The sequence below is a fragment of the Anabrus simplex genome, chromosome 12, assembly GCF_040414725.1.
Source record: "Anabrus simplex isolate iqAnaSimp1 chromosome 12, ASM4041472v1, whole genome shotgun sequence".
In the NCBI taxonomy this organism is placed as follows: domain Eukaryota; kingdom Metazoa; phylum Arthropoda; class Insecta; order Orthoptera; family Tettigoniidae; genus Anabrus; species Anabrus simplex.
Window position 1 is genome coordinate 83,185,388 of NC_090276.1, and position 72,089 is coordinate 83,257,476.

At 42.1% G+C, this 72,089-nt stretch overlaps 1 protein-coding gene across 2 annotated transcripts; it reads left to right on the forward strand.

Moving 5' to 3' along the window:
• Positions 1-219: 219 nt before the first annotated feature.
• LOC136884277 (chymotrypsin-1) lies at positions 220-54,856 on the forward strand. 2 transcript variants are annotated; one of them, XM_067156346.2, is made up of 7 exons: positions 220-330; positions 10,060-10,142; positions 30,526-30,638; positions 30,728-30,860; positions 46,557-46,670; positions 49,854-49,988; positions 54,614-54,856. In XM_067156346.2, the coding sequence occupies exons 1-7, from the start codon at positions 291-293 to the stop codon at positions 54,764-54,766; spliced, it is 771 nt and encodes a 256-aa protein (XP_067012447.2). In that variant the 5' UTR covers positions 220-290; the 3' UTR covers positions 54,767-54,856. The 2 variants fall into 2 exon arrangements, with proteins under 2 accessions (XP_067012447.2, XP_068085980.1); XM_068229879.1 differs by lacking the exons at positions 30,526-30,638; positions 30,728-30,860.
• The last annotated feature ends 17,233 nt before the right edge of the window (positions 54,857-72,089 follow it).

Below are 72,089 nucleotides of genomic sequence, written 5' to 3' on the forward strand. Positions count from 1 at the left end.
AATCAGTGAAGATTAAGGCCAATAATTTCAATACACTCACTTGAAGATACGACAAAATTGCCTCAGTCCGATTAGTCATAACTGAACTAGCTTCATGAAGTTTATCTTTACAGCACTCGATGTAACGTCGAAATCGGGTAGGCAAGTACATAAATCAAGAGTTTACGAACTCGATAACGATTGAACCGTGCAGCACGCTCAGCTGTCCACGTACACAACAATAAATACATTACTGGAACGTCTTACGGTATATAAAGCGTAGGTTTCTGTCAAGAATCACCAGATCCATCATGAAGACCTTACTACTTCTGCTACTTCCAGCTGTACTGGGTAAGTAAGACAACGGGACAAGAACAGTACATTTTAAATTCAAGAAAGTTTTGTATTCGCACCCATTCGCTCATTAACTAATGTTTATAGATCAGATATTGAAAGATTCGTTCGGATCGAAAATTGGTAGAGAAGCCACTAAGAACTGCCGAACCATGATGACCTTAGTACAATCTTAAGTCGGGATCCTGAGAAGACATCGAGAGCATTCAGTTCCATGTAGGAAACTAACTACACCCAAATAGAAGAAGCAGATGAGAAGATCACCGGTATGAGTGATCTCCCTACACCTGATTATATTTCATCTAACTTACCATTGTTGTGAATCAAATCTCACAAAATATACCGTATTTTACAACGGGCTGTATTGTAACTGCATACATTTTCATTACAGAATGTTATGCCTTTCAGAGTTTAGCCAGCTATTCTCTGTAAATTTACTAAACGCTCCCAAAATCCTCTTAATACTTGTAACTAGCTCATTGGCGTCTCTTAGACCCTTACATTTTATCTAAAAATCATTAGAAAGTAAGTCTACCCGTCATCGTCTTGGTCTGCCTCTACTTCTCTTACTCTCCATGATCGAATTCAATTCCGGAAATAGTGAAAGGTACAGTCTATACATATATAAATTTAAAATGTTTTAGCTACAGTTGCATGCCCGCTTAAGGATGTGATGGTTTCACACCATTATTTTTCTTGTTTATTTTACGCCCACATTGGAGCACCGAAATCGATCTATATACAGTCAAGTCTTATGAATATTGGTTACAAGTTTGGTTGATGTCTCTTCTTTTGTTCCCAGAAATGTTTCATTCTCTCTGACCTGGCTGCCCGTTCTTCGTCAGTTATGTTGTACTGTTTGCGTCTTCAGTTTAAGTCTCACGTCGTTATTTCTCAGGATCCTCTTCTCTTCTCTGTTTTCAATTCGTTGAATTGTCAAGCCTAATTCATTTAAATCTTCTTGGACCTCTTTGAACCAGTGATTTTTAGCTTTACTTTTCCAAAAGTAGTTGAATAAATGTTTGAGTATCCCAGTCTCTGGTAGTCGTGATATGTGACAGAAAAATGCAGATCTTCTTTTCAGCATTGTATCTATTATAGACTCAGTCTCCTGGTGTACAACTTCATTAGGCAGTAATCGCCATTGTCCATCTACTTGGTGTTTTTTGTTTAGAATTGTTCTAATGATGCGTCTATCTATTATCTGTAATTTATCTGTAGTTGATTTCGTATTCAAAGTGAATAAGGTTCCACTAGCATAGGTTGCTTCAGGCTTAATAACGGAGTTGTAGTGTTTAAATTTTGCATTTATCGAGAGAGATTTCTTTTGTAGGTTGGCCAAGTAATGTATTGTGCTTGTTTTAATTTGGTAATTTAATTTTCAAATTATATTTTCTCTTTTAAGTTCCAAGTTATAATCTCTCCAATATATTTAAATTTATTAACAACCTTAATTTGTTTGTTATTAGTCAGTGTGATAGGTGATGTTTCCACTTTGAAGGATGGCATCATTTCCGTCTTTTCAAAGGAGATTTGTAATCCAATTTTTGCTGCTATTCGTTCTAATTCTTCAATTTGGAGTTTAGCCACTTCCACACTACTTGCAAGTAGCGCAAGGTCATCTGCAAATGCTAGACAAATGAGTTTGATATTTTTGCCAATCTTGATGTTTGGCTGATATTTCTTAGACCATTCTCGCATGACTTTCTTCAATGCACAGCTAAGCAGTACCGGTACTGGTGAGAGACCAACCCCCCTGTCGAAGTCCAGTCGGGATTTCAAATGGTTTAGACAACTCTCCTCGGAATTTAACTTTTGCTCTAGTGTTCTTCAGGGTAACACTAACGAGATTAATGAGTTTCTGTTGTAACCCAAATTATTTAATGATTTTAAGTAATGACTCATGATGAATACTGTCATATGCTTTCCTGAAGTCAAAAAAATTGATAACTAGCTTTTTGTTTCTCCTTCTTTTATGGTTCATAATCCACTTAAGACTAATGATTTGGTCAGGAGAACTCCTTCCAAGTTTCGAATCCAGAACATCCCTTGTTTGCAGCCTGCATTTTGCTGAAGCAGATTACTGTCCCGGACTAAGAGACAGTGTTGTTCCTTCCGTATTTAAAGATTATGCCAAATTCAAATCGACACTAGAAAAGTAGACAATAAAGAAACTTGAACTCGGAAAAAGACTGGAAAGAAGAGGAAGAGAGAAGAGAATTTTGATTATGAATCAGCTGTTTTCGATAACCATAAGTCAGCTGGCAGTCTATTGGAGTGCAGACAACCAACAATGTTTAGGAGCCAGCAAAGAAAAAACTGTTTGAGACTGAAATTGTGGCTGGACGATCAGAAAGTAAAGGAATTTATTTGAAAATTGAGAAAGCGAAGATGGATGAGTTCAGAAATCAATATTATGCTCATAAAAAGCAATAAGGGACACCAATGAAGAACTCATTCATACGGGACGAACAAGCTGGTCAGAAACCTACATAAAACAGTACGTTATCTGACTATTTGTAAACGCACGAAACCTTTTATCCAAGTTAGGAGCACATGGAGTCGTTATCTAGGAGACACATAGTGCCCAATACGAGTGACTGACCTCCTCAGAGAAAGGCTTAGTATAGAAAACGAGAGAATGAATGAGGGTGAAAAAATAGTGCTCCCTCATTATTGATGAAATAGACATAAAGCAGTTATTGTTATATATGATAAGAAGTTGGTCGTGAGGATAGTCTAGCGTTATGTCCATTTCCATAGAGAGCCAATAGTTTGTTATGCTTGTAGCATGTCAACCTCTTTCAAACTTACCCTTGCCTGTTTCTTTTTGAAGAGGCTGTCTGGTGTTGCAGTGTACAATGTGACACCGCCAGTCAAACAGGTTGAAACTATTGGTTTCGTAATGTTCAGATTGGTTACGTCACTGCCTTCGTGATGTACAAGCCGTACTGTAGCTCCGATGACGTCACGAAAAGAGGCGAACTGTTTCCTCCGTCCGACCCGTGGAATGCAAGGAAGTGATACGTCTGTACCTTGTAATTACGAAATATTCACTAATATTGTATTAATACAACAGGTGAGATCATTAACACCTGAAATCGTATCACGCGGTCGGAGCTGAAGGGGTTTACTCTTCAGTTTAACCAACAAATAATTAAAAAGTATTAATACAAATATGGAGACAACAAACGTATAATAATAATAATAATAATAATAATAATAATAATAATAATAATAATAATAATAATAATAATAATACTTTACCTCCATACCTATAGATGATCATAAATACAGTAGCTTCTTGTTTTCTTTTCTTGACACTTCTGGAATTATCCTTCAAACCCTTTATTCCACACAAACATTTGTATCAATTTTTTTGGAATAGCCCATATTTTCCCAAATATTAATACACTGAGTTACTTCCCACATTAACGGAAATTGCCGAGGAATAATTTCTTAATTATTACTTAAGTATTCATTACTTAATCGTTGCGTTGCATTGCTTCTAACATCTAAATATAATCTACCAGCAATATTTTAATTTTAAGATATTTAAATGTGTAAATCAAAATGCGAAAAATCATACAACAGAAAGTGAGGTTTTATAAATGGCATTTATTTCTACATGTTTAAACTGCGTTTTGCTTTTACTCGCATTAATTTTGGAGAGAAGAAGCAGAAATAACCACATATAGGATCAATTGGTTACTGTCCAGTTCCGTATCAACAATAAAACGCCCTGCTGTAAAGAAAGTCAAAGCAGAACTCGGGAAAATGAGTGAAACATACCCCTTTACTCTTCCTAACAGGTAGCCTACATTTCCGGTTGGGATTTTCGTTATTCATAAAGGCATCCTCTCCTCATATGAACAAAATGAAAACATTAGTGTATATTTACTAGAATAGTTGTATTTTTGCTGTAGTACACACACGTTCTTACCATTGTGGCACTTGCGAACTTTCACACACTGTGTTTAAATTCGCAACATATTATATTTCCACAAAAACGTGCTATACAATAACAATTAAATGAATAATTTCCAAAAGAAGTATTACGCCCTTGAATTTGTATTACTCACCACGTGAAGACACCATACCTAACCTAAATTATGAGGTTCCATTATCTAAATAACAGCTGTTTACATAAATCGTGATGTGATAAATTGGAAGAACAAACATGCAATAGGACTAAAGTTCTGACTTTCAACAGTGACAGTTATCCACCTCCCGGCTCCCAGGGGCCTCCTCCACCGCCACCGCACTGGGGGTCCCCCCAGGGGCATCCTCCACCGCCACCGCACTGGGGGGCCTCCCAGGGGACTCCTCCACCGCAGCAAGGGGCCTGTTCCAATGCTGCCAACTTAACCTTACTAGCGCGAAATTTGAATCAATAAACAAATCCACGTGCTTTTTGACAGCCACGTGCTGTTTGACAGACAACAACGTATCGCAAACCTCAGTGCTGCCATCTTGACGGCCCTAAACCTTTGTGGTGCCAACTTAACCTCACTAGCGCGAGATTTGAAACGGTAAACAAATCCACGTGCTTTTTTGACGGCCACGTGCTTTTTAACACACAACAACGCATCGCTAACCTCACTGCTGCCATCTTGACGGGCCTAAACCTCAATGCTATCAACTTAACCGAACTAGCGCGAGATTTGAATCAATAAACAAATCCACGTGCTTTTTGATAGCCACGTGCTTTTTGACAGACAACAACGTATCGCAAACCTCAGTGCTGCCATCTTGACGGACCTAAACATTTGTGGTGCCAACTTAACCTCACTAGCGCGAGATTTGAAACGGTAAACAAATCCACGTGCTTTTTTGACAGCTGTCATCCGCCATCTTTCATCAAGAGAGCACCGTGCTGCCCTATTTAGCTACATATCTTTGAATTGTGGTAGAGGATAATTTGAAAAATGCTTTTTGATAGCAGCCATCTTTAATCGACAGAGCACCGTGCTGCACTCTTTAGTTGAAATGTGATGGCAAGCAATTCCACGTGACGGCAGCCATCTTTAATCAAGAGAGTACAGTGCTGCACTCTTTAGTTGAAATGTGGTGGCGGCAATTTGAAAACTTCTACGTGCTCTTGTTTGGAAACAAAGCCACATGCTTTTTTGACAGCTACCATTCGCCGTCTTTAATCAAGGGAGCACCGTGCTGCACTCTTTAGTTGAAATGTGGTGGCGGCAATTTGAAATATTCCACGTGCTCTTGTTTGGAAACAATGCTACATACTTTTTTGACAACTACCATCCGCCATCTTTAATCAAGAGAGCACCGTGCTGCACTCTTTAGTTAAAATGTGGTGGCGGCAATTTGAAAACTTCTACGTGCTCTTGTTTGGAAACAAAGCCACATGCTTTTTGACAGCGACCATCCGCCATCTTTAATCAAGGGAGCACCGTGCTGCACTCTTTAGTTGAAATGTGGTGGCGGCAGTTTGAAAAATTCCACGTGCTCTTGTTTGGAAACAATGCTGCATGATTTTTTGACAACTACCATCCGCCATCTTTAATCAAGAGAGCACCGTGCTACACTCTTTATTTGAAATGTGGTGGAGGCAAATTGGAATTGCTTTACAAACTCGCGTGCTTGTTTGACAGCTGTCATCCACCATCTTTAATCAAGAGAGCACAGTGCTGCACTCTTTAGCTACATACCTTTGAAATGTGGTGGCGGCAATTTGAAAAATTCTATGCGCTCTTGTTTGGAAACAAACCCACGTGCTTTATTGATAGCTGTCATCCGCCATCTTTAATCAACAGAGCACCGTGCTGCCCTCTTTAGCTACATACCTTTAACATGTGGTGGCCGACAAATTCAAAAATTCTTTTTGACAGCAGCCATCTTTAATCCACAGAGCACCGAGCTGCTATCTTTATCGTAGTAGTGGGCGATTTCTACGTCACAGCTGTCATCCGCCATCTTGCATCGCAAACCTCAGTGCTGCACTCTTTAGCTATATACCATTGAAATATGGTTGCTGGATAATTAAAAAAAATTCTACAGCAATCATCTCTCGACGCTAATTGCACAAGATGGTGGCTGTACATGTCTCCTAAAGGGTGCTTACGCAAGATGGCTGCTATACATGGGTTCTTATGAGAGACTCTTGGGATGCTCTCGCAAGATTGCGGCTATACATGGCTCCTTATGAGACGCCCTAGGGGTGCTTGCTCAAGATGGCGACAGCTCTTATGAGACGGCTTATGGGTCCTTGCACAAGATGGCTTGAGACGCCCTAAGGATGCTTGCGCAAGATGGCAGACACAAGATGGCTGCTATACACGACTCCTTATGAGACGCCTTAAGGGTGCTTGCGCAAGATCGCTGCTGCTCTTATCAAGAAAGCTAGCTTAGAGGCTAACGGGCCGTGCTAGTTCGATTCATTAAATTTGGGGCTTAAATGCATAATGTTAAATATCTCGAAAACGGTGCGTCGTAGAGCAAAACGGACAAAATTTTTCGGCCTCATCCCTAGGTTCGCAGTATGAGGAACATGATACCATAGAAAACATAGTATAATGATTAGATCAAAGGTTCGGTTCCTACTTAGGCCCTTTGCCATTTGCTCTGTTTTAGCTTTATTGAAGCAAGTTTTTGTAACATGATCTGGTCGAGCTATGGTAGAGAGTATAACGTGCCGTGCTGGTTCGACTCATTAAATTTGGGGCTTAAATGCAAAATGTTAAATATCTTCAAAACGGTACGTCGTAGAGTAAAACGGACAAAACTTTTCTGCCAAATGCCCAGGTTCGCAGTATGAGGAACATGATAGCATAAGAAAAATATAGTCTAATGATGAGATCAACGGTTCGGTTCCTATTTAGGCCCTTTGGCAATGTCTCTGTTTTAGCTTGTATTGAAGCAAGTTTTTGTAACATGATCAGGTCTAGCTATGGTAGAGAGTATAACGTGCTATGCTGGTTCGATTCATCAAATTTGGGTCTTAAATGCAAAATGTTAAATATCTTCAAAACGGTACGTCGTAGAGTAAAACGGACAACATTTTTCTGCCTAATATATAGGTTCGCAGTATCAGGAATATGATAGCATAAGAAAAAAGTTTAATGATGAGATCAACGGTTCGGATCCTACTTAGGCCCTTTGGCATTAACGGCTATCTAATTCTACAAGATGGTGGCTGCTCTTATGAGACAGCTTAAGGGTGCTCCCACAAGATGGCTTGAGACGCCCTAGGGATGCTTGCGCAATATGACGGACACAGGATGGCGGCTATACATAGCTCCTTATGAGACGGCTTAAGAGCGTTTTTAGTAAAGACCGTAGGGAGGAAGAAATTAATGCCTGCCAGCGCGCGGGCCGGCCGACCGACCGCCATCCTGGTAGCGCTGAGATGTGAGTAGTGGTTCAATTGTATACTATAGTTCATTGTTCGCGCTTTCAGCCGGAGTGGAGAGGCGTGTAGTTATAGCAGAAGGTGATACACAGACATACGCTTCCGGTTATCACGGACTGAATATGGCTTCTCGTGACGGGGATGACAATGGCTTCCTACGCCATGGACTTTACATGGCTCCTAGACTTGCATTACCTTATAAGTCCGGTTCCATTGCTAAATGGTTAGCGTGCTGGCCTTTGTTCACAGGGGTCCCGGGTTCGATTCCCGGCAGGATTGTGAACTTTAACCATCATTGGTTAATTTCTCTGGCACGAGGACTGGGTGTATGTGTCATCTTCATCATCATTTCATCCTCATCATGACGCGCAGTTCGCCTAAGGGCGTCAAATCGAAAGACCTGCACCTGGCGAGCCGAACATGTCCTCGGACACTCCCGGCACTAAAAGCCATACCCCATTTCATTTTCACCTACCTCATATACGTAGCCTAGCGACAGTGAATCTAAACATATTATCCTAGTGACGGCCCGTGGATTGTCATATTCCAACACAGGATTCCCGGTGGTTTTTCGTTCATAACTCCCCAACGAAAGTCAACATGAAAAATCTGGCTTCGAGGTGCATTACCCCGTTCCATCCGTCTGTGTTGAAAATTTCAGACACACTTTATTTCACCATTTCTGCTCTTATTTCATCTATTCCTGCTGCTTTTTGACAATGGATTTTATTTACCATACTTTCCACTTTCTGAAGCGTAATTTCACCAACATCAATGTCCTCCTCCCCATGAGCTCGGTTGCTCGCGACGTAAACCGAAATATTTCCGAGAAGAGTTTCAAAATAAGCGTATTACTATTTATCCTAAACACTATTCATTTCCTTATTTCCCTTTCGTTCCAAGATTCTTTATTAGGGCCTACTCTAAAGAAAGGTCTTCCCGCCGCTTGGCCGGCCCTTGCCAAGTTGTTACCAAAGTTTTCTCATGATTTCTTGAATTCAACAATTATTTGTTTTGCTGTCTTTCTTTCATCTACGTACAGTTCCCTGTCTGAATCAGTCCTTGTTTGAAGCCATATCTGACACGTCTTCCTTTTGACTTTATCATGTCACCAAGATGTTAGCTTTTTCCCATCTTCCCACTCAGACTTTCCCGGGCATTCCTATTATTTTTCTATATACTCAATCTGCTTACTGTCTATATTTTGGAAATTTTCACTAATCATATCCATAAAATTCTGTCTAATTTTCTTGTTCTGGAGAATTTCCACACTTACTCGTCTGATGAGAAATTTCACTTTCTCTATCCTGGGCCTAGCGATATTAGCTCACTACAGATCACAAAGTGATCTGTTTCATCGAATACCCGAACATTCCTAGCGGATTTCCTTATTTCAATGTCGGATATGATATAAGTATAGTGTATTAAGAATCTGATGCCTCCCATGTGTAGCTTATGCTTGAAGAATGTATTCGTCACTGATTATCCCGTACTATCACAGAAGTCCTGTGAACGTTTCCCATTCATAATAGCTTCCATATCTTTCCTACATTTACATTCCGATAGCTTTCAGTTCTATTTCAAACTCGCGCATTAAAATCGCTCATTAGCACTAGCGTATCCTAGATGTTGACCCTGAGTACGATATCATTCAGAGCTTCATAAATCTTTGTCAGTTTCATCCTCTTTTCTACCCTCACATGGTGAGTAGACTAAGGCTGTTTCTTGTCCTAATTCCTCCAAGAGATATGTCCATCCTCATCGTACCTAACAGAAAATATGTTGCGTGCAATAGTATTCCCGATGAACAGTACTACCCCACACTCTGCGCTTCCCACTTAAACACTTTACAGTGTCCTACCTCTTCCTCGTTATTTCAACTTACCCTCCTCCTGTGGGTGGGGTCGGTAAATAACACCGACGGTATCCCCTGCCTGTCGTAAGAGGCGTCTAAAAGGGACCCAGTGCTCTGAACTTTGGAGCGTGGGTTGGTGACCACGGGGCTCTAACCGAGTCCTGGCATTGCTTCCACTTACTTGTGCCAGGCTCCTCACTTTCATCTATCCTATCCGACTTTCCCCGTACAACTCTTGTTCTTTTCCGACCCCGACGGTATTACGTATGGAGGCCTAGGAAGTCTTTAATTTTCACGCCTTTCGTGGCCCTTTGGCCGATACCATCATTTTTCGAAGTGTCGGATCCCTTCAACTTTTATCTCTGATTAGTGTTATGTAGAGGATGGTTGCCTAGTTGTACTTCCTCTTAAAACAATAATCACCACCACCACCACCACCACCAACTTAGCCGCACAGCTACCAGAACACTGTTATCCAACATATTTCTGTTCGCAGGTAACAATGCAGTAAAATGGTGTCGCGTGAATGAACGCATTCTTGGAGGGGAGCGCGCTGACAAAAGTGAATTTCCAGGACTGGTAAGTGGGATATGATCTTCAATCCGTAGTTGTATCATTGGTGGACGCCAAAGAGTTACATAGATTTTGTTGACTTAAGAACCAATTATGTATTTGTAACCACACATAAGTGGACAATAAGTATTGAATAGGTGGATTAATAAATACCTTCATTGGTCTTTAGGTCATAACAACTTATCTTCATGTAATAGATTTTGCTGGTGATTAAGCAAAGGCGGACACAAAAGAACCGGAACGTTTGCTTGCAGACAACACGCTGAAACACGAAATGTGTAATGAAGAACATTATAGGACTATATACTGAGCTTCTGTGGCCGGCCACTCACCGCTGGGTTCCCTGCTTCAAATCCCGGTCTCTCCATGTGATATTTGTGCTGGACAAAGCGGAGGCGGGACAGGTTTTTCACCTGGTACTCCGGGTTTTCCCTGTCATACATATTTCCAGCAACACTCTCCAATATCATTTAATTTCATCTGTCATTAATTAATCATTGCCCCAGAGGAGTGCGCGAGGCTTCGGCAGCCGGCACAATCCTGGGGCCGATGACCTTCGATGTTAGAACCCTTAAAGCAATAAGCATCATCATCAAGCAATTTCTATCCTCGCCGCTAGATGGGGTTTCCCCGGTCGAATGACTGGAAACAGTCTGTGGATTTTCATTTTCATATGTACTTTATCCTCCGATATTCCGTAAATCACTAACAGAGGAGATGTCAGGTGGTAACGTTGTATTCTCTTCCTTTCATCCTTTAGTCTAAGAGAAATCTAACCCCAACATCCATAGACCTTCAGAATTGCACTGCTAATGGCACCCTGTGGAGATACTCTGATATCTCTCATCGTTTGCTGTAACGGTCACAAGTCGAGATTGTTTAGATTACGCGTGGTTTGAGCAGAGAAAAATTAAAGCAGATAATTTCAAGGAGACATATGGGGACTACTCAGAATTGGAATAAGTAAAATCACCAAAGAAAATATCGGAAACAATCCCGGAGCAAAACTGAAAATCATAAGGAAGTAGTCAGCTAAACCATCCCATTATTTGAAGGGTCCTTGAAAAGGATCTTCCTAAAATAAATAAAACTCCTTGGAGATCGCAGTGACGAACTGGAAAAATATCAACATGTGGGGAATATTACACTTCCTGACTTGCCAGCTACAGTAAACACAACATTTGAATAGAACTGCCTGTTTATTCTGTACGGAACTTAACACTGTTGTTTCCTTCAATACCGTCCATAGATAACAATATGTAGAAAATCACTCGATGTATTGTTTTAATTACGCTGCCATGGAAATAAAAAAGGAGACGGGCAGCCTACACGCTTTCACCGGCGTTGCCTAGTGTGACGAGGTCCAGCTGCTGCCCTCTAGGCTCCTGTGGCGGAGGGTTGACGTAGTTTTGCCACACAAGCCCCCCATGGAGTCGAGGTAGTCACGGCTTAAAGTAGTCCGGGAACCTAACTCTTCGGCCGGAGCGGATTGTCGGTGCCAAGTTGCGGGAAGGTGAAGCATTTTTAGGTGCCGGTGGTGCTGCGGCTGTGTCATTGTGGAGAGTGTTCTCTGGGCTGATGTGATGATCCTGAGTGGTATTTAGTCCAGGTAAGGGTGTGTTGTCAGCCAGGGGGAAAGCAGGTTTTATGCCATCAATGCTGACGCGGACAGGCTTGCCTGTTATCTGCACAGTCAGTGTCCTATCACTTCGATCTAACACTCGATGTGGGCCAGTGTATGGTGGATGTAGTGCGTCACGGAGCGTGTCATCACCTAGGTATACATGAGTACAAGTATTCAGGCCCTGAAGATAAAGGTGGAATGTTGATCACGCCGTAATGCTGGCAAAGGACGCAATCGACTAATTCGTTGGCGGAGTCTGACTACGAAGCTTGAAGTATCCTCGAGGCGGTTGTCTGTCGTGGCACAGAGCGTTTCTCCTGGCAGTAGAATTGGTTCTCCGAAGACTAGCTCTGCCGAGGAAGCGCCAAGATCTTCTTTATGCGCACTTCGGATACCAAGCAAGACAATTGGTAAGACTTGCAGCCAAGACATATCAGGATGGCACATGTTGGCTGCCTTGAGTTGGCGGTGGAAACGTTCAACCATTCCATTGGCACAAGGATGCCAGCTGGTTGTTCGGGAGCGTGAGGTTCCGATGAGAATCCCCAGGATTCGGAGCAACTGAGATTCGAACTGTCTGCCTTAGTCGGTCGTGATAGGGTGTGGTGATCCAAAGCGAGAGATCAGCATGCTACTAAATCTTCAGCGACGTCTTCGGCTGTGATGCGTTCCAGTGGCCAGACTTCTGGTCAGCGGGTGAATCGATCCGCTGCTGTCAGACAGTATGGGTAATTTCCAGCAGGAGGGAGTGAGCCGATGATATCCAGATGGACGTGCTGGAAGCGAGCAGACGTTGGGGTAAAGTTGCCAATTTGAGCGTTGACATGCCTGGCAGGTTCGTACCAATGTACGGCAGACTTTTTACATGTGGGGCCATACGAATCGTTCTGATGCTAAACGGGCGGTCGCTCTGGCACCAGGATGACTTAGACCGTGAATAGAGTCAAAAGCTTGCAGTGATAAACGGTCTGGGTCGATGCGATGAAGTGTCGCAGAACAAAGTAATGTTGGTTCCTGGTATCCGGACTTGCTGCAACCGAAGTGCTGAGCCGCGGTTCAACAGATCAAGGAGTTCTGCATCCCCTTCCTGTGATCGTGCCAAAGCGCAGAAGTACAAGGTCCTACTGGCAATTCCGTTGATGCGAGACAGTGCATCTGCGACTACGTTGGAGGAGCCTTCAATGTGCTGAATGTCCATTGTGAACTGAGCGATGAACGATAACTGGTTCAGCTGCACAGGTGGAAGCTTGTCGCGACGTTGCTGGAAGGCGTAAGTCAGGGACTTGTGGTCTGTATAGATTGTAAACTGCTGGGCTTCTAAAATGTATCTGAAGTACTGCACTGCTTCCTAAACTGCAAGCAACTCTCGGCAGTAGGCTGGCCATTTGGCTTGTATCGGAGACAGCTTCCTAGAGAAGAAGGCTAGAGGCTGCCAGGCTAGCTCCAATTACGCTGTTAGATGCATCTATGAACAATCCCAATGCTGCGTGTGGATCAGCATGCGTTAAGAGCGTAGCTCGAGCGAGGCTATCTTTACAGGCGGCAAAGATGCGTTCCATTTCAGGTGTCCAGTAGTAGTATAAATCAGGGGTTCTGCAGCCGTCACCGCCGCAGGTCCTCCGCAGAGGGCTCCGCCGCATTGATTTAAGGCAAGCTTATTGCTATGCTGGTTAAGAGAGCGAGCCTGACTTCACATCCGCCATCTTGAAAGGGCTTAACCTAACTTTTGACGCGCAAAAGAGCAATCCTAACCTCATGGAGTGCCTAACCTCAGATTTACAGCAGAATGCCCTTCCTGACGCCTAAGAGTGGGAGCCTAACCTCACATCTGCTATCTTGGAGGGGCTTAACCTAATTGTTGACGCATAAGAGAGCAAGCCTAACTTCATGGAGGGGCCTAACCTCTGTTTTACAGCCGGATGCCCTTCCTGATGGCAAAGAGTGCGAGCCTAACCTCACATCCGCTATCATGGAGAGGCTTAACCTTACTTCTTAAACACAAGACAGCAAGCCTAACCTCATGGAGGAGCCTAACCTCAGTTTCACAGCCGGATAAACTTCCTGCCGCAAAAGAGTGTGAGCCTAACCTCACACCCGCTACCTTGGAGGGGCTTAACCTTACGCTTACGCACAAGACAGGAAGCCTAACCTCATGGAGGCGCCCAACCTCAGATTTACGACCGGATGCCCTACCTGACGCCTAAGAGAGCGTGTTTAACCTTCCATCCGCCATCTTGGATGGTCTTAACTTAACTTTTTACACCCAAGACTGCAGCCTAACCTCATGGAAGAGCCTACGTGTAGCCGCGATTTTGCACTTGCCCAGTTTCTAAGAGTTAGCCTCATAAGAGCCGGTGTATAGCCGCCAACTTGCACAGTAGCCTCTAAGCTAGCCATCTCCATATAGGCCTGTGTATATCTTCCATCTTACACAAGCCTCTATAGCTCCAAAGGAGTCCATGTATAGTCGCCGTCTTGTGCAATCATCTTTGGCCGTCTCATAAGAGCCCATGTATACCCGCCATCTTGTAGAATTAGGTATTCGTCATCTTGCGCAAGCGGCCCTACGGCGTCTATTAAGAGCCTATGTATAGCCACCATCTTGCGCAAGCACCCCTAGGCCGTTTTATAAGAAGCCGTTTATAGTCGCCTTCTTGTAGTATTAGATAGCCACCATTTTTTGCAAGCGTCCCTAGGGCGTCTCCTAAAAGCCTATGTATAGCAGCCATCTTGCGCAAGCGTCCTTAGGCCGTCTCCTAAGAGCAGCAGCCATCTTGCGCAAGCGCCCTTAAGGTGTCTCATAAGGTGCTGTGTATAGCCGCCATCTTGTTCAGTTGGCGCCGAGAAGGGCAACCGGGAGTACAATTGAGGTATGACTCTTCCATGATGTAAGGCTCACTGTTTTGCGTGTAAAAAGTTGTGTTAAGCCCCTCCAAGAGAGCGTCTGAAAAGTTAAGCTCACTCTCTTAGGTGTCAGGAAGGGTATCCGGCCGTAAAACTCAGGTTAAGCTCCCCATGAGGTTAGGCTTGCTGTCTTTCGCGTAAAAAGTTAGGTTATGCCCCTCCAAGATGGCGGATAAAAGGTTAAGCTCGATCTCTCAGGCACCAGGAAATGCATTCGGCCCTAAAACTAAGGTTAGGCACCTCCACGAGGTTAGGCTTGCCATCTTGTGCGTAAAAAGTAAGATTAAGCTCCTCCAAGTTAGTGGGTGTGATGTTAGGCTTACACTCTTAGGCGTCAGGAAAGGCACCCGGCTGTAAAACTGAGGTTAGGACCCTGCTTGAGGTTAGGCTTGGTCTCTTACGCGTCAAAAGTTAGGTTAAGTTCCTCCAAGATGGCGGATGAAATGTTAAGCTCAATCTCTTAGGCGTCAAGAAGGGCATCCGGCCGTAAAATTGAGTTTAGGCTTGCTGTCCTGTGCATATAAGTTAAGATTAAGCCCCTCCAAGATAGTGGGTGTGAGGTTAGGCTGTCACTCTTAGGCGCAGGAAGTGCATCCGGCTGTAAAACTGAACTTTGGTCCTTCCATAAGGTTAAGCTTGCTTTCTTGTGCGTGAAAAGTAAGAATAAGCCCCACCAAGATGGTGGATGTAAAGTTAAGCTCGCTCTCTTAGGCGTCAGGAAGGGCATCCGGCTGTAAAACTCAGCTTAGTCCCCTCTATGAGGTTAGGCTTGCTCTCTTACGCGTCATAAGTTAGGGTAAGCCCTTAAGCCCCTCCAAGATGGCGGATGTGATGTTAGGCTCTCTCTTTTAACTAGCATAGGAATAAGCTTGCCTAAGTTCAATGCGGCGGAGGCCTCTGCGGAGGACCTGCGGCAGTGGCGGCTGAAGAACCCCTGACTTATACTACTTCCAGTGTACCTGTTTAGAGCCGCGTAAATTGGATACAGCTGCGTGGAGTGGTGGCAAGTACTGGAATGCAGTAGGAAGGAAACGGCGATAGAAATTGATAATTCGCAGGAAACGTCTGAGATCTCGTGCAGTTTTCGGGAGAGCAAAATTCTGCAGAGCTGTGATGCGCTCCGGCTGGGTCGTGCTCCTGCAGCGGAGACTTCGTATCCGATGAAGGTGACTCTTGGAGATGCTAAGACACTCCTGGTAGCGTTAATCAGTATGCCATACTCACAGAGGCGGTGGAAGAGATCTCGCAGGTGGCGCCTGTATTCTTCGGGATTCTTAGAGAAGACCAAGATGTCGTCGACGTACGCGAAATCCAGAGCTGATAATACTTCGTCTATGAATCTTTGAAAGGTTTGACCAGCATTGCGTAGTCCGAAGGTCATTAAAGGAAACCCAAAGCGTTATGATTGCGGTCTTCGGAATGTCACTTGGGTTCACAGGAATCTAAGTGTAGGCCTTCACTAGGTCGATAATCTCCACAGGGCCGCCAACCTTCGTCCTCCTTCGGTACCAAACGGAGCGGTGGCAAGCAAGGACCCTCAGAGCGTCGTGCTGTACCTTGCAGAAGAATGGCATCAAACTCCTTCTTAGCGATATGGAGACGATCGGGGGCGAGACGACGAGCACGGCAGGAGACAGGTGGTCCTGGTGTGGTGCGGATGGCGTACTTCTCGTGGGGCTCCAGATAGACGAGTGAGGTCGGGAAATTACTTTAAAATTTTATGAAACCTAGTCGGTACATTGAGAGCCTTTACACTGGGCTGTAGAGAGTTAGCAGTGTGGTCGTTTACTGATAAGCCTGTGATGCCGTCGACCAAGCGTTTGTTACGACAGTCTGGCAGAAGATGGTAATAGGCGAGGAAGTCTGATCCTATGATGGGAAATGCGACGGCAGCAACAACAGATTTCCATGAAATTTCTCGTCGGAGTCCGAGGTTCAGTTTCATGGGCAGAGTCCCGTATGTATGGATTGTGGAACTATTGGCAGCTACGAGTTCATAACTGGTCTGATGGCGACGCCCCTTCAGGAATTTATGCGGGAAGCAACGCAAATCCGACCCAGTGCTGATCAGAAATTGATGTTTACTGCTCTTCTTCGTGATAAAGAGGCGGTTTCCATGTGTTGGGCAACCATTTACCACCGTCACTAATTGCCGTTGGTGTTTGACGGGAAGCTGCAAGGTGATTCGAATTTCTGTGCCTTTTCGCGGAAGCGGCGAAAGTACAAGCAGACACGTTGTGCACCGGCTGTTGATGAGACCTGCGGCTGTTGCTAGGACGGCTTGGCCGATCACGGGAATGAGAGTCGAGTGCGTGCGCGGAAGGAAGTTTGCAGTGCTGCCGTCTGGTGTGAGAGTTCATCTATCCTCTTCGAGAGCTGGCTCACCTCACTAACTGGTGGTGTACTTACGGCGTGAACAGTGGCGGGAGAATTTTGTCAGCCAGGACGGCAACCTTATCTAGCGGCATCTCACTCTGTGTTTGTATAATGGCCTGTACTTGTGATGGCAGGCGCTGTTTCCATAACTGCATTAAGAGGTTATATTGTACTTGTCTGCTGCCCGCGAGCGACTTAAGGTGTCGTCAGAACTGGGATGGCTTTCGGTCACCGAGCTCTTCCTCCATGAGCTGTTCACGAACGCGTTGCTCTTCCGATAGGGAAAGACGACGAATGAGTTCGGTACGCAGATACGAGTATGTATTTTGAGCCGGAGGGTTGGTAATAATATTTTCAACTTCCGCGGCATAGCGACTGTCCAGCTGGGAAACAATGTACGCGTATTTTGTTGCGTATTGCGTGATACCGGATGCATTGAATAGCGCTTCTGTCTGAGCGAACCATAGCGCCGGCTTGTCTGGCCAGAATACAGGTAACTTAACTCCAACGCGATTCCCTTCAGTACTAACCTCTGAGGGTGGTGATTGCGGCGTTTGCTGTTGAAGTTCCTGTTGTAGGAGGCGATTGTGCTCTCGTAATTGGTGTAGGTGCTGTTGTAATTGCTCCATAGCGACGGCGGTAACTAGCGTGTGAATAACACCGACTTTATGTAGAAAACAGTATCACTGTATCAAATGTGGGGAACATTACGCTTCCTGACTTGCCAGCTACAGTAAACACAACATTTGAATAGAACTGCCCGTTTATTCTGTACGGAACTCTTGTTGTTTCCTACAATACCGTCCATAGATAACAATATGTAGAAAGGCACTCGATGTATTTGTTTACTATATCTTGTTTTGATTATGCTGCCATGGAAATCATAAAGGAGATGGGCAGTCTACAAGCTTTCACTGGCGCTGCCTAGTGTGACGAGGTCCAGCTGCTGCGCTCTAGGTTCCTGTGGCGGAGGGATGACGTAGTTTCGCCACAAACATATCATGTGGTTAATTAATATGAGGGTGAAGATTCGCTAGAGCACGAACAGAATAAACAAGTACTAAGCAAATAAATGATGAGGAACTATAAAGAGAAATAGTATTCGAAACGTACTTCCAACCTATTAGGTCGTCTTTAGTACTTGTTGAAGAGATGTTAAGTACAGAACTAAAATGGCCAACCAGACACCAGTGGGATCCGAATCCACAACCTCCCGATTTCGCGTGATGACAGTTGTGCCAGAACTGAGGCTTACATCATTTCCAACAGAACAACGATGGCCTACCGTAGCTCAATTGGTAGAGCGACCGACGCGAAATGGGGAAGTTATGGGTTCGGATCCCACTTGTGTCTGGTTGGCCATTTTTGATCTGTACTTAACATCACTTCAACACCTACTAAATGTACGTAACACGACCTAATAGGTTGAAAGTCGGTTTCTATTACAATGTGGTCTTGAAAATTCAATATTCACAGAAATAGTATTATACAGCAGATGGAAAGACGGGGAACCAGTTTACAGAATGCAATCATGTATGATGGAAAATCTTCGATAAATTTCGGAGTTACTCGAAATCATTAAAAAAAGTCCAGGTAAACAACTGATAAGGAATCTGACACCTGAGCAACAGTACCACATTCAGATCTATTATGATTGATTGATTGATTGATTGATTGATTGATTGATTGATTGATTGATTGATTGATTGATTGATTGATTGATTGATTGATTGATTGATTGATTGATTGATTGATTGATTGATTGGCTGGCATCAACAAATGTTCTGTTTTAGACCTTCTGAAATACCGTCACGCAGCTCAGCGGGACTGTGTGAAATGAGAAACTATTTGCAGGCATCCGTACGAGGCATCTTAAATGTCTGTACTGTGAAATTGGTGGGCGGCCCCGCTTCAGAGGATCTGCACTACAGAAGCTGATGCCACGCGGTATACAAAGACTAGGATTGAATACATCATCAAGGGTAATGTTGGAAAAAATTCAACTTCTTTGAAAACGTTTAAGAAAGTTGCAGATAGGGACAGATCATTGATGACTGATGATTGGGAAACTGCATGGGAACTCCAATTAGCAGAGTATTGTGAAAATAATGTGAGTTAGCAGATAAAGTACTTTTATATACCTTCATGGCCTAAGTGTTCACACATATAGGTGAAGAGCTCGGAGTCTATATCTACAGATTCTTCAATGAAGTTCCCTCCTACGACACAAACAACGAATTTAGAGCGTTCTGGCCAAGGCGCGGGACAATTCAAAGCAAACAACGTTAAAACGAAACTTCCATCCTTGACGCAGCGAATGCGATATATCCAAGGTCACGAATTGTGTTTCGCGAGTTTGCGTATGGAACTTCTGGAAGAAGTTTATTTTATATTCCAGTAATGATTATCTTCTATCATGACTTGACTTACGGCATGTGTTTGTTTCCTCTACATATCGTGACCGTTCACAACGTATGTCATGATACTCAGGAGATGTATTATGCCGTTTTCCGCGTCATTTTACGTTAAAAATTGTCCAAGTTAGGATTCTTTCACCCGTTCCGGGACACGAATGACAGTACGCTGACTCGCGCGACCCAACTCTAGTTGTTAGTAATTAGCAGCGGGGCATTGCAGGAGCGCTGGTACTTGAAGTTTTCTCACTCCAACCGCGAGCGAGATGAAAAGAGACGCATTATCACGTGACTGAGAATCTAAGTCACTTGCAGAGCTCATGGAGGATATCCAATGTAAGAATTAACATTATACCGTATTTCCCTCATCCATTCACCACTGCCAACTCGCCGAGTTCAATTGTTTTTCACAAGACAATTAATACAAATCCAACAGTACTCAACGGATAGTCACGTGCAAACATTCATTTGAATCAAAGAATTTTACAAATAATTATGAAGCTGAGAAGTGCTCTACATAACCGAAAGAACGGTAATTACGCCGTAACAAGAGTGCGCATTACTGATTACCAGATGTTGGGTCTTGACCATGGTAACGAGCTCAAGGATTCCACTAGCACTCGTCACCATCCATCGACAGAGACCAAAAGACGCTTGTAAGATTGCTCGTGAATCCACGAAGCTATTTTAATAAGATTCACTCAGTGAAAATGGGAGTACAGCAGCTACAACTTGATACCCCGTTCGTTACTGTACGTTACGTATTACCGGAGTGCGTTTTGAGAAAGAGGCGTGTTTTTCTCCCTCTGCCGGCTTCAGGGTATCTTGCCTATATCTTACGGAGCTGCGAAACAGACACCACCAGTTCATTTTCAGTTCGTCATCAGTTCGTTACCAGTTCGTCGTGACTTGTGCGTGATTTCTTTGTGAAGGAACCATTCTGAAGTGCGAACAGTACACTACAGTGTAAGTGGAAGTAACCACGATCTGATTAAGCTATTTATGTTTACAGTGTAGGACACAGTGTGCCGCTAACAAATTTAGTAGAAACAGTACGAAACCGTGATGACCGTTGTCCGTGTGACGAGGAGGTCGTGCATCGAGCCTCATACATGGATAAAGTAGTACGGTTCAATTAACATAAATAGGCAAGTATTTAGCTAAGTGCGTGGAGAATATGTATCAGAAACGGACGTGAAATATTTAGGGAAGCGAATGAACGGCCCATTGTCGGCAGTGTATAAGGGTAGTGCCTCGTCAAATAAATCCCTAACGCTGTGAAGAGCTCGACCTACATATGACTAAGTGCAGTGGAGTATGCCTGAATTATTGTTATGTAGTACGCGACTCTTAACATATTAGTAGCGTATCCAGCGACATTTCCAAGTGAACCAGTGAAACTTCAGGGCCTAGAGTAACTGTCAGTAAGAAGAATAGGTAGGCGAGGAGGAAATAATGTCGGGCTTCAGAGACATAACCGTCAATAGGCTGGGCTGCTCGTGTCATTGAGCAGATCCAACCACATATTTAATCTGTGATATGTGATATAAACCAACGCATTCACATGAAACAACTTCCCCTTATGTACATAAGGAGTACACAAGAACTTCGGAGTGAACGAGATATCTAGCTGTCTGCCGGAATTTCGCCTTGTATAGCAGAGAGAACGAGCTGCCCCCCACCACAAAATTTCGCATTGTATAGCAGAGATCGTCTGGAACTTCGCACGAGATCAAGCCGTCATATTCATGACTCATCATTTGGTCATCAAAGGACTTCACATCGCTTTGGACATCATGAAGACCGAGTAAATATATGGGTGTGCCCTCCTGTAAAGCTGTGTTCGTGATTGCTGAAGGATAAGTACATTTTAAACTATTATTATTATTATATGAATATCGTATCATAATGAAAATACAAAAAGTAATTTTGTATGTAGATATAACATAGGTCGCTAATATGCTATTTCAGCGGAATGACAGCATTTTATTTGATGGGTTTTTATAGGAGATAATTCTTCATGGTTGAGGCAACCATATTTCTTTTCTGCTTATGTATAAGGGTTTATAATGCATGACGTAGGTTTAAGAACCTTAGATTAACTAAGTGCGAAGTGTCGTAAAATAATTGGAAATAAATATTTTGTATAAATGACTCAGATCATCACCGATTCACAAGCTAACAGGAGTCATCACAAGCTTTTTCAGTTTGTTGATTGGACACCCCACATAATGAGATAGGAAACCCCGTTTAGAGTTTAAGACGTCGGAGACAACGAACGAGACATGAAATTGGAATATACATTGCATGCGCATTTAGCTCGGGAGTGCTTGGAATAACTTGACCCATGCAATAGATTCACCTTCAAGGTGGCTTGTTTTCGGCGTATCGAGGGGAATGAGACAGGCTGTAGCTTGGACGTCGTATTGTGAAATGTAAATGCAACTCCTTTCGAGTTAAACTGATTAGCGCGAAGTGCATGCCGCTCCATAGATAAGTGAACCAGGTCACAGCTGGCGTGATTTATGTTACCTGGCAAAGGAACGAGACGGGCCGAGCGCTCGCTCTGTTTGTGAAGGGTAAAGGAGTAATATCTGTCGTATTTCCCTCGAAACAATGTTTAAAAGCTACCATTTATTATTAACACCGTTGATTAAGCTCCAGTGTTCTGAGATGAGCGATCCCACCAATTTCTTCTTTAACCATTCAGAACGCATAGGGTTATAGGTTAACATATTCCATGTCTCAGGAGACCCGGGTTCATTCCTGGGATACAGTGAAAGTTGGTGCTCGCTGTTACTAGCGACAGATGGAGTGAATTCCCTGCAATTATATCTGGTGTATTTAAAGTGCATATGTTTTGTCTGTTTATTACAGGAAGTGCAAATTTTGTATTCATGAGATATTGGATGTTTGAAGTTGCTCAATTGTTCGTACAGAGAAGTGCAGCATAGTATATAATGTCATGTTAGGTATTTGCTAGAATCCCAATGAAAAGAGCCTGTGTATTATATTGCATATTCAGCAGTGATTAATTTAGGGAAATGACGTGATACGACCTTAAAATATTTGGAAATGTAGTCATAGAAACATACAATTTACTTCAGTTCATCTGATGTTAGGATATCGTAACTCGGTATAATTTGAATATATTGATTCTCGACAGATAAACAGAATTATAGCAGAGTATGCCCATACTAATTAAATATGTATAACCGTGATAGGCAATGCGCACTGTGCTAGATGCAAGTGCAAAAGGTAACTAATTCAAGAGGAAACGACTCTTTAAGATTGAAATAATTGAACGTAGAATGAAGTGTAGAAAGAGACTACCAAACATTTAAAATGTCAAGATCACTCTAAATAGTATTTATAAAGTGTATTGTATGGCATATCCATGTGAATAAGATGTGTTTCACTAGTATAGTAAAATTGTAGTACCATAGAAGTACCATATAAACCCTTGTAAGAAGTACCATATAAACCCTTGTGAACGGTCGGCTGTTGAGAGAGCTCTTGCATTGTCATAGTGAAAAAGTAGTTAAAACCTATCAAAATTATTTAAATTTTTTGTGTGCGTGTTCCATTTAGTGCTATTTATATATTGGTGTTCAGTGCTTGTTGGTAGAAATTGGGAGTAGTGTTATTTATTTGAATGTTATAAGAAGTAATTCATTTGGTGTTCAGTAGATTACGTTTTCGAGGTTAAGTAGGCTGGCTAGGTGTACTTTGTTTCGAATTTAGGTTTAGGAAATACTTTAGGTAATAATATTAACTTTTGAAACAATATTTTTAAATATCTGTAGGTTCTTTGGTATAATACTTACAAAGGCAGATTATCATAAGGAGTTGTAAATCATTGTAATTTCCGCCGCTACTTTTCCGATATTTCGTACAGATATTCGTTCAAACTATCACGAAGGTAATAATTTATTACATCAAATAACACGATAAGCCTGTAAACATCGATTTAAAGAGAAGTTAAAGAGAATTCACGGTAATTTCACTGGATAATTACGGTACTTAACAGTTTTTTGGATTGATGACGATTGTTGCTACATGCACATGATAGTTGTGTAAATAAATACAAAGTCAGCTGGTTCATTATTCCCATTATTTTATAGTCTTAGTTCCCTGCATACTTTGTACTTTCCACCTTCGTTTATTCATCGATTAAAAGTTAATAATCAAATTCCTATATCCCAATAATACCCTCTTGCACTTCAAGCCCCCGGCGTGGTTTTGACAGAAATGATAGTAGACAACCTATTATTCTCAGCATTTAAGGACACTTTTATTCTCCGTCCCGCGTAGTAGGGAGAATAATACTAATCCACGAGCGGTAAATGTTCATATAAGCACACTTCAGCTGAAAATTGTAGTGTAGATACAGTATATTTAGATAGTGCCGTATCTTGCCTGCTATATCCATGTGTTATCTTTCGTGTGTATCTATTAGAGCGTAGTACTAATAATAACACTAGCCTACAAAATAAAACTTTTTTGTGCGGTAAAAACGAAACTAGGTGGGTTTTATGAATTTATTAACGCAGAATTCGAGAAAAATTAGTTTTGGCGAATCACGTCTGGTTTGGTGGCAATTTTACAAAATATTATTTTGTTCTTACGTAAAATTGTTGATACTTAGTACTGATTAAATTTGATATATTAATGTAACTTTCAGCTTGCAAAACGTAATCATATTTTTTTATGCATTGAATACACATAAATGCTGCTTTGTAAGTAAGTAGATAGTATGTATTATATTTTTAATGTATATTGAAATTCGTGAAACTGAAACATAAAGCGCCTATTTAGTTTCGACTGTGCAGTTGCTTTTAAATTAATATAACCGTACCTTGAATAAAAATTACATGGTTAAACATACATAGTTTTGTTACGTATATTACATGCAGGTTAGATTCACACCTCGGTCTTTTCCCGTTTTCCGTGGAATCTCCGGGTTTTTGAAGTTCTTGAATGATCTCTAGAAGGGTCGTCTCGTGCAATCAACCAACAGTAATCGGCCGTCATATTCACATCCCAACGTCCCTGATAGCGTCGTTCTGCATCTTTGAGATCCTGGTGAAACCTTTCACCTTGTTCTTCACTGACTGCTCCTAAATTTATAGGGAAATAATCCAGATGCGAAGCTAAGAAATGAAGCTTATAAGGCTCATATTACCACCGAGTTCCTTAAACTTTACCAACATTTTCCTTACAATTTATTTTTATTGAGGGTCCTTAATGTTGCCAAGGATTTTAGTCACTACATCTTTGAATGCGTTCCATGCCTCTTTCTCAATTTTGGTCATCGTGTCTGTGAGAATTTTATCCTTCATCTGTTTACGAATCTGTGGTCCATCAAAATACACCTTCTTTGATTCTGCATCTAATAATGAGGGAAATTTAGTCGATAAATATTGGGAGCATAGGCTACTTTTATCTAATGCCTCGATATACAGTTTCATCAATCCAAATTTCATGTGCAAGGGTGGAAGTAGAATTTTTTCACGGTCTATAAGACTTACATTCAAGACATTTTTGGATTCTGGTTGTAGTTTTTTCCTTTCTTTCCAATTCACTGTATCCCAATGTTTATCCTGTGCTCTGCTATCCCAATTGCATAGGAAACAGGGAAATTTTGTACAGCCTTTTTGTTGTCCCAGCAACAATCCAATGATCTTCAAATCACAGCAAAATTGCCACCCATATTCATGATATTTAACTTTTTCAAGCACCAACTTTAAGGTCTCGTATGTTTCAGACATTTTTGTGGAGTGTGCAAGTGGACGGATGCCATAACATTTGTACTGTGAAGCAAAACAGCCTTTCAACTTATTTTAGAAGAGTCAATAAAAACACGGCAGTAACTAGGATCATACTCTTTCTCTCCGAATCGACGTAGAAGATTTGAAACATCCGTACAAAATACAAGTTCATCTTCTTGAGTATAATACTTTCGGACTTTTATCTTTGAAAGGAAACTGCTTTATCAGTCCACCATAAACATTGCATAAGGGCTGGGGCTCTTAATACGCCTGTTTATTCAAGTGGTCTAAGATGAAAGACAAACTCTCAACTGTCTTATCTTCAAACATACATACCTCGCGGTCTATTGCGTATCTGTGGGAGTTTGTTATGAATTTACCAGCAAATCCCCAAGTACAAAATGAAAATTTAGACAGCAATAAACCTATAATAAAATGCAAACAATAACAAATCAAATCACATAATTGTATTCTAAAAGAAGATGCGCGAGAACATCTCTCAATATTACATCTTACGAATTCATGCAGATATTAAAACACTGAATTGCGTCAAAACTAGACGTGATAGGAAAAAAATAGCATCATTTTCGGAATCAGGGCAGCGATTTCCATAAGAATTACATATTTTCTATGTTAAAGCAAAATCATGTTGGCTAGTATAATTTGTCTAAGCATTTAGCTTTGTTGGTAATCTTTGACTACAGTAGTTCTTGCAAAATTTAATTTCTGTTTGCGCTTAGTAGTGACATATGGTACCGGTATTGTAATTAGGATACGTCTGAAAGTAGTTTAAAATTACTGTAGTGTACTGTACAGTAGTATTCGAGTAGCCTAATATCCTATCAGAATTCAGTGTGCTTATTTTGTTATTGTAAAATATTTGTGTAGTACTGGTGTAGTAGAGGTATCCGTAGAAACTCTTACTAAAATTCTGTTGTAGTAATTAGGATAGGCTTAATTGCAGTTTGGAATTGTGTAGTTCTTGTGTATTCCTTTCGATATTCAGTAATTAACAGCAGTTTTTATCCTGTTGGGGGTTGTAGGATAAAAATAGAGTATGACTAAGTAGTATTGTAGTGTAGTCATATATTAATTACCTTATTATTGTATGATCTTTGTGTACTATCCCAGGCAATATATCCTTCCGTTCATTTATTTTTTGCAAATAAGTGTGGGTGTGGCGAGGCATTGAGGGGAATGAGAGAGGAGTTGGAGAGTTTGAGGGAGATAATTAGGGTTCTCACAGAAGACAGGAAGGCAGATAGGACTCCCTCAAACAATGTACAGGTTACAGTAGGTGTACAAGAGGGAGGGGAAGGAAAGGGGGCAATTGTAGAAGACAGGTGGTCTAATATTCTAGGGGAAGGAGATTGCAGGCTAAGGGCTCTATTCAGGATCAAAATTCAGGACACGTGTCTGTGCGAAATCGGTACGAGTCACTCCAGGTAGAACAACAGAAGGAAGACGAGGGCCAAGGAACTGTTGCTGAGATGTGTGGAAGTAGGAGGAAGGGAAATGTAGAGTAGAGGACAGGAAAAGACAGGTGGAACAGGGTCATGGGAAGGAGAAAAGGGAGGAGGAAGTAGCTTCTGCAGCTATCAGGAAAGATAGGGTTGACCAGGAGGGGAGGGGATGAAATGGGGTGGGTAGGATTGAGGCTCTGGTCATGGGGGATTCCATTGTTAGACATGTGGGGAAAGTGTGTGGAGGAAAGGGAACCATGGTAGAATGTTATCCAGGAATTAGGTTGAGGCAGATGTTGAGGAAAGTAGAAGAGAGTGAGGAGGGGAAGGAGAAGGTGGTAGTGTTTCATATTGGTACCAACAACTTAAGACAAGCTGATATAAGTACCAACATAGTTGGAGATGTGTGGGACCTGGTAAATGCAGCACGGGTGAAGTTTAAGAAAGCGGAGATTATTATTTGTGGAATATTGTGTAGGAGGGATACTGACTGGAGGGTGATTGGGGATTTAAATTAGACTATGGAGTGGGTATGTGGGAAATTGGGAGTGAAATTTCTAGATCCTAATGGGTGGGTGGGAGACAGGGATCTGCGCTCAGATGGCTTTCACTTAAACCGCAGTGGTACGTATAAGTTAGGAAATTTGTTCGGAAGGGTAATAGGGAGGTACATTCAGGGAAACGGGGTGGCTTAGGGAGCGGTGATAAGGGAACAGGGAACTGGAAATCAAGTAGGGATGACATACAATTGTTAGTGTTGAACTGCAGAAGTATTGTAAAGAAAGGAATAGAATAGAGTAATTTAATAGATATATATTTACCAGATATTGTAATAGGAGTTGAATCATGGCTGAGAAATGATATAATGGATGCAGACATCTTCTCACTGAACTGGAGTGTGTATCGTTGAGATAGGATAGGAATGGTAGGAGGGGGAGTATTCATTCTCGTGAAAGAGGAATTTGTAATCTACGAAAAATTAAAGATGTGACACATGGAATTCTAGGTGTAAGGCTCATTTCTAAAGATAATAGGCAACTTGATATATTTGGAGTGTACAGACCGGGAAAGGGTAGCACTGACACGGATTCAGAATTATTTGATAAGTTAATCAGCTATGGAGGAAACTACATGGAAAGAAATGTGATTGTAGCGGGAGATCTAAATTTACCAGTTGTCAATTGGGAAGGAAATGCGAACGACAGGAAGCATGACCAACAAATGGCAAACAAGTTAATATGGGAAGGACAGCTGATTCAGAAAGTGATGGAACCAGCTAGAGGGAAAAATATCCTGGCTGTGGTGCTGATAAAAGCAGATGAGCTCTATAGGGAAACTGAAGTAATAGATGGTATTAGTGATCATGAAGCTGTTTTTGTGGTAGTTAAAATAATTGTGATAGAAAGGAAGGTCTTAAAAGTAGGACTATTAGGCAGTTCCATATGGCTGATAAAGTAGGCATGAGGCAGTTTATAAAAAGTAACTATGATCGGTGGAAAACAGTAAATAAAAATGTAAACATACTCTGGGAGGGGTTTAAAGAAATTGTTGAGGAATGCGAAAACAGGTTTGTATCTTTTAGGGAGGTAAGGAATGGTAAAGAGCCACCTTATTATAATAGAGAGGTGAAGAGACTAAGAAGGAGGTGCAGACTGGAAAGAAATATATTTAGACATGGGTGTGGAACTAAGGAGAAATTGAAAAAACTAACTAGAAAATTGAATCTAGCAAAGAAGGCAGCTAAGGATAACATCATGGCAAGCATATTTGGCAGTCATGCAAATTTTAGTGAAAAATGGAAGGGTGTGTATAGGTATTTTAAGACAGAAACAGGTTCCAAGAAGGACAGTCCAGGAATAATTAATGAACAAGGGGAGTGTGTATGTGAGGATCTTCAGTATGTAAAGATTGTTGGTTTCAAGGATAATGTCCAGATAGAGGAGGAGAGTAAGGCTAAAGAAGTATTAAAATTTACATATATGATAACAATGACATTTACAATAAGATACAAAAGTTGAAAACTATAAAAGCGTCTGGAATTGATAAGATTTCCGGAGATATACTGAAGACAATGGGTTGGGATATAGTACCATATCTGGAGTACTTATTTGATTATTGTTTGGTCGGAGGAACTATATCAGACGAATGGAGAGTTGCTATAGTTGCCCCTGTGTACATACATAAAGCTGAAAATTATAGGCCAGTAAGTTTGACATGCATTGTATGTAAGCTTTGGGAAGGCATTCTTTCTGATTATATCAGACATATTTGTGAAATTAATAACTGGTTCGATAGAAGGCAGTTCGGTTTTAGGAAAGGTTATTCCACTGAAGCTCAACTTGTAGGATTCCAGCAAGGTATAGCAGGTATCTTGGATTCAGGAGGACAAATGGACTGTATCGCGATTGACCTGTCTAAAGCATTTGATAGGGTGGATCGTGGGAGACTACTGGCAAAAATGAGTGCAATTGAACTAGACAAAAGAGTGACTGAATGGGTTGCTATATTTCTAGAAAATAGATCTCAGAAAATTAGAGTAGGTGAAGCTTTATCTGACCTTGTAAAAATTAAGAGGGGAATTCCTCAAGGCAGTATTATCGGACCTTTATATTTTCTTATATTATAAATAAATTATATGAGTAATGGAGTGGAATCAGAGGTAAGGCTTTTTGCGGATTCTCTATAGAGTAATAAATAAGTTACAAGATTGTGAGCAACTGCAACGTGACCTCGAAAATGTTGTGAGATGGACAGCAGGCAATGATATGTTGATAAAGGGGATTAAAAGTCAGGTTGTGAGTTCCATAAATAGGAAAAGACCTCTCAGTTTTTGTTGATGGGGTGAAAGATCCTTTTGGGGATCATTGTAAGTATCTAGGTGTTAATATAAGGAACGATTCTCATTGGGGTAATCACATAAATGGGATTGTAAAAAAAGGATAAAGATCTCTGCACATGGTTATGAGGGTGTTTAGTGGTTGTACTAAGGATGTAAAGGAGAGGGCATATAAGTCTCTGGTAAGACCCCAACTAGAGTATGGTTCCAGTGTATGGGACCCTCACCAGGATTACCTGATTCAGAACTGGAAAAATCCGAAGAAAAGCAGCTCGATTTGTTCTGGGTGATTTCCGACAAAAGTGTAGCGTTACAAAAATGTTGAAAAGTTTGGGCTGGGAGGAACTGAGAGAAAGAAGAAGAGCTGCTCGACTAAGTGGTATGTTCCGAGCTGTCAGCGGAGAGATTGCGTGGAATGACATTAGCAGACGAATTAGTCTGAGTGGCGTTTATAAAAGTAGGAATGATCACAATATGAATATAAAGTTGGAATTCAAGGGGACAAACTGGGGTAAATATTCATTTATAGGAAGGGGAGTTAGGGATTGGAATAACTTACCAAGGGAGATGTTCAATAAATTTTCAATTTCTTTGAAATCATTTAGGAAAAGCCTAGGAAAACAACATATAGGGAATCTGCCACCTGGGCGACTGCCCTAAATGCAGATCAGTATTGATTGATTGATTTTTATATAACATAGTTTATCTTACCATTACTATTGAACTAGTATTCCTCTCATAATTAATATTCCCCTACTATAGAGATTCTTAGAAGATTATCGCCATATCGGACGGTCCATTCAGACCCGTAATGTTCTACCGACTTAGCTAGCGTGCTATTCTAGTAGGGGAAATGAGACTTCGATACCGGGGTGAGTTCGAAGCTCATCGGAGGTGCTTCATTCTTATACCATGTTTATGAGCCACGGTATTTTGTTTATGTTCTGAGCCATTGGAAAGGTAAAATATCGAGGGTAACACGCATTGTTTCTTCATTTCAGGTATACATTCGGCAAAATTTTTGGAACGGGTCTCTGCACCTTTCATACGTATGTGCGGGATCAGTGATCAGCGAACACTGGGTGCTAACAGGAGCACGATGTCTCTATCTTTCGTATGTTTATGCATTCATTTTATGAATACAATTATCATTATCGAGAGTTTCTATTTAAAATTAATTCTAATAATATTTCTCATTGTTAGAGGTTCTGAAGAATTCCGTTCTCTTCGGGTTTATCCTACCAAAGGATCTCCTCATCACATTCCGTGTAAGGATTTTATTATACATGAGGAGTATGACGCAAATGAATATCTTAATGACATCGCACTAATTAGGGTAAGTACAAAATAGGAGCTACCTGACCACTTGTATTTAAAAGAGTCGTCCTTTCTAGGGCTAATATTTTCTTTTGGTCATCAGTCAACAGAAGGTTTTCACACCCCTGTTTGTCTCTAGGTAAATGGTGCTCTGTCATCCACCTCCTTGTGCAGTTTCTAGCCTTCGTTATCTCCTCGTATCTGACCTAGTGCATTTCATCTACGGAACTTCTCTAACAGCCCTGTACTTCTTGTGCTTACTGTTCTCATTCTTCCTGCTGTATTCCTGTCATCCTTATAATCCCAAAGACTTTCGACTAATGCATGCACATTTCTGTAATCAGAATGTAAATGTAGAGCTTACCATACCCAGGTGAATTTACGGGTCATCATTCGAACGAAATCAAAAAGTGTACATGTTCATAAAGCAAATGTACATACAAGACACATTGCCAAGGAACATAACTTATAGCTTCTGAGGAATATATATTATCATCGTCATCATCATAGTTTACTAAAGCCTGTGATTTGTTATTACAGCCAACTTTCTATACAAATCGACAGCATTTTCATACCCGCTTGAGTTGGCCGTGCGCGTAGAGGCGCGCGGCTGTGAGCTTGCATCCGGGAGATAGTAGGTTCGAATCCCACTATCGGCAGCCCTGAAAATGGTTTTCCGTGGTTTCCCATTTTCACACCAGGCAAATGCTGGGGCTGTACCTTAATTAAGGCCACGGCCGCTTCCTTCCAACTCCTAGGCCTTTCCTATCCCATCGTCGCCATAAGACCTATCTGTGTCGGTGCGACGTAAAGCCCATAGCAAAAAAAAAATAAAAAAAATAGCATACCCGCTTACGAGCTAAATTTAATTTGCGTGATTAAGTTGAGGTTATTGATGAACGAAAGTCTCGGTCTTCTTTTCCCTTTTTTAAAAGAACGATCCTTCCATGATGTTCCAAATGAAACTGTTGCGTATCATTACGTACCCAAGTAGTTTCACATTTCTTTTCCCTATTTCTCTGATGAGGATTATATTTTCATTCACCTCCGTTGGCACTATGGTGTTACTTTACCTTTCAGTCCAGCTTGTTCGGTTAAATGGTCTACAAAACCACATCTCAGCTGCATCTAGCCTGTCCTTTACTTGTTTCACACAGGGTCTAAGTTTCACTCCCTTTAAACTCAGAATATCAATACAAAACTTATTAATTTCGAGGTATTCCTGCGCTGAATAAAAGAAACCTCCTTTAAGCCTGAACAAGTTGTGAATTATCTGCGAGAGTGCTCCCTCGATGTGATCTATATTTACTCCTGTTACTCGGTTCAGGTCGTGTTCTCCATTCCGTACTTTGATTCAGGTCACGATTTCACATAATAGTCTTCTTAATACGTAGACTTTCACGACCGCTAAATGGCATTATAATAATTATTTGGGGATATTATATCGTGTAATATTAATTATTGGGTGATGCGTTTCGTTCCTGCGACTAGGATCGTCTTCAGAGCAGTAACAAAGCATAAATGGAAATTGTCACTCCATAGTAAGATAGAGAGACCCTGTTAGGAATATAGTTAATTCCAGGGCCTCCAGAGTCACGGAGGAAGAAGTTGGCGAGTTAACTATGGAAGGTAGCCGTCATCTACTCAGTATATAGCCATCACGTTCGGGTGTTAAGCAATTTCTCTCGCCTTACGAATGATTCTGGGAACAAAATGTTTCTGAATATTGAATTTTCACGAGCGCATTGTAATCGAAACAGACTTTCAACGTATTAGGTCGTGTTACGTACATGTAGTACGTGTTGAAGACCTCAATTGGTAGAGCAACCGACGCGAAACCGGGAGGTTGTGGGTTCGGATCCCACTGGTGTCCGGCTGGCCATTTTTGTTCTGTACTTAACATCTATTCAACACGTACTACATGTACTTAACACGACCTAATACGTTGAAAGTCTGTTTCGATTAAAATGTTTCTCTTTACAAACGACAGAAGTTGCATAAAAAATTATTTTATAGTCATTATGTATGGCATGTTCTGCCACAACAGATTTCTCTGGCTGGTAAAGATGTAAGTGCCTGCGATGTTCTTTAACCCTTGTTGCTACCTTCCTACATGTTCCAGAGGAGCAAGGAATCGTATATATTCCAGCGCAGTTTAACCCAATACGATCTTCGACAGATCGCAAACAATTACCTATGATGGTATTAGGCTTAAAAATGGTCTTATTATTGTTCTTTCTGAGAATATTGCCAATCCTATCCGTGACAGATTGTGCGTATGGAGAGGGGGCCAGACTAAAAGGACGATAATCACGTGACAACCTGTCTTTTGCCTTAGGATGTAGCACTTCGTCAATCTGTTTCCTTGAGTAGCCATTGCTCAGAAATGTTCTGGTTAGGAACTCAAGTTCACCGTTTAATTTATCATCCTCACAAACCTCCCTTGCTCGGCTGATCAGGGTGTTAAACACAGCACACTGTTGGTAAGGATGGTGATGAGAGGACCCACGAAGGTATTTATTAGTATGTGTGGGTTTGGGGTAAACCGAATGACCTAAAGTTCCATCTGACTTCTTAGAAACCAAAACATCCAAGAACGTCAGACATCCTGCACGTTCAGCCGCCATGGTAAATTTAATGTTTGGATGTATGCTACTCAAGTGATCCAAATATATCGATAATTCATGTTCACCGTGGGGCCAGATAACGTATGTATCATATCTCAACCAGATGGAAGGCTAGAGCGTGCTAGATTGACAACTCTCTTTAAAATCTTGCATATAGAAATTAGTGATGACTGGTGCCAATGGCGATCCCATGGCAACACCTCGTATATTGTGCTATGAAAACTGAAATATGAGGTAGAGAGGACAAGGTAAAAGAGATTAACAATGTCACCAGAATGGTTTTATCCAACAGAGACAAGGTGTCCATGATTGGAGCCCTAGTGATTGGTGATTGTGGTGGTGATTACTGTTTAAGAGGAAGTACAACTAGGCTACCATCCTCTATGTAACACTAATCAGAGAGAAAATTGGAAGGGGTCGAAATATGAAGGTATCGGCCAAAGGAAGAAAGGGCCAGGAAGGGCATGAAAATGAAAGACTCCCTAGGCCCCCATACGTAATACCGTCGGGGTCGGAAAAGAGCAAGAGTTGACGAAGAGAGGTCGGATAGGATAGATTAAAGTGAGGAGCCTTGCACAAGTAAGTGGAAGCAATGCCAGGACTCAGTTGAGGGTCCCGTGGTCGCCAACCCACGCTCCAAAATTTAGATCCCCTGATGTTCCTTCTAGTCGCCTCTTACGACAGGCAGGGGATACCGTGTGTGTTATTCTACCGCCCTCACCCACAGGGGGTGGAACCCTAGAACAAAGACACAATGTCAAAACTGACTAGAGTATCACCAGGAGAAACATGCAGATTGGATAAAATGCCAATAAACTGCGATGAATTCCTGATGAATGCCTCATTACCTATGTACGGCTTGAGAAGTTCTCCAAGTTATTTGGCCAGGTTGTATGTAGAGGAACCTGTACTGTTAACAATAGGTCTAAGGGGAACTCCGTCTTTATGGATCTTAGGAAGGTCAAAAAGTCAGGGAACTGTAGAAGACTGCAGTCGCAAACCACCAGAAACATCATTATCCGTATTTTGGATCACTTGAATAGCATACATGCAAACATTAAATATACCATGGTGACTGAACGTGGAGGATGTTTGCCGTTCTTGGATGTTTTGGTTTCTAAGAAATCAGATGGAACTTTAGGTCATACGGTTTACCGTAAACCCACCCATACTAATAAATATCTTCATGGGTCCTCTCATCACCATCCTTGACAAAAGCGTGTTGTGCTTAACACCCTCATCATCCAAGCAAGGGAGGTTTGTGAGGAGGGTAAATTAAATGGCGAACTTGAGTTCCTAACCAGAACATTTCTGAGCAATGGCTACTCAAGGAAACAGATTGACGAAGTGCTACATCCTAAGGCAAAAGACAGGTTGTCACGTGATTATCGTCCTTTTAGTCTGGCCCCCTCTCCATACGTACAATCTGTCACGGATAGGATTGGCAATATTCTCAGAAAGAACAATAATAAGACCATTTTTAAGCCTAATACCATCATAGGTAATTCTTTGCGATCTGTCGAACATCGTATTGGGTTAAACTGCGCTGGAATATATACGATTCCTTGCTCCTCTGGATCGATTTTTGTTGGCAAAGCATGTAGGAAGGTAGCAACAAGGGTTAAAGAACATCGTAGGCACTTACATCTTTGCCAGCCAGAGAAGTCTGCTGTGGCAGATCATGCCACACATAATGACCATCAAATGATTTTTGATAAAACTTCTGTCATTTATGAAGAGAAACATTTTATTCCTAGAATCATTCGTGAGGTGATAGAAATTGCTAAACGCACTAAATATTTTAACAAATGTGCCGGCTGTATACTAAGTAGATGATGGCTACCCTCCATCGTTAACTCGTCAACATCTTTTTCCATGACTCTGGAGGCCCTGGAATGAACTGTATTTCTAAAAGGGTCTCTCTATCTTACTATGGAGTGACAGTTGCCATTTATGCTTTGTTACTGCTTTGAAGACGACCCTGATCGCAGGATCGAAACGCGTCTGCTGATAATTAATATTACACGACATAATATCCCCAAATAATTGTTATAATGATAGTCTTGTCTCTCCATCCCTGAATGTTTACTTGTTCCGCAGCTGTCGAATTCGACATCAAGGTAACCCCTGGATATCTCCGTCACAATTTCCAGTTCGTGTTGGGGGTTACCTTGATGATTTGGGTTCTGAAATCTTCCAACATTGTCTGTATCGTAATGATGCGAGCGGAAAATTTGACATCATTGTCAGTTTCGTCACATATATCACCATTTGGCGGTTGACTAGGGGGATACTCTCAGCCTACTGTTAGGGATGTATCAGGGAGAAGGGGAACCTGAAGAGGATATTAGTGTGGCAGGAGAAGAGAAAGAAGTACTAAGAATGTGGTAGTTTCGAAACATCTTTCATTGCTGACCGAAAAGTGACTTGAAATTCACCTGTTGTTAGTTCCAGCCCGTTGAAGAGCATGTAGTTTGGAGCTTCGTTTCACGCAGCGCGCTCAGGATGCAAACTTCAGTTTTCAGAGTTGAGGAATGGCCCCACATTGTTGCTACTGAATAAGAGTAATGTACGTAAGACTATGGCGACTTCCAAAGGCCATATGGCTCACATAATTGAGGCTGCTGCCAGCGGCTCATTGACGTAAGTTGTTAAAGCATTATGCGCATTGCTATCGAAAATCCGACTGGGTAGAGCGGCGAGCTCGAGAGGGAGCTCAGAAAATGGAGAGCGGAAATTACCTGAGTGCATGCAACTCAGTGGATATTGTGATACGGGGGATGGTTATCAGCAGGAATGGGCAGCCTAAAGAGATGTCCCTTCTTCGGTTGTGCTAACGTGCCAAATAATGTCGCTGAATTTCACCCTAGTTAACACAGCATCCTGCCCGTTGTACGTCTTTTTAGGCTTTGTACGACAAACTGCATGTAATGTCGAGAAAGAGTAGTTTTGGCAGGAACTGCAAGAAAGTATCCAAGTGTGTCCGCAAGAATAGAGACATGAATGGACGTACCTAATGTACTAAGGATAGGTGGATGCAAAGGTTATGGTACTCGAAATGATGATGGACTCCATATCCTGTCAGAAAAAAGAATTTATCAAATACGATAGTTTCAGTCATCTGCAGATTATTGACATAAGTAGTGAAGATAAATGTGGCATGGGACAGAGCATACTTTGAGAAAATTGAATGCCTCATGAGCTAATTTCGAAGGTGTAACAAACAAGAGTTGAATACCGGCCGTCAAACAAGAGCACTGAACGTCTATGTCAAGCCAAGGATTCGTAAACGAGCCACTGGTCCTTGGGCATATTCTTGTTCCAGGAGATGGGCAGCAATTACTGAGAGACTTCATAGAAAAACCCCTGATGTCATTGCCATAATCTAGATTGCCCAGTGACTAACCTCGACTTCCATTTTGACGTAAACTCTAAACGGTCACCTGGAGGAAACCGCTGGCTTCATGAGGGAACCACAGACTAAAGGCCAGCGACATTACAAAATTGGGCTTAAGGATCCAATTAGAGGACGAAACTAAGAAAATGAATAAAGGTCATAAAGGTCACATGTTCAGGATTGACCTTACGGAGCATCCATGTTCAAGGACCCCTTAGCCACTGCATTCAGTAAACAAAACAAAAACATATTTTTTGTAATGATATCATGTTTGATTTTATTGGTATAATTTAGGACTAACACTTACTGTTTTGAAATTTTAATTTAACTTCATTCACAAGATGAAAGTGTGTAAGTGCACAGAAATTATAAAACAATGTGACACTTGGCTTGGATCTATGGCAATTTGTGTGAGTGCACACCCAGGTATGTTGTCATGAAAGGCATTAAACTGAATTTTTCCTTCCTAGAAATTATGGGGTTTCATGGACACAAAAATCGCTCAGAGACGCTAAACATGCCACCTCATCTGATTCTGCACCCATATCATACTTCACATTCTCCCTGCCAAGGTAGTGTAGTTCGGCTAGCTGATCTTCCTCAAGGGAGGGCATTTCGTGTTCAGTTTCAAAGAAGTAATTTCTGATCCACGCGATTTTTTCAACCAATGGCGGAAAATATGGCCTGACTTTGGATACTTGCAATTCCAAGAGTCTCACAATTACATCACTTACACTGTCTTGTAATAACTTGTACCGTCTATTGGCCAAGTACAGCAGTGAAGACATAGTTACAATATTTAGTACAACGGTCAATAAATTGTGTGTGTACAATAAAATTTCACTCTTCAAATACATTATTATTACGGGCCACTTGAAGATACGTAGGGGTCCGCCTAGGGATGGTTTTCGTAGAGGATCAAGTGACTCTCCCAACTACTCCGGTCAGGTCGCGTGGATATCAGAAGGATTGATAAGAGTGAATAAAGACCTGAAGGTGGATTCTTGTTAGTGATCTGCAGATAGATCTCCAAGTCATTATTACAAAGAGTGCACTGTAGTGACACATGACGAAGCTTGGACACTTGGAATACGCTGTTCTGGGCTCCTACGTCACAGCACTCTACTTATTTACAGTCTTCCATCAATGTCAGTCCAGGGCATTCAGTCATTTTACTATAGCTTTGTTTCAAAACATTCAAAGTGAGGTTGTCCACTTTCTGATTGGTTCTTAAGAAATGATAAATGTGGATTTTGCTCCTCCTATCGAATAAATTGCTTGTAAGGTTCTCCACAATACAACTCCATAAAATGATATTTCCCATTTTAGTGGTGAATTTCTTGTTCGCTGTAGGACAATCATTCGAGCAATAATCTTCCCTCTTTGAACATATTATCGTAGCGAAATGGCGGGCTATTAAATTGGGCAAATGAAAACACGGCTGGTAGCTTCTACACTAATATATGTTAATAATCACTACTCACTCATAGCACACAACACACGCAACAGTACAAACAGTTCGGTCGCAGTCTGCTCTTCTTGGCTAACACGTACAGACCCACTCAGTTCACAGCCCACACACAATAGTCTCCCAGTTCACCTCGAGCAGTCCCTTGCCGATACAGCGTCGAACTCCCTCCCGTTGCTCCACACGACCACCCGCTCATAGCAGCTGAACACGAGAGACAGACCACTCAGTTCCATTCTCCACACTTTGTCCGCAGCTCACTCACACAGAGATCACTACGGGTTGTTTTAAATTGGCAGGCCAGTCATTCTAGAACAGTCCGGAATCTCGATAGCGGCTACAGAGGGACACTACATCCCGGTACAAGCTCCTCCTCTTTGAGCGACCGCCAATAGCCCTTCTGCAGTGGACTACACTCGCTTTGCAATTGGCATGGCGGACCGCTGCACCTTTGACACTGCTGTGTTGATAAGCCTCATAATGTTTATGCTTATTATTAATAAAACAATCACTGCGTGGAGATCATATACCCAAGATATGAAGTCAGTCAACAGCGTCTATCACATATGAGGTCCAGCTACGATCATTGGTGACCTCACGTACTACTGTTCTCGACACAAAGAAATGCTCTCTTCTCTACAACGACGGAGCTTGTGCTCTAACCTGAAATGTCTGACAACATGTAAAGAATATCTCACTCAGCTTATCGTTACACAATGTTCACGTTCCACAAGAATTAAGCAACATCATAATATCAGCCGTCCTTGCATTGATTTACATGTATTGTGCTCCTTTTCCACCCCGTACAGCAGATTTTAGAGATCTTCCACAGACTCAGATAAAATGAAAATATCACCGCCATACCTCAGAGTTTCATTGCTTCTCCTTGGATTGTGATTCTCTTTCCATATTCCTCTTTGATTTCTTTGACTACCCTCTATGAAAACACTGAAGAGTAGAGAGAACAAACTGCAGCCTTCCCTCACTCCTTTCTCTATTGCTGCTTACCCGAGTCCTCGATGCGTATCACTGCAGAGTGATCATTCTCCTTTCTCTATTGCTGCTTACCCGAGTCCTCGATGCGTATCACTGCAGAGTGATCATTCTCCTTTCTCTATTGCTGCTTACCCGAGTCCTAGATGCGTATCACTGCAGAGTGATCATTCTCCTTTCTCTATTGCTGCTTACCTGAGTCCTGGATGCGTATCACTGCAGAGTGATCATTCTCCTTTCTCTATTGCTGCTTACCCGAGTCCTAGATGCGTATCACTGCAGAGTGATCATTCTCCTTTCTCTATTGCTGCTTACCCGAGTCCTCGATGCGTATCACTGCAGAATGATCATTCTCCTTTCTCTATTGCTGCTTACCCGAGTTCTAGATGCGTATCACTGCAGAGTGATCATTCTCCTTTCTCTATTGCTGCTTACCCGAGTCCTAGATGCGTATCACTGCAGAGTGATCATTCTCCTTTCTCTATTGCTGCTTACCCGAGTCCTAGATGCGTATCACTGCAGAGTGATCATTCTCCTTTCTCTATTGCTGCTTACCCGAGTCCTCGATGCGTATCACTGCAGAGTGATCATTCTCCTTTCTCTATTGCTGCTTACCCGAGTCCTAGATGCGTATCACTGCAGAGTGATCATTCTCCTTTCTCTATTGCTGCTTACCCGAGTCCTAGATGCGTATCACTGCAGAGTGATCATTCTCCTTTCTCTATTGCTGCTTACGCGAGTCCTAGATGCGTATCACTGCAGAGTGATCATACTCCTTTCTCTATTGCTGCTTACCCGAGTCCTAGATGCGTATCACTGCAGAGTGATCATTCTCCTTTCTCTATTGCTGCTTACCCGAGTTCTAGATGCGTATCACTCCAGAGTGATCATTCTCCTTTCTCTATTGCTGCTTACCCGAGTCCTAGATGCGTATCACTGCAGAGTGATCATTCTCCTTTCTCTATTGCTGCTTACCCGAGTCCTAGATGCGTATCACTGCAGAGTGATCATTCTCCTTTCTCTATTGCTGCTTACCCGAGTCCTAGATGCGTATCACTGCAGAGTGATCATTCTCCTTTCTCTATTGCTGCTTACCCGAGTCCTAGATGCGTATCACTGCAGAGTGATCATTCTCCTTTCTCGGTATCGATCCCGATCGCCTTCAAAACCTGTAACATTATGGAATGTCTTTTCTAGATGTACGAAGGCATGTACGTGTGCTTGTCCTTCTTAGTTCGATCCTCTAAGGTCAATTTTAACGTCAGGATTGCTGCACGTGTTGGTAAATTTGTTCTGAAGCGAAATGGATCTTCTCCCAACTCTGTTTCAACTTCTATGCCCAACCGTCTGTAAATAACACGTGTTAAAATTTTGCAGGCGTGAGGTACCTAGTAAACAAAGAGTGCGGTAGTTTTCCCAGTTGTTAGCATCTGATTTCTTGGGAATAGGTATAACAACATTCTGTCTAATATCGGTTGTCATTTCTCCTGTGTCATACATCTTACACCTTAAATGCAATAACATTGCCATCCCGGTTTCGCTTCAGGCTGTCAGTAATTACGGCGGTATTCATCAATTCCTGGTGCCTTGTATCTGTTCAGGACTTTCTTAAGAACTGTTCTTTATTCTCAACTGTAGCAATGTTCCTCAGTATTTTGGTGGCTTGATAGGTTATCTTATAGCAATCTTTGCCTTTGAGCGTTTCCTCTTCGTTTTCTGGGCGCAAGCTTCTTCAGAGTTTCAGATGACTTCTCCACGGTAACCGGTGAATGTTGCAATGTTGACTGCAGTGGATCACAAAAGGTCCAAATTGTTGGGCCTGGGCACATATTAACGGGTAGCTCTTGTGCATTCTTCACGTCATGTGGAAAAACACGTTGCACATATTTGGTGGGTATCACTCTAGCCTGATCCATATTCCAACAGCTACGACAATAGAATACCTTGACCGAAGTGTCGCAGCACCTGTCGTTAATACAAAGATGAAGCTACTCGTCCGGAGTACGGATGCGATTTGCAGCTGCTAAATGAAGGCCGGTGTTACACATAGTCCTCTTCCGCCTTTACGGAAGTGACCATGTTCTCCCGTAAAACCCGGATGGTCAACTTTTAACGGGGAGCCACTTCGTTTAAAGCGACACAGGGAGTGTTATCATAGCTATCATAAACCAGTGTTAAGCGTAGCCTCCTTTTCATGTATTGTAGATTTTCTTTATACATGTGCAATTTAAACACAGCTAGGTAAAATAATAATTGCTCATTATATTAAAATAGTAGAAGTAATAATGACTATAACTACAAGGAATGATCCAGTCTTACCTAAGCCACCGACAAAGGAGGTCGCATTGAGCGGTGAGTCCCGGGAGGGGAAGTGGAGTACGAGAGTGTGGAGTGCTGGAAGGTCGCCGAGAAGTGGGCCGACTATGATTGGTATAGAGCAGTACAGAGCGACGATAGGAAGATGGCAGAGGAAAATGAAGAAAGAAGAAAAGAAGCCAGGTGGGTGTAAAATGGATATGGAGAGGAAAGGAGATCTATTGTTATCGGCAGCGGTGATTATAATTTTACTATGCATTGGGGGAGTCGAGTTGAATCCAGGCCCGTCATCTAGTAGAAATGAGGAAAGAGAAAATATGGACGCAATCAAAAGAGCTGTACGGGAGGTGTTGACAGAAGTTTGCCCTTTAGGGCAAATAAAAGAGATGATTGGAGAACAGACCAGTAAGATTGACGAAAAGGAAGTATGGATAAGAGGAAAAACGGACGACATAGCAGCACAGGTGAGAAATAACACCGAGGAAGTGGTAGCATTAAGGGAAAAAGTAGGACGACTTGAAGAGGAGAATTTAAAGCTGAAAGTAGAAGTGGAAGCGAATATTTTATATAGAAGGAAGAAGTGCTTGTTTATTTATGGATTGCCTGAGGAGACGAGAGAAGACAAAGTAATTACAACTTATAAAGTAGTGGACCTAATAATAGTGAAGTGGGTATTGACGATGTGCAGAGAGTGGGGAGAACTAGGGGCAACAGGCCTATAAAGGTTCAATTGTTTTCAACGTTGATGGCGGATATTATGTTAGCAAATGCGGGAAATGTCCAGAGGGATAAAATATGGATAAGGAGAGACGTGGGAAGTGACGCGATCAAAAATGAGAGGCTACTCAGAAAACACAAGATACTGGCTGTAAAACAGGGGCTGAGGGCAACTATCAGAGGTCAAAATCTAGTGGTGTCAGACAGAAACTGGAAGAGAATCTGGTCTGTGGATAGATTGATGGATTTAGAATCGAAGTTAAAACAAGAGGGAGAAAAGGAGAGTAGTGCAATGAACTGTAGGCAAGTGAGGAGAAATACAAATAACAGTGTGCTGAGGATGGACTTAGAGATGAAGACAAAGCGGGCTGAAGAAAAAGGGAGTAGTGCAGCGAGTAGTGGAGAGGATAGGCAAAATACAAGAAGTAACAGTGTACCGTGTGAAGAGAGACATGGAGAGGTGTCAAGTGATAAAGTGTCCAATAGCAGTGTTCAGAGTGAAGAAGTGCGGGTAGAAAGGACAAGTGAGAATGTGACTATTTGCAGGGAAGAGCGAAGTAAGGGAAGAGCAGGGTAAAGAGGGAACGGCAAGGTTAAGCTTGTTGAGTCTCGGCATGAGTAGGGCCAGACACAGGGACAGAGATCTGAGAGAAATGTGGGGTTCAAGTAAACCATGGAGGAGTGGTGGTAGGGCTTGGTATGTATGATTATGTGTTATTTATTTGTGGGGGCTGAAATGTTGTGATGGAGAAGTGATGTATAAGTTATGATATGTTATAGGGTGGAAATGTGGTGTTGGAGAAGTGGTGGTATAAGATGGCGGATGGCAGAAGGTGAGTGTAATGGTAGAAGAAGTAGAGTTGGTATAAGAGGTGGAGTTGGTGTTGTATTGCTGAAATGTGGTGTCGGAAAATATTTAGGGCTTGGTATGATTATAGGTTATGATTAATTATGAAGTGTTATATCGTTGGAATGTGGTGTGGGAGAAGTGGTGATATAAGTAGAGGTGGTATATAATGTGGAGTTGGTGTTGTATTGCTGAAATGTGGTGTTGGAAGTATTGAAGGCTTAGTATTTATGATTAGGTGATGTATGGTTTGGTATTGAGATGGTTTACGGCTGACTTCGTGGGAGTTGGGAGGTGGTATTATTGTATCGGTGTCTGGTATGAGTATTTAATTTTTGGAGCTGGAGAGAGGTGAGTTTATTATCATTTTGTAAATTTTGGTTTGTTTGTATGGAGAGGAGGAAGGAATATGATGTTGGAGAGGTGTTGGTATATGCGTGATTGGTATTTGTTATTCATTGCCGAAATTTTTGGAGATGGAGAGGTAATTTTATTATGGAGTGTTATGGCGGAATGAAATGGAAGGAAGCAATGTTAACACGGATTGGTAAAAGCTGTGGTATGATGGATTGGAATGCAATTACGGAATATTGTTGTTATTATTTAGCCTTTTACTATAGGAGGTGGAATCTGAAAGATTGAAAGCAATGTTAGTGTTATGGATGGTGTGGTATGCAATCTTGTAATGTTGCTGTTGTAGCTTATTTTGGAGTAGGTCAGGGAACAATAGAGGTGATGAAAATGCTGAAGCATGAAGGTTGCGTGGTGAGTGGGTACGTGTGAGTGATAACAAGCAGAAAGTTGCAACACCAGCAGTAGAATGTAAACATTGACCAGGCTGTTGTTAACTGGTGTAGATGGAGTTGGTTCTGGTATAGAACCGGGGCGTTAGGTCCTTTTTTTGTTTTATTGTTCATTTCATTTTATTTTATTTTGTATATGGTGGAGAGGGGTGGCTTAGGTTGGACTACGTTTATTAATGTTATTAGTTATTTATTTATTTATTATTATTGTGAACATGTATTCGGGGCTGACCGCCTGTTTGTTCATTAATAAATACATACATACATACATACAATTGGGGTCATCATATTAACGAGGTTGTTAAGGAAGGTTACATGGTAATGAGGGTATGCAGGGTTTGTAATAAGGATTAAGGGACAGGGCGTATAAGTCACTGGTAAGCCTTAAATCAGGACTACTTGTTACGAGAACTGTAAAAGTGCCTAAGGAAGCAGCACGATCTGTTCTGGGTGATTTCCGACGAACAAGTAGTGTTACGAAAATACTATGAACTATAGACTGAGAAGACTTGGGAGAAAGGAGACGAGCTCCTCGACTAAGTGGTATGTTTTGAGCTGTCAGTGAAGAGATGGCGTGGAATGACATCAGTAGATGAAAAAGCTCACATAGAATTTTGAAAAGTATGATGATAAAGTTGGATTTCAACAGGAAAAACTGGGACAAATATTAACTTACAGAACGAGGAGTTAGTGATTAGACTACGTTATCAAGGGTATCTCCAAGTTCATTGAATTCATGTAAGAGAAGTGTCTTAAGTAAACACCCTGTTCGACAATCATGAATGCAGATATTTTATCGCTGAAGATGATTGAGTACATTGTATAGACTCAAGTAATATCAGTTAAATAACGTTTGGAAATAGGTTATACCTGTACAGGCCATGAAGGCCCTTGGAGGGGCTGAAAGTAAAGGCTCGGCAGTTTATGGGATAGAGCTTCGCCTCCGTTGCGGAAGGAATTAACGTGGCATTCATTTTTGGTGTAGCCTGAGAGAAACTCAGGACAATATGAACCTCCGGAAGTGAGAAACTCATCCTAACTATGGTTCGAACCCAGGTCGCTGAGGATGAATCGAGCACGGCGTTCTCGCCTCTGTCAGGCAGCCCCTAGTTAAATAATAATATCCGAGCTTAATTTCTCGGCAGATGATAATTTCGTCCCTTTTCTGCTCATGATAGTCGGAGCCTGATTTACTACCTGCAGTGTCCAGGTTGGTTAATGGTCTCTGTTTTGTCTAGTGTTGTTTATCTCCACAAGTTTGCAGTACAATGTATGCATGTAAGCTCACCGGATAAAAATGATTCACCTACGTGAGCATAAGGCAGTAGTGAGACATTGATGTTGCAGTGTACGTCAAAATAAGGATGTCACAGAGTGTTTAGCCGTGCCCGTGTGAAGGTGCTGAATGTGTTGGTGTTTCGCAGTGGACTGTTCAACGTCTCCACGAGAAGTGGTGTACAACACATGGCCACCAATTACGATGTCCGAACTGTGGTCGGAGGAAGATCATAACTGAAAGGAACCGGAGATGTGTTTCACGGCTTATTAAACCCGACAGGAATTGCTGCAGTCAGTGAGTGAAGGTCCATTCCAACCTGGTAGCGAGAGAACATTGCGACGGGTACTGCATGCAATGAACATTTGGCGTCGGTCACCTCGCAAGAGGCTGTTGCTCACACACGCAAAGGAAGCTGCGCGTCTTCAGTGTGCTAGCATTAATCGAACATGGACAGAAGCTGACTGGCGGAACGTAATGTGGTCTGAGGAATCACTTTTTGCCTGTGTTCCAATGACACACGTCGTCCATTGCACGGAAGTCCAAATGAATTATTTCATCCTGGATGTGTGTAAGGTCAGGTTCAAGCCAGAAGTGAGTCTGTGATGTTTTGTGGGTGTTTTCGTATCATGGATTGCGCCGCTCGCTGAGGTGACAGACAACATGAACATTCTGGACGATCATGTCTTCCTTTGAGGCATGATGAGTATGCAATTGGTACTTCGATTTTTCAAGGTGACAACAGCAAAATTCATCGGGCTGGAAGCATTTGTGACTGGTTTTATCGACACTCCTCCGCCCCACTACATCTCGACTGGACTGCAGTGTCACCTGACTTGAACCCCAGTGAATATCTGTGGGACAAGTTGTATCAGCGGATAAAACGCTGACATGAACATCCCGCAATTTGGTGGAATTACGCGAGTGGCTTAACCTGAATGCGACATTCCTGCACAACATTGTAGGCTCACTTCCTAACCGAATCCAGGCGATTGTCAAGTTTAGAGGCGGAGTTGCACGGTATTAAAGTAATGATGCTTGTAATGATCATGATTTATCCAGGGGTGACCAACATTTTGTCCGCTGAGATTGTGTAAGTATGTATGTATGTATGTATGTATGTATGTATGTATGTATGTATGTATGTATGTATGTATGTATGTATGTATGTATGTATGTATGTATGTATGTGAAGTTTACCTTTGTTAAATGAATATACAGATCTAAGGCGTCACTTTTTCAGAAAAACTGACATCCACTATACTTTACAGCTACCTGTCCCGATGTCCACCATTGACCCTCGGAGCAAGATCACACCAATACCTGAACAAGACCAGAACCTGACGAGCAATGAAGTCACTCTGGTAGGATGGGGAGCAACGTCCGTAAGTATTGTGGATTTGAGCCTTCAAATACCGGCTACTCGTTGCTTGGTTTGATGGCGACTGCAGGTCCAGTGAGGAACTAACACTTTGCACAACCACTTTATAGGGGGCATATTGATATCCAAGCATTGAAAAGTCTCTTTCATTTCAAATTACTTCAGTATATACTCACTGTCCAGTATTCTTAACGACGTATAATAGTTGTGTAATAGTTATTCCTGAGTAACTCGACCAAAAATATGTTCAGAAAGCATAAGACTGTATGCATACCGTGCTGTATCTCAGTCAATCAGAATTTATCTAGTTATTGCACGAAGCTAATGAGCTAATGAAGTTTCTTCTTCATGAGACTGAGATGTGTGGGTCAGACAAGAGGAGCATCTTGGACAGTTCTTCCGCAAAGTGTAATCCATCCACTTCGTCTCTGTGTGATATAGTGACCTGTCCAGCAGACGTACCTCCAAATCATGTGGTTCCGATGACGTACCCGCAATAGTTTGGAAAGAATGTGGGTGTTGCTTACACGGACTTCTCCAAAGCCTTTGATTCAGTTCAACATGATGCTCTACTCATCAAATTATCAGCATATGGATAGGAGAAAGTGATTTGGAGTGGATAAGAGTCTAACTCACTACATAGCGTAGTAAATGCTGATGGTATTATGTCAAAGCCGTACCACCCTACTTCAAGTGTCCCCCTCAGGCTCAGGCTCAGGCTCAGGCGGTCTTTTGATGGCTGCAGTTGCTACAGTCTGATTTAAACCTCCTATGTAACTGATGTAAAAAGTGACTGCTTGGTTTGAATACTTCATAATGCAACGCAATTACATATTCACCTAAGTTGGAACCACTAAATTGCTCTTACCGTTTATGCAATTTCCGAATAGTTCGTGTGATGAAATAAATGATCATGGTGTGGCACTTTCAAACTGTTACGGTCTTTCCTTCGAGAAACATTTAGGCAAGATTTCTAGTAAATGGTTTAAATTACTTGGCTTTCTGAAAAGAAACTGTGCCGAATTTGTTTGTCCTAGAACTCTAATAGCTTTGTTTTGCTCTCTAATCAGGCCATCGTTAGAATACTGTTGCGAGGTGTGGCTACCTTCTCAGCAGCAATTAATACAAAACTTGGAAAGAGTCCAAATAAGGTTCATGAAATGGATCAGCTACAAAGGTTTGGATATTTCTCTCTCTTCGTCCGATTACGAGTCTTTTTGTGAGACTATGAGCATTCGCACCACAGATGTGCCAATACCCTCTTTCTTTATAAGTGTCTGACGAATAGAGTGGATTGCTCGAAATTATTGGGGCTGATTACATTACATGTTTCTCGTCGTAATACTAGGCAAAAAGTGAGAACTGTAGCTCGGGCTAACTCATGGCTTGTGAGGACACTAATATCACTGAATGAAGTGGGTGAATCAGCGGACGTTTCTCACTCACCCCCGTCTAAAATCAGACGTGCCCTAATGACCTCATGAATGTTAGGCCCTACCTGTAAAATATGTAAATATTACTAGATGTAATTTAATAATGTCAATTATTTAAGGAGATTTAGTTTTATTTATTTATTTACTGTATTTATTTAAGGTGTTGTAGAATATGCATATATAAAGGTCTCTAGATTTAGTTTGAACTTGGTTATTAATTTAGGACCGTGCTTGATAGCTGCAGTCGCTTAAGTGCGGCCAATAACCAGTAATCGGGTTCGAGCCCCACTGTCAGCAGCCCTGAAGATGGTTTTCCGTGGTTTCCCATTTTCACACCAGGCAAATGCCGGGGTTGTACCTTAATTAAGGCCACGTCCGCTTCCTTCCAATTCCTAGGCCTTTTCATCCCATCGTCGCCATAAGATATATCTGTGTCGGTGCGACGTAAAGCAAATAACAAAAAAAAAAATTAATTTAGGAAATTAGCGTTAGGTGTATTTGTTGTATATTATGTTTTATTGAATCGTCTTTAATTGGGAAAATAACCCGTTGATGAAAAATCTATCTATCTATTATCTATCTATCTATCTGTCTATCTATCTATCCACCTATTGTGTGTAGCTGCTGGCTTAGCGGAACGTAGTTGTAGTTTGTGGATCCGTCAAGTTCCTGTTGTCGTCCCATCTCTTGGACCCTGTCGTTCTTCGTACCCCGGATAGGAAATGCTCAAGCGCTCTTTTGATGACAGATTTCATTCTGTTCTTTTACTTTGCTGCACCACTTTACCCGCTCACGCTGAACCTTCTCCACGACGGTGTCCCAACAATGAAACGTTCTTCGGATGCAGTGATTCCAGATCTCCTGATGTCATCTTAAGTGGCACTCTGATATCGAAAAACACACACTTCAGCCAGCATTACACTGGCCATGTCAATTACTTCCTCATAACACCCTACTTAATTTTCTACCATGGAGCCAAGGTATTCGATACTGCCAGGGTTTAGCAGTGGTTGGGAGTCCGGAAAAATGTCTGGCGTTGGAGTACTTGGATTTTCGAAAGAGCAATGGCGATGTTCACTCTTATAGTCGTTTGTTTTCGAGAATGTTTTTTCAACATTTTTGAACTGGCAATGTAGTCACCAATCAAAGCAATACTATCAGCTAACCGCAATGACTCAAGAAGGGCATTTGTTATTTTCCATGACGGGAAAGCCACGACAATGATTGAAGGGAGCGTACTAATAACACTGCCCTGGAGGAAACCATCATCGCCAGTAATGTACCTCACACGATAGTTAACATCATTGTGCGTATCTTGCATCGAATCCACATATGATTCTAGAACAGCGTGATCTCGTAATACATACAACATACCGGGAATCATAATTTTAGGCCGTGCTGAATAGCTCAGACGGTCTTCTGACCCCAACTTGACAGGATGAATCCTGGTCCGCACAGTGGTACTTGAAGGTGCTCAATTACGTCAGCTTCGTGTCGGTAGTCATGTTAAGGAACTCCTGTTCAGTCTGCAGAAGAACCAGCACTGTGGTACACCCCGTATTGGAAGCAGCGCCTTCCACGACCTCGTTACGCCCTCCACTCGTCGCCCATCACTGCGGTTATACCCACAGAAAGCTGATACGTGAGATTTATCGATAAATGATTACAACACCACATCCAAATTTTGAATGAGAAAGGTACATGATGTAAACTGTCAGTACGTCCAACTTGTTGTTCTATTACTTTGTTTTCAGACTACCTGGATGTCACCATATCTCAATAAACTGGAGCACGTTCCACTCAGCCAAGAACTGTGCCTAAAAGTTGGAGTCAGTCCAGATAAAGCTCTATGCCGCTATCCCACTCATGCTACAGGAACTGCATGCAGCGTAAGTAACCTTAGAGAAACTGAGCACTCTTGGAGTAGTTTCAGTGAAAACTCTTATTTTACGTTAGTTGTACTACACCTCCATTTAAATTTTATTTACACCGTTCGTCCTAACTATCTACCTTCACTGTGGTTTGCTAAATCCGACAAGTCTTGTAATATTGATATATAAGTACTCTGATATGATGTTCCAAGTTGTATCGACACAACTTAAGGTGAATGCAAGTATGAAGCTGATAGATTATAGTATAACAACTTAAGGTGCTCACCCCATTTCGTGAAAGCGTACAGTCCTTTCCTACTTCAATAAGCAGAACAGGGAATTATCAGTATAGATATACAATTTTGCCTTGTCCCTCTCATCCGACTACCCTAAAGACCTTACAGATTGAACTCTCATGATAAATATGACGTCGGCATAACTGTGTCCACTAATACCACAGTGAACACTCTAGTATCAGAACTTGGGATGGATTTCCTTTCAGAAAGAACACACATCGCTAACTACTTCCGACCTTCACTAAAACACTTACATTTACATATAAAATGTATAATACCTAACACATGTTCACAATATGCTTGTGGACAACTCACATAGATCATGAACTTTTTGTTGAGTCTTCAACATGAGGACCCTATGTGGATCCCAGGTTTGTAGTTACTGTCAGAAGCCATAATAGCTGACTACTCTTGTTTTCAAGAGCACATTCGCCACTCAGCCCATACCTGAGACATGCTTACAGAAAGCCAGAAACAAAATATATCGCCTCTTGGGAATTAAGGAAAACGTTCGTGGCCGCATGTAAACCTCCGAATACAATCGTCTCGATTTTAATTCAGGTTTTCTTAGAGGACGACCAAAATGGGGCACCTTCATTATACTAAATCTCGAGTTTTGAGATGTATACATAATTAAGAATTTGCTGCATATTAGAGTTGTGGGAGTAAAAATTGAAACATTTTCCGTTCAACGTGTTGACCACTAGTGTTTTATGCCTTCCCTTTACGCCTAAATTTGCCATCAGAAGCGATATTCTGAGAAGCTATTGGAGTGATTGTCTGAATAACATCTGTCATGTTGACGACATGATTGTGCTTGCCAGTCACTTGGACGATGTACGATAAACAGAGGACTAGATATCAGAAGTAAGCGATTACATATTATTGCAAAGAAGACAAATTTCAGCCTATCAGGAACCAGCAACTCACATCCGGGAATTTATACCTGGAAGGAGCAGAGGTTATCAGTTAAGTAGTTATATATTTCTGGGGAGTACTGTTAACACTGGCTTGGACAACACACATATAAAAGGGGCATGAATATCCTTTATACAACTGACTTCCGAACTTGACAGCCACCGCAAAATCTATATTTGTTTTAGCAATGCGTGGGGACGTTGGATGAGTCAACCTCAAGTAAACGAGAAGCCTTTGAGATGTGAGTCTAAAGCAAGTGCTGAGGTGACTGCAAATTGTAAAAAGAATTAACGGGAAACACTGGATTATGTGCAACATGTAGACTACTTCAGCTATTTCCAAGAAGAAGAAATATATCCTGATTTAACAATTACGGAAAGTGGTTTCAGTATCCATTCTCTTAAATTTCAGGCTACAGTCACGAAAGGCAAAATCGTCTAGTGAATAGTGAATAGTGAATAGTATAGAAAAGAAGTTCACCTGAATTCCGACATTCCACAAGGGCAGCAACTTTATATTCGATTTTAGGAGTGGATAAGAGAGAAGGTGTGGTGTTGTTGTGATATAAACTAGGAATCACCACTCACCACCAGCAGAATACATCCACCACTGCTCATGGGCTGTTTCGTATTCATTAATGACTACCTTAGTTTTCGGTACCGAAGTTTAAACAGCACGACAAACACCAGGCTGACTGGCAGCAGCCAAAAGTGAACAATGTAACCTATAACTGGAGCACAGAGCAACAAGTGGTAATCCTGACGTCATCTGCTTAGTCACCCTATAATATGAATCAACAACACCACTTAGGCAGTACAGTCACGTAAAAGTGAAATCACCAGTTTTCCGGCCCGATAAATCGACAAAATGCATCAGTTAAGCAGAAGTGCTCTTCGTTTGATTGTAATTGTTCTCCTCTTATGGCATAAATGTACCTGCGCGCAGAAGTCTACGACATTATCATTACTGTAATCTTCCAGCATAAGTTGTTTAAACTTATTTGACAGAGCTCGATAGCTGCAGTCGCTTAAGTGCGGCCAGTGTCCAGTATTCGGGAGATAGTCAGTTTGAACCCCACTGTCGCCAGCCCTGAAGATGGGTTTTCCGTGGTTTCCCATTTTCACACCAGGTATTTCCTGTCCCATCGTCGCCATAAGACCTGTCTGTGTCAGTGCGACGTAAAGCAACTTGCAAAAAAACTTATTTGCGTACCAAGTTGTATTTTCTACCTGGAATATAATTAAAGCTACCGTGCTTGGAAACATAAACTGTAACTGCAGCCACTATTGAAGTTCAAGTTTGAGATCTTTTCGCAAATTCAATGCATCCTACATTAAGACAATGTTGCCACCCTAGGAGATATAATCCAAATCTCGTTTTCTTCACTTGACACCGATACTCATCTCATCAACCAGCCAACTCTCTCAGCAGATACCAACACTGCTGATACGCGGTCTCATAGGAGGGACCACCGATATGGAGGTATCACCGCCTTTTCAGCAATGGCAAATGTTATGGAAAGTAGTTGGTTGCCCATTAACGTGGGAATTTCCCTTTTGTATAAGAGACAGTATATATTTCTATTCCGAAATGACTCCTACTAATGCTACTTTCGTTTCATCTTCCTTAACGGACGTAGGAATCAGCTTGGCATTGAACTCATCCTCGCCACCAATTTCACCACACTCTTATAGCAATGAGATTACAACTTGACTTCAAATTTCGATGGAAATTTTCCATGTAATTTGTCGCTAGATTTCAACACTTTCTTGTAGATTGGTACAATATGTTTACAGTTGATGGAGTTGTTATGAGCCCACGCTTGCAACACAACCTATTGTGAAAGTTGTTAACTCTCAGTCGGAACACCAAGAAATTCTGAGATAAGTTTCTGAACTGGCCCATCTGTCCGGAACGGCATTCAATGTTGCACTTCGTCAACTCCGCATCAGGATCAAGCCCCAGACCACTTTCAGGTGGCCAAGGAGTAGTTCGAAAATGTATTCCAGAAGACAAAGTTCACCTCACTGTACGGCTTTGGGTTTTATACTTCCGCTTGTTTGCTAGAAAGCCGAAGATGGCAACCCTTTGAGAACGCTCCTGCTACTCGTGACATGTGATCACCTTGTCAGCCCATTGACTGATGGGGAGGCCTGCGCTATTTGCTACATACTCACGAATCCCACTAATATTCCTAAGATAGATATTGCGTGAACATTGAATTGTGAAACGCTCGCCAGATATGGTGCTATCGAGCCAGTTCTTCCCGTTTACTCACAGTGACGATATACGTGTCTTCTCCAAGACATCTGAGGAACATCAGTTCCATCTGTTGGAACTATTCCGTCGACTCCTACGTATGGTCTTGTGACCAACCTTAACAAACCTGTCACATTCGTGAGAAACTAAATTTCTAATGCAGAACTCGACTTCTACTTGTTTACATCACTGTTTGCAGAACTTTCCCGTTGAACGTTGAACGAGATCTCCGTGTGGGGTGGGGGAGATGAGTACATTTCTGCTGTCATCTTCAGGGAACTGAGGAGCTGCATTCGACGACGCTTTCAAGAAAGTCATTGGAGCCACCGTACAGTAGTAGGTGGTAGGCAGCTGGCAAACATTTGCCTTCTCTTACAAGAAACTGCCACCAAAGCAAACCGAATGGATATCGAGATTTACCGGCGATTTACAAAGGCTCCAACATTTCAGAAACCACTTGGAGGCTCACCGGAGGGCGATTCGCACATACAAAAAGCCATTGCTATATGCTTCCTGACAAGCTCATGGCTGTACAAATCAACTACCGTATTCGAAGAGTATCTGATCGAAAGGTGCTATTTCCAATTCAATATTTTTAATTTATTTTTTAAGTATTTCGTCCACTGCATTGGCAGTGGTTAACTTACTATCGTCTGCCATGGGCAATCCAGGCCAGGCAGCTGTAAATCCTTAAAAGAAGTACCATACCAGGTCTCTTATATTATTTTTTTCTTACGTTTTACCATATATTTGGTGTGGAAATAGCGCCTTTTGAACGGACAAGTATCGTGCATTTCGCAACAGATATCCTGGACACCAGCGTGGTCGCAGGTACACTCTATCGTGTCCCCGGAATATTATACAGCTAAGTGCACGTTCCCACTTTGGGAAATTCAAAGCAGAGCGATCCTGAGGTGCCTTATATTATAAACGGAACAAATCGGAATCGGTACCACCTTGTTCTGCAATAGCTGAACCAGACGGAACATATAACCTCACCGTTGTTTACCATTACCAGAGCCTACGTTGTATGATAGTTATGTGTAAATATTTGTTACAATTAAGTTGGATTTTTATTTAAGTGTATAATTGGTAAGTAATGTCGTGTTTCAAGTATTTAATGTATCATCTTTCTTTACCTTTTTCGTAAGATTCTTTTTCTTTCCTCAGTTCGATGACGGAGGACCGATCTTCATGGACGGACTACAGGTTGGAATTGTGAGCGAAGTACCACTCTTTTCTTCTGGTTTGATACCGATCGACACACGTGTTTCGGGCTACAGAGACTGGATTGATGAGAACATACGCTCACATACGTCTTAGAGACATGGTCAGAATACCATGATTATTCCTGAACTGTTAATATCATAGAAGTGCTGTAATATGTCTTAGTTTAAAATTATAATACGAGCATCTCTCAGTCTCGTTTTTACTGTTGTAACTAGCACCTTCTCCTAGTCCCTACACGGCCATGTCCTGCAGTAGGACTGCAATTTCTGATTTAGATATTACAACTGGTTGTTATCCTTCACTGTCACTGGCGTACCTCGGTATTGGGAGAGGGGATGGTCTTCACTCTTGTCTACGCAGTGCAACTCTTTGTAGCACTCACGGAATCAATGTGTCTCTGACAAAACTCATTAAATTTCTCGGAATCTTGAGTACCAGATCCTTATACACTGAAAATGCCGGTGAATTGTTTGATTTCTCGGTTGTTTAGGAAAATTCCTGGCTCTTCCTCTGATCTTTATTTCCGTTCAACTAAATGGAATAGTTTTAGCGTTGTTGCTTCTCCCAATGCAGATAATAACCATGAATTACTTGAGATATGTTCCTACTAAGGACTGGCAATGCCATACGTTATTCTGACCTTCCACTTTTTCCTACCTCATTCTTTACACGAACGTAATTATTTACTCTCACCATAGTCCATGTTAATACGAAAACAGCATTTTCTGTTGGTCTATGAGGGGACTGTGGAAGAGTAGCCATTTGAATCAGGTACAGTTATTAAGAGTGGTGGTTTGTAGCAGATGTTGAAGGAAGAGAGAACTCTTATCAGGAAATTAATATCATTCTCCTGGAATTGGGAGAGATACTTGAAGAGTTGACATGGGAAATTTTGTAAGTGTCAAATTAGTCAAAATTCCAATTTTTCATGGAGAACACTCTATGTTCCACTGCCAATAGCTTGGAAAGAGACCTAAGTGCCGAGTATCTGCGTATCTGCTTGTAGTTCTCATTGATGCCATTAGATGGCATCGGATGCAACTCCAGGGTTCTTGGCATTTCGTGCTCCGTTTGGTGAAGGTAACGCTAATTGACCGCTGCTTGTTGAGTTGTTTTTACTGTTTCTGGAGGAGCTTTGTTACATTTACCGTGGAATAGTGCGGGGTAAAGATGTCAAGTAACATCACGAAAGCAAGGGAGATATATAAACGTTCCAAAAAGGTAAGTTTTAAGCCAGTTCTTCCTGAAGTGTTCAAACCAGAGCGAACATAACCTACTCAGTGTTTACATTACGACAACCCCTCCATTATTATTGCTGATTTCACTTAGTTCATTCTATACGCTAATGCCGCTATGGAGGCCAGTCATTGAGCAGGAGTGACTGTATGAGGATTTCTGACGTTTGTCAAAGGAAGCCCAAGGCACGTGGCCTGTTTAATGAGCGAACACTGCACGAAGGCGAAGCTCCAGCGGACAGCAGTTCGCTAGAGAAGAGAGCCACTATTCCAGGCAGAAGTCAGCAAAGCAATACCTTAATCGGCTTTATCATGCACTCAAAGAGAAATTTCCTGGTACAGATATTGATGGTCGATTTTACCGTAGAGTTTTCAAAAGGGAATTTTGCAACCTCCATTTCAGACGGCTGAGAACAGATACCTGCGGCACCTGACCTGTGAAATAAACGCCAGTAGTGGCCCGCCCAGATTCTCGGCGATCGCTACAAAATAAGTTCACCTCAGGAAATCGGAGAAAGCTGTAAGACTTCTTCATAATTCCTTGGTATCTAGTCAATATGCTTCAAGCACTGTAGCGACTGTGGCTATTGATATGCAACAAGTTATGTTCACGCTCACTTTCACACACAATAACATGCTCTGCTGTTGAATTACTTGTGTATTCACGTGGTAAATTCTGTTTTCATGTGTATGTGGCACGAAGGAGGCAACGCTGCTGCGTCATGTCTCTTAAAGGTTTTGTCCACTCAGTTTACACCTAAACGCCAGCTGGAAACATGGAGCGACAATTGCGCTGGACAGAAGAAGAACAGGATTGTCCTGCTCGTTCTAATGTGTCTGGTGGTTAGAGGATACTACGACTCCATTGAATTGAAATTTACTGGTCTCAGGACATTTTTATACGCCTTGTTATCGAGACTTTGGCGTTATTAAGAAACGAAAACGTGTTTGCAAGGCCATGGTACCTGAAGAAATCGAGACTGTTGCGAGAACCGCACGACATCAAAATCCATTTCGGGTGGTGACAATGAAAAAATCTGATTTCTTTGATTTCTCCCTTGGATCTGATATGTTTATAAACACATCATTGCGGATCACTAACAAATCATGGATTAAAATTTCAGCGACAGATTTGACACAAATTAAAACAAAGAAAACTTCAGTGAAATAGGAAAATGGGAGAATCATATTCTTTTGAAGAAGGGAAAATACACAGAATTCATTAATATGGAGGCCTTCAACAATGACACACAGGTAATGCCCATCAGTGATGGCAAAAAAAAGGATTTATTGGTGGTGCTGGATTACCTGGATCCTAACTATCGTGAGTTTTAAAGGAAGTAAGTAGGTCTGTTCTTCCTAACTTCGTATTGTTGTGTATAACAATGTTTCAAACAATGTATTGATAACATTACTGGTGACACTAGTTCAGAACACAAAACAACATTGATTGTACATGAAAAACACACAAATAAAGCATTTTGAGATTACAACTACGTGTTTTCTTTCTCCTGAAAAATATACTTCTTCGCACTTACATTCTTTTCCATATCAACTCTTCAATTCGCCTGACAGCCTACCCTAATAGGGATCAGTTCATATGAGCAACATTACTTTTATCTGATGTTTGGATGTAAGTGTACTTTGAGTTGAAAGACTAAAATTGTCAACCAGCTGGTGAATTTTCTCTTTCGGATTTTATTGTGTCAAATTGTGTCTAACTAAACATTTTGATTGCTGTAGATGGGACGTGATCTACGGTATCCTGTCGTCATTATACGGTCAATATAATACATAACAAACATGTGTCGGCTTCAGTGTACGTGGAAGTCTTATCTTATCTTTATTTTGTTCGTCGTCGAAGAGTCCTATCTATATCTGTGTGTTACCATGTTCTTAAACAGTTCGGTACCGTAATATTAATGTTTCTGTAACATTTCTACATTATCGGTTGACGATCTTCAGACCAGAAGGTGCAGTATTTACTGCTACAGTGCAGGCGAAGGGGCAGACGAGCTTTACAGAGCTGTCAGTGACTGACCGGGTAACTGCAGCTTTCAGTGCAAGAAATGAAGGAAATGGGTAAGTAATCGGTGAAGACAGACTAAGGGAAAAGAGAAGCTTCCCTTGCACGTATTAGCAGTTGCCTCAAGCATATAAGAGGGTAGTGGTAGCAGCTTCATAACAAATTTGAAATTTGAATTTACAAGATTTATTTCGAACCAGCATATGTACCCGTTCTTTGCACGGAAATTGGTAATCGATTTCACAAATCCTTAATGAATTTATTTGAAGTCACATGCCTGTAGAACGGAATATTAAACTAGGAAAACACATGGCAGAAACGTGTAGTACGATAAAGCTAAACAAAGTGGAGACAGACCGATACAGTTCCTGGTTCTCCTTATTTCTCGGTTACATATTGTTTATCTGAAACCTGGAGTGGCGCTGTGACTGAACAATCACGAAACTAATCTTGACGATAACATCTGTTATGTCGAAAAGAGTAAAATGGCTCTTTAGATAAACTACATATTTATCCTAACTTGAACTGACATGACAGCCTGTGAAACAGTCCATTAATGATAACTCCCTTGTTTTCCTCCTATTTAATTTTATTTAATTGTTAGGAATTGATTTCCCTTAAGGCTGGTAGTTCTCCATTAAAGTTAGTCATGTATATTTTGTGGGGGAGTAAAATCACTATTTCGACTTCTAATAAACCCCCAAAGCAATCCAGAATTTGGAAATATTATTGACCCTACCCAAGGACAGATATAAAGTTTAGGAGAAATATATACAGCAGTTCCCAGTTATAAGAACTCAACAAACGGATGAACAGACGAATCGACAAGAAAGCTAAAATAAAAGTCCTCTCGAAGTTAAGCTCAAAAACTGTTCGCTAATGATATCTCCCTTATTAATCCTCGTATTGAAATGATGCACATGAGAAAAAAGTTTTATAAATTGATTTCAGTTAAGGCAGGATGGTTTACATTAAGTTTGGTTGTCTATATTTCGAGGGAGTGCAAAATCACGGATTCGGCTGCGTATAAACCCCAGTTAATTCAGAGATTTAGAAACAATATTGGCCCTGAAACCTACCCAAGGACAGTTGGATTCTAAATATGAAGTTTGGTAGAAATATATCCAGTAGCTTCCAAGTTAGAAGAACTCAGACAAACAAACAGACAAACAGATACCAAAGCTAAAAGAATGCAGATGGTCATTATTACACCTGAAGCGGAAAACTGAATGAATATTTCGCCAAAATAGTCAATCTACAGACCCGTGGTTGTTACAGTTTTTACACTGGTGTCCTAAAGTTAAGCTTAACCATTAAACGAGGCCATACCGCCTGATAGGAATGTCAGACGGATTGCTGAACAAACGGCAGGTGACTCACATACCATATGTCACACAACATGTCCTTAAAAGTGTGTCAGTAAGATTCTGATAGCTAAGGTACACCATTGACAACAACTATCATAACTTGGCAATGTCTTCCACAACAGAATATGCTGTGAATAGGCAGCCACGTGGTATGCTCTCTATCAGATTGCCCAAGAGCTCTTGTGGCAGTCGAACCCATTCCTCCAAAAGGGCAATGCGAAGGTCTTGGAGGGTTATTGGTGGAGACTGACGGGATGCAATTCACCTCCCCAATGCAATCCAGGCATGTTCTATAGCATTCAGATCCGCAGACATTGCTGGCCAGCCAATGCGATGAATGTCTTCCCCAGCCAGAAATTCATCCACCAGAGCAGCGCGGTGCGGTCGGGCATTATCGTCCATTAAGAGGAATTGTGGACCAACCGCACGTCTGAAGAGTAGAACATGTGGTCTCAGTACCTCATCCCTGTATCTCCGAATGTTAACAGTGTTCCTCGGACCACCCATGAAGGTGTGCAGGTCCGTACGGCAATTCAAAATGATGCCGCTCCACACCATGACACCACCACCACCATACTGGCCCCGTTCCACGATGTTCCTGTGGTTGTATCGGCTACCCGGTTCTCTCGGAATTGATGTGCGACGGGAATCGTTCTGCAAACTGAAGCGGGAATCATCTGTAAACAGCACACGCCATTCATTCATGGTAAAGTTTCGATGTTGTCTGCACCACAGTAAACGGGCCCGTCTCTGTGCTAGAGTGAGCGGGAAGCACACCGCTGTTCTGAGCCCCCGGTACACACATTGCCGGGGATTGTCTGGCAGGTGCACTCCTATTTCGACGGGCGGTTAAGGCCAGATATAGGTCCTGCTGTTGGGTGGTTACCCTTGGTCGACCTGGTGTTGGCCTACGACTTATATCTTCTGTGTATCGAACTCGTCTCCGAAGCCTGGAAATGACACTTTGTGGCACATTCAAGGTTACGGCGACTTCGGTCTGTGTCTGGCCTGATTACAGGCGGCCGAGTATTCTACCCTGCAAAACGGGGTCCAAATGGCGTCGTTGTGATATTACGTTGTCACGTTCACCACCAAGCTACACCCCACACACGATAACAGGGCAAACACGACTGAGGGAATATGGGACGGAGGCACTGGCTGTGTTTACCTTGGGGTTACGCCGCTAGTCAAAGCAGGGAACACTCCTTTCCTACACAGAGCGAACACGTAAGGTTGGTAGGTGCATATGTTGGCCTGCTTACTCGTAACTTATGCTTAACTTTGGACACTAGTGTATACAGTATAACGTTAGGCCTGCCCTTGAAGTACCGGATCACTTAGCGTGAATAACATTATTTATAGCCTGGATTGTAGTGCCTCAATCACCGACTTAAAATATCCATTTCCATTCAATTCTAGTAGTATAAGTCAGGGATTCTGCAGCCTCCACCTCCACCGGCCGTCTGCAGAGGCCTCCTCCACCTGCTCCTCCACACGCTCTCGGGAAAGGCCTCCTCCACATGCTGGCTAAGAGCGCGACCCTAACCGCACATCCGCCATCTTAGAGGGGCTGAACCTAACTTTTTATGCGTAAGAGAAATAGCCTAACCTCATGGAAGGGCCTAATCTCAGTTTTACGACCGGATGCCCTTCCTGACGCCTAAGAGAGTGAGCCTAACCTCATATCCGCTATCTTAGAGGCACTTAACCTACCTTATAACGCACAAGACAGCAAGCCTAACATCGTGGAAGGGTATAACCTCAGTTTTACGGCCGGATGCCCATCCTGACGCCAATTACAAAAGATGGCAGCTATACATGGCTCCTTATGAGGCGCCTTAAGTGTGCTTGCGCAAGATGGCGGTCGCAAGATGGCTGCTATACATTGGCTCTTATGAGACTCCATAGGGACGCCTGCGCAAGATGGTGGCTACAAGATGGCGACTATACATGGCTCCTTATGAGACTCCTTAAGAGTGCTTGCGCAAGATGGCGGTCGCAAGATGGCTGCTATACATTGGCTTTTATGAGAATCCCTAGGGATGCTTGCGCAAGATGGTGGACACAAGATGGCGGTTATACTAGGCTCCTTATGAGACACCTTAAGGGTGCTTGCGCAAGATGACTGCTGCTCTTATCAAGAAATCTAGCTTAGAGGCTAACGAGCCGTACTAAAAACAACGGTTCGATTCATTAAATTTAGGGCTTAAATGCAAAATGTAAAATATCTCGGAAACGGTGTGTCGTAGAGCAAAACGGACAAAATGTTTCTGCATAATACCTAGGTTCGCAGTATCAGGAACATGATAGCATAAGATAAAAGTAGTCTAATGATGAGATTAACGGTCGGTTCCCAATTAGGCCCTTTGGCATTTGGTCTTAGCTTGTTATGTCGTGTTTTGAAGCAAGTTTTCGTAACTTGATTAGGTCTTTTATGGTAGAGAGTATAGCGTGCCGTGCTAGAAACAACGGTTCGATTCATGAAATTTTGGCCTTTAATGCAAAATGTTAAATATCTGGAAAACGGTGCGTCGTAGAGCAAAACGGACAAAATTCTTCTGCCTAATATCCAGGTTCGCAGTATCAGGAACATGATAGCATAAGAAAAAAGTAGTCTAATGATGAGATCAACGATTCGGTTCCTTCTTAGGCCCTTTGGCATTGGCGGCTATCTGATTCAACAAGGTGGCGGCTATACATAGCTTTTTATGAGACGGTTTAAGGGAGCTTGTACAAGATGGCTGCTGCTCGTATGAGACTCTCTCGGGATGCTTGCGCAAGATGGCGGCTATACATAGCTTGTTATGAGACTGCTTAAGGGCGCTTGCACGAGATGACTGCCATACAGAGGCACTTATGAGACGTCCTAGGGATGTTTGCGCAAGATGGCAGCGACAAGATGGCGGCTATACACAGGTCCTTATGAGACGGCCTAGGGGTGCTCGCACAAGATGGCAGCGGCTCCTATGAAGAAAGCTAGCTTAGAGGCCACTGCGCAAGCTAGCGGCTGCTGTTATGCATGCAGTTTGAAATTCCACGTGCTCTTGTTTGTAAACAAAGCTACGTTCTTTTTGACAGCGGGCATCTTTAATCAACAAAGCATCGTGCTGGCATATTTAGCTACTAGGCCTACATTTGCAATTGTGTTGGCGGCAATGTCTACATGTTTTTTGACAGCCGCCATCTTTAATTAACAGAGCACCGTGCTGCTATCTTTAGCTACAACCATAGGTACGTGGTAGCGGGTAATTTAAAAAATTCCACATGCTTTTTTGACAGCGGCCATCTTCAATCAACACAGCATTATGCTGCCATCTTTAGCTACTACCTTTGAAATATTCTGGCAGGCAATTTGAAAAAATCCACGTGGTTTTGTCAGCTGTCAATCGCCATCTTTAAAGAACAACTTACTTTGCTGCTATCTTTACGACACTAAACCTCATCGTGGTGGAGGACAATTTAAAAAATTCCACATGCTTTTTGATAGCTCTCATCTGTAATCAACGGAGCATCGTGCTGCTATCTTTACAGCACTAAACCTTAACCTTTGAAATGTGGTGGCGGGTAATTTGAAAATTCTACGTGCTTTTTGACAGCTGTCAGGGGCCATCTTTAAACAATAGCGGCTATACATAGGCCCCCGTCTACCGCTCCTTTGTCAAGGCATAGCTCTATCGAACATGCATCGCGAAGGCAAGAGTGTGCAGCGATAACATCATTATGCATGTTTAGACTTGCAGATGACAAAAGAAGTGATTGAAACATAACAAGACTAGAACAAGCACTGTACTCGATACAACATGCGTTCAGAACATTGTTTGATGTGTTCAGGTCACTAAATAAGTGATTAAGACTAGAATCGAACACTGTACCCGACACAACTTGTGCCTAGAACATGTCAGGGATACCTTTGTTCTAAGGAGATCAGTTTACCGCACATCCTTTGTAGGTCTAAAAGGCTAATCTGCTAATAGGCATAAGGGCTAATGGGCAAAAGGGCTAAAGGCCGAAAGGGCTAAAGGGCTAAAGGGCTAGTGGGCCAAAGACCTAAAGGGCTAGGGTGCCTCTCCTCTCTTTATCCTGGCTTGAAACCGGCTCTACATCCAGGGGCGGAGTTAACACCTTAAGGAATTGAGAATGTCGGAAAATAGTCTATACGAATATAGCTACTCGATCGACTATATACTACAGAAGGATGCCATAGGTGAGGGTAAGCGCTGGGATTGAAGGAAGGTGCTTAAGCTGTTGTACTGTCGAGAGAGAGCTATTACTTAATAATACCTACACGACGTAATTCTTGCTCTATTTCAAAAATATCTGCTTTGTACCCTGTGTTACCAGCATCATGATAGGCTCTTAGCAGTTGCAAACGTTTAACGAGTACTTAGGTGTCTTTACAGTATCTTATGTCTACATAGAGTAACATAGGCTTGTTGTGAACTTTGAGCCTATAAGCAGACAGTTGATGTGTAGGGACTTGTTTTGATGTAATACGTACTTCAGCAGTAGCGGGTCTAGGTACAAACTTAACTTGTTTCGATAGCAATGAAGTGTTGAAATTTTCTTCCTCTTCATCTTGCAGCTCTTCTTGAGATGTTTGCACTGCGACAGAACGTGTAGTAGGCTTAGAAAATGAAGCAAAATCATTAAGCTCTAATAAAGCAAAGCAAAGCAAAGTCATCTCCGTACAGGCCATGAAGGCCCTTGGAGGGGTGGAAGGTAAAGGCTTCCACTATCCGTAACCTCGGCACTTGATGGGGTAGAGTGGTTAGCTCTACGCCCGGCCGCCTTTGCCCCCAGGAATTACCCTGGTACTCATTTTTGGTGTAGGCTGAGTGAACCTCAGGGCCATATGCACCTCCGGAAGTGGAAATCTCATTTCTTAAATTTTACGACTTCCTGACGGGGATTCGAACCCACGTCCTTCCAGGCGCATTAAGCTCTAATGGCAATGTATAATTGAGATATTCTTTTACTTCTTCTTCTGCTTTCCCTCCACTACCCTTTTGATCAACATCATTATCCTCACTATCATAACCATGATCTCGCCTCTCTTTATCTTGAAGTTTGTGTTTAGTAACAGAACTTGTAGCAGGCCTAGACAACAAGGGAAAATTAAAAATCCGTCGCAGAGGTGCACTTTTTAAAAATAAATCAGTGTTCGCTTGACTACGGTTGAGCTCTTTGTATTTTCTTCTCGACGAAGCTACATTACACGCGGCTTCATGACGTTGAGCGTTGTATGCGTTCTTAAACTCTCTTCTACAATGTTTGCATTGAAAAATTGCCCTACATGATATCTCATGACGTCTCTTGTGATAGCTTCGGGAAAATGCTTTTCCACACTCTTGGAAATATACCTAGAAATAGGTGTTTCTATGACGGACTTTTATCCTCTGCAAACAGATTCTTCTTTAAATCTATTAGACACTTGTTACTCGCTACTTCGATGATGCGAACAGCTTAGCGATGAACAGTAAACTAACACAAAAGCTTATAACCAAGGTAGCAACAGTGAGGTTTAACCCCGTCAAGATGGCAGCATTGAGGTTAGCGATATTGTGTTGTTGGATTTTATATTTCGCACTACGACATGCATAAGGTGGCAGCCTTGAGGTTTAGCACCGTGAAGATGGTGGCAGTGAAGTTAGCGATGCTCTATTATCCTTATTAGTGAGGTTAGGGTCCGTCAAGATGACAGCTGTCAAAAAAGGCACGCGGCTTTGTTTCCAAACAAGTGCACGTGGTCGTTACATCACGGTCACGTGGTATGCTGCGTCAGCACGTGAAGATTAAAATCCACGCCTACGTGGTTAAAACTATGCTATGTTTAAAAGGTTTTTATACATAGCTCTTCTTTATGCTCTAAGTTCGTGCACATAGGTCATGTTAAGATAGCAGCACACACAAGCGATTGTCTCTCGCTCTAGTGGAAGAAGCTTGGTACGATGGTTGATGCATGCATCATTGATAGGTGATGTGCACACGCTTTTAAACCTAACTCCATAACTCCTAGCTCCATAACTTGGAGCCATGTAAAGCCGCCATCTTGTGTAATTGGCGTCAGGAAGGTCATCCGACCGTAAACCTAGGTCAGACCCTTCCACGAAGTTAGCCTTGGTGTCTTGTTCGTTAAACGTTAGGTTAAGCCCCTCTAAGATAGCGGATGTGAGGTTAGGCTCACTCTCTTAGGCGTCAGGAAGGGCATCCGGGCGTAAAACTGAGATTCGGTCCTTCAATGGGATATGGCTAGCTCTCTTACGTATAAAAAGTTAGTTTAAGCCCCTCCAAGATTGCGGATGTGAGGGTAGGGTCGCGCTCTTAGCCAGCGTGTGGATGAGGCCTCTCCCGAGAGCGTGTGGTGGAGGAGGTGGAGGAGGCCTCTGCGGAGGGCCAGTGGGGGTGGAGGCTCCAAAATCCCTGACTCATACTACTAATTCTCTTTACTCCCTCTTGTCTTATTCTTGAAGAGATCATTCCTTTACGATTCTTTTAATTTTTAAACGCCATATTTACAATTTTCCTTGTCGATATGCGGTTTTTTCACCTTTAAACAATCATGCCGAAAACCAATGCCAGTGGACATGATTGAACCATAATTCCATGTTAGCGATGCTCGGCATTGATATGAACTAAGCAACAGAAGTCTAAATTCATGAATCGTATTATGATAGTCAGAACGATAAAACTGTATAAATCACAAAAAAATATTCGGGTATTATTTTCCCCCTTTGTCATGTAGTACAGTACTGTTCGACAGGTCCAATACCCATCTCCTCCCCAGAGAAAGTAGAGTAAGTCGTATGCGTACCAAGTTTGCTTGAGAGGTATACACGCATATATCCATAATCTTGGTCAGATTGGACATTACGACTGGGGCTGAACTACGACTTAAACGGCATCCAGATTGTCACAGTTCCTCTCGGGAGCCTTGAAAACTATGGATGCGACATTAACATCTGGGTGCTAGCGGTGTCTTTCCTCCACAGTCGTTACTTTTTTTTTTTCAGATTGTAACTCGTGTGTGTACCAAGTGTGGCTGAGAGCTCTGCTGGAATATGCATACAGTACTTCCATCCGTAATTTCGCTCATTTTGGACATATTCTTTTCCACCCCTTCTCACCGGCGTGCCAATGGGGGCTGGTCTTGGACTTAAATTATATCTGGAGTGTGACTACTAACCTCAGTGACCCCCAAAACTATGGATTCTACATTAATATAGGTCGTTTTCTGTTATTTTTATAGTTCGCCTCTTTCCATTCCCGCCCAAAGAAGTCCTATCAGTGTCTTACACAAAAGTATATTTTTTCCATATAGTAAGTCATATGTGTACAAATTTTGATTGGCAGCTATGCCCAAACTTACATGCATAATCTCGCCGTTGTAGATCCTGGAGCTGACGTTACCATGGTTACGGCAGGTCATTTCTTTATCAGATTCCTAGAGCAGGGGTACTCTGGTGCCAATATCTCCCTAACGGTTCGCTTCAGGGCCTTTAAACATGGTTTTCTAGCCAATAGGGATTACCGAGTTTTGTTCTTTGCGTCAAAGGGCTTAAAATGAGCTATGTCTCGTCCTTGAATGCCAAATTGAATATTTCGCCTATATTAACATAATATGTTAATAGCCAAGGGGCCTAAAACTAGGGAATGGAGAGGGATGTTAAAAATTCTTGTAGATAGGGTTGCCCGCAGGGTTCTAAGAGTTAAGTATACAAAGTTTGGTTCAAATTGGTGAAACGGTATGAATTTGTATAAGGTACAGACAGACACACATTCTGACATATATAGATGAACGGGTTCTGAGAGGATCAAGAACCACTTTCTGTAAGGACAGAAAGAGTACTAGGCGTAGGATAAAGAAAGTGGTGTATAATGGCAGGACAAAGAATTGAAACAGAATACCGAGGAAAATATTCAAACAATGAGTAGTATGCAAGTCAAGGATAAGGAAGGGCATGGGTAAATGGCCTCCAAAGAATCCTGGTCCAGGTCCTTTCCTAGTAGACGGCCTACAGGCGAACCTACCTGATAGGATTTCTAATGTTGAAGTCATCACTAACACCCAGCTATAAAGGTTCAAATGCTCGACACAGCTGGGAATCGAATTTGGGACCCATTCGATCGAAGGCGAGAATGGTAGCCATTTAGCCGTGTAGCTTCTAACGCATACGATCCTGATTCGTCTGGTGACCTTGAGTAGTATAATTGGAGAGTTCGCCGCCACCTCCATCTCCGGCTCCCAGGGGCCCGCTCCACCTCCTCCTCCCGAGGGGCCTTCCCAGGGGCCTACTCCACCTCCTCCTCCCGGGAGGACTTCCCAGGGGCCCGCTCCTCCTCCCGCAGGAAATTTGAACTGGTAAACAAACCAACGTGCTTTTGACAGCTATCATCGACAACAACGCATCGCTAACCTCAGTACTGCCATCTTGACGAACCTAAACCTTAGTGCAACCAACTTAACCTAACTAGCGCGAGATTTGAATCGGTAAACAAATTCACGGGCTTTTTTCACAACCACGTACTTTTTGACAGCTATCATCGACAACAACGCATCGCTAACTTCAGCGCCACCATCCTGACGGGCCTAAACCTTAGTGGTGCCAACGTAACCTCACTAACGCGAGATTTGAATCGGTAAACAAATCCACGTGCAGCTGTCATCCGCCATCCTTAATCAAGAGAGCACCTTGCTGCCCTGTTTAGCTACATATGTTTGAAATGTGGTGGCGGATAATTTGGAAAAAGGTTTTTGATACCAGCCATCTTTAATCAAGAGAGCACAGTGCTGCACTCTTTAGTTGAAATGTGGTGGCGGCAATTTGAAAACTCTACGTACTCTTGTTTGGAAACAAAGCCACGTGCTTATTTGAGAGCTACTATCCGCCATCATTAATCAAGAGAGCACCGTGCTGCACTCTTTAGTTGCATACCTTTGAAATGGGGTGGCGGCAATTTGAAAAATTCTACTCGCTCTTGTTTGGAAACAAACTCACGTGTTTTCTGACAGCTGTTATCCGCCATCTTTAATCAAGAGTACCGTGCTGCCCTCTTTGGCTACAAACATTTAACATGTGGCGGCGGACAATCTGAAAAATTCTTTCTGGCGGCAGCCATCTTTAATCTACAGAGCACCGTGCTGCTATCTTCATCGTAGCAGTAGACAATTTCTACGTCACAGCTGTCATCCGCCATCTTGCAAGGCAAACCTCAGTGCCGCACTCTTTAGTTGAAATATGGTGGTGGATATTTAAAAAAATTCTACAGCTACCATCTCTCGACACTAATTGCACAAGATGGTGGCTATACATGACTCCTTAAGGGTCCTTACGCAAGATGGCTGCTATACATAGGTTCTTATGAGACTCCCATGGTATGCTTGCGCAGATGGCAGCTATACATAGCTCCTTATGAGACGGCTTAAGGGTGCTTGCACAAGATGGCTTGAGACACCCTAAGGATGCTTGCGCAAGATGGCGGCTATACACGACTCCTTATGAGACGCCTTAAGGGCGCTTGTACAAGATGGCCGCTGGTCTTAGAGGTTAACGTGCCGCGCTAGTTCGATTCATTACATATGGGGCATAACTGCAAAATGTTAAATATCTCGAAAACGGTGCATCGTAGACCAAAAAGGACAAATCTTTTCTGCCTGATACCTCGGTTCGCAGTATCAGGAACATGATAGCATAAGGAAAAAGAATTCTAATGATGGGATCAACGGTTCGGTTCCTACTTCGGCCCTTTGGCATTTGCTCTGTTTTAGCTTGTACTGAAGCAGATTTTGTAATATGATCAGGTCTAGCTATGGTAGAGAGTATAACGTGCCGTGCCAGTTCGATTAATTAAATTTGGGGCTTAAATGCAAAATGATAAATATCTCGAAAACGGTGCATCGTAGAGCAAAACGGACAAAAGATTTCTGCCTACTACCCCGGTTCGCAGTATCAGGAACATGATAGCATAATAAAAACATAGTCTAATGATGGGATCAACGGTTCGGTTCCTACTTAGGCCCTTTGGCATTTGCTCTGTTTTAGCTTGAACTGAAGCAGGTTTTTGAACATGATCAGGTCTAGCTATGGTAGAGAGTATAACGTACCGTGCTGGTTCGATTAATTAAATTTGGCGCTTAAATGCAAAATGTTATATATCTCGAAAACGGTGCAACGTAGAGCAAAACGGACAAACGATTTCTGCCAAATACCGAGGTTCGTAGTATTAGAAACATGATAGCATAAGAAAAAATTAGTTTAATGATGAGATCAACGGTTCGGTTCCTACTTAGACCCTTTGACATTGACGGCTATCTAACTCTACAAGATGGCGACTATACATACCTTCTTATGAGACATCTTAAGGGTGCTTGCCCAAGATGGCTTGAGACGCCCTAGGGATGCTTGCGCAAGATGACGGACACAAAATGGCGACCACAGCTCCTTGTTGCTTGCACAAGATAACGGCTACTCTTAGGAAGAAAGCCAGCTTAGAGGCTACTGCGCAAGATGGCGGCTGCTGTTATGCGTACGGTGGGGAGCATTTTGAAATTCCTCGTGCCCTTGTTTTTAAAATTCCACGTGCTATTTTTACAGCCCTCATCTTTAATCAACAGAGCATCGTGCAGGTACCTTTACAGCACTAAAACTCATACCTTTGAAATGTGGTGGTGGGTAATTTGAAAAATTCTACGTGCTTTTTCCTTGACAGCAGCTATCCTTAAACAATAGCGACTATACATAAGCTGTTAAGGCCTCCTCTTATGTCGAGGCATAGCTCTATCGAACAAGTTTAAACCTGCATCACGAAGACGAGAGTGTGCGGCGATAACATTATCATGCATGTTTAGACTTGCAAATCACAAAAGAAGTGATTGAAACATAGCAAAACTAGAATCGAACACTGCACTCGATGTCGTTAACTTCACCACGTGATCGAAACATTGATTGAAATGTTCAGAACACTAAATAAGTGATCAAGACTAAAATAGAACACTATACTCGATACAACATGTGCTTAGAACATGTCAGGGGATACCTTTGTTCTAAGAAGATTAGCTTACCGCACATTACTTGTAGGGCTAATGAGCAAAAGGGCTAAAGCGCTAATGGACAAAAGGGCTAAAGGGCTAATGGGCTAAAGGGCTAAAGGGGTAATGGGCTAGGGTGCCTCTCCTCTCTTTATCCGGGCTTCAGACCGACTCTACAACTAGAGGCGGAGTTAACACCGTAAGGAAGGGAGAATGTTGAAAAATAATCTATACGACTATAGCTACACGATCAACTATATACTACAGAAGGATGACTTAGGTGAGGGTAAGCGCTAGGATTGTAGGAAGGCGTTTAAGCTGTTGTACTGTCGAGAGAGAGCTATTACTTAATAGTACATACACGACGTATTTCATGCTTTATTTCAAAAATATCTGCTTTGTACTGTATGTAAACAGCATCATGATAAGCTCTTAGCAGTTGTAAACGTTTTACAAGTACGTTGGGGTCTTTACAGTATCTTATATCTACATAGGATAACAGAGGCTTGTTGTGAACTTTGAGTCTATATGCAGACAGTTGATGTGTAGGGACTTGTTTTGATGTAATACGTGCTTCGGCAGTAGCGTTTCTACGTACAAACTTAACTTGTTTCGATAGCAATGAAGCGTTGAAATTTTCTTCTTATTTATCGTGCATCGCTTCTTGAGATGTTTGCACTGCGACATAACGTGTAGTAGGCTTAGGAAATGAAGTTAAATCATCAAGCTGTAATGGAAATGAAACATTAAGATTTCCTTCTTCTTCTACTTTCCCCTTACAACTGTTTTCATCAACATCATTATCCTTATTATCATAATCATGATTTTGCCTCTCTTTATCTTGAATTTTGTGCTTAGTAACAGAACTTGTAGCAGACCTAGACAACAAGGTAGAATTAAAAATATCTCGCAGAGGTGTACTTTTTAAAAATAAATCAGTGTTCGCTTGAATACGGTTGAGCTCTTTGTATTTTGTTCTCGATGAAGCTACATTACACGCGGCTTCATGACGTTGAGCGTTGTATGCGTTCTTGAACTCTCTTCTACAATGTTTGCATTGAAAAATTGTTCTACATGATATCTCATGACGTCTCTTGTGATAGCTTCGGGAAAATGCTTTTCCTCACTCTATGCAAATATACCTAGAAATAGGTTTTTCCATGACGGACTTTTATCTTCTGCTAACAGATTCTTCTTGAAATATACTTGACACTTGTCACTCTCTAGTTCGATGATGCGAACAGCTTAGCGATTAACAGTAAACTAACACAAAATCATATAACCAAGGTAGCAACAGTAAAGTTTAAGCCCGTCAAGATAGCAGCAGTGAGGTTAGCGATGTTCTGTTGTTGGATTTTAAATTCCGCGCTACGACATCCATAAGGTGGCAGCCTTGAGGTTTAGCGCCTTAAAGATGGCAACAGTGAGGTTAGCGATGTTGTGTTGCTGAATTTTAAATTCCGCACTACGACATGCATAAGGTGATAGCCTTGATGTTTAGCACTGTAAAGATAGCAACAGTGACGTTAGCTACGCTCTATTATCGCTCTAAGTGAGGTTAGGGTCCGTCACGATGACAGCTGTCAAAAAAGCACGTGGCTTTGTTTACCAGCAAGTGCACGTGGTCGTGAGGTCACGGACACGTGATCAATTCTAAGCTGTATGTCATTAAGAGCAACATTAGGATTGGCTATGCTTAAAAATCTTGGGAACAGAGCAGCTGTAAGAATAGCTATGTTTCAAAGCGTGTACACATTACTTA

Excerpts from the sequence above, each read along its gene's own strand:
- LOC136884277 (XM_067156346.2), top strand. The coding sequence starts at position 291 with ATGAAGACCTTACTACTTCTGCTACTTCCAGCTGTACTGG. Across the intron at positions 30,639-30,727 it reads GCACGATGTCTCTATCTTTC|AGGTTCTGAAGAATTCCGTT; the intron begins GTATGTTTATGC and ends TCTCATTGTTAG. Across the intron at positions 30,861-46,556 it reads ATGACATCGCACTAATTAGG|CTACCTGTCCCGATGTCCAC; the intron begins GTAAGTACAAAA and ends TATACTTTACAG.